At 45.1% G+C, this 62270-nt stretch overlaps 1 protein-coding gene across 1 annotated transcript; it reads left to right on the top strand.

The window, feature by feature from the left end:
• Nucleotides 1–18483: 18483 nt before the first annotated feature.
• On the top strand, nucleotides 18484–61068 carry LOC120940950 (opsin-5-like). The gene is made up of 5 exons (XM_040354113.1): nucleotides 18484–18560; nucleotides 22613–22775; nucleotides 42004–42131; nucleotides 44733–45067; nucleotides 60335–61068. Exons 1-5 carry the CDS (start codon nucleotides 18542–18544, stop codon nucleotides 60941–60943), a joined length of 1254 nt encoding a protein of 417 aa, XP_040210047.1. The 5' UTR covers nucleotides 18484–18541; the 3' UTR covers nucleotides 60944–61068.
• The last annotated feature ends 1202 nt before the right edge of the window (nucleotides 61069–62270 follow it).

The raw sequence follows: 62270 nt of genomic DNA, 5'->3' as shown, positions 1-62270 counted from the left end.
GACCTTTGCATGTCTGCTGCTGGGTTACACCTCCTTTATGGGGAATAACTTTACGTCGGACGTACAACTTAAGCGCACTGCGTCGGGCGCACGTATGTTCGTGAATCGCCTTATTTCCCTAATTTGCATATTTGAATGGCTAATCAATGGGAGCGGCACCATGCGTCCAGCCTAAATGTGCGCCCATCCTACGCCGGCGTAGGTAAGTTACGTCGGCGGGTGAAGCCTGTTTTTAGGCGTATCTTAGTTTGTGGGTCTGGCGCACAGATACGACGGCGCACATTTGCACTTAGGTCGGCGTAACTTGTTATACGTCGGCGTAAGTGCTTTGTGAATCCGGGCCTATTTATATATTTTGTGCATATTTGGTCACACCTTTTTTGTACATGTTCACATCATGACCACTAGATTTATTCATTAGCGCAACACAATTTTATATTTTATTTATCACACATAGTGGCACATACATATGTATTTCAGATACATACAGAAAGTTATGTCTCTTTGGTAATATTTAGACACCATTTAATGACTGAACCCAGGTATTTGGGCCATTGGGTCTGCATTTGGGACCACTCTTCCAAACCTGCGAAGCTGTCAAATTGGGACCAGTGGCTGTGTCCCAATAGATATGAATGGGCTGTCTGCACGCAGCACCTAAGGCACCTATTCTCAGGCTATGGGTGTCAGCGCCCATCTGAAAGAGGCCTTATATATTTACAGTATATTTTCATGCAAAGTAGAAGGGTTATAAAATTTTGTCATTTTGGATTTTAAATGATTTTTGGGTTACGGTTGTTGATTTGTTTTAAACTAAAAGAAAGATCAGTAATTTGTTGTATATGTATAAGATATTAATAAAAGTTTTTGGTAAGTTTATATGATTTTCTTTATAAATTTGCATGAGAGTTGTTGACTTGGTGTACTATGCTTTCTTCTGCTGTAAGTTTAAAGTGTATGTAAAACCTAAAAATTAACTTCACTTATTTACTCCCTTGTGGTTGGTGAAATGCATTAGAAGCATTTTGTTACAACAGTCTGATCAGTGCAAAAAAAAAAAAAAAATTCTGCCAGAACTCCAGTGCTTTCTTGTGTACTGTACACACTTCCTGTGTTATTTCAAGGAGTTTAATCTCTTGGAGGACAAAATGGCCATTGCCTTACTGTGAAGATAAAATAGTTATTGGGTTTTGAGTAGTTTTGCAAAAGAAAACTGGGCATGGCTGACACCACTTGGTCAACAAAAATGCTTTGTGTTGTCAGCTTACAACATAATCGCTTAGTCTTTTTTTTTCTTTTTTTTTTTTTAATACCCCCCTCCTATCTCAATCCTTTCCCTCCCCATATCCTTAATACTTGTACAAAAATTAAAGGAGAAGTTATGTCTCATACCAACACTTCAAGCGAGCTTCAAACTGTTCCATATGCATAATGGGCCAAATTCTCAAAAGAGATACGCGGGCGGAACTGCTGTTCAGCCTGCCTATCTCTGTGCCTAACTTTGGAAACGATCCTCAAAAGGCTTTTTCCAAAGTTAGGCAGAAGATCTGACATGTGTAAGAAACTTACACGGTCAGATCTTAGGATGCAGTACCGCATCCGCCGCTGGGGGCATTTCTCATTGAAATGCCGCTTTGAGTATGCAAATGAGGACTTAAGCAGATCCACAAAGCTTTTCAGCATTGTGATTTCTGCGTAAGTTCCGATTTGCTTGCGCAAAACTAGGGCTGGTTTTACAATGTGGAAAGTTAGTCACACCATGTAAAAGCCCATTCAAGCGACGGCATTTGGTATGCATTCCCGAGGGAGAACTCCACGGCAATTTGTAAAATCAAAACCGGCATGGGTTCCCCCCCCCCCAGGAGCATACCAGGCCCTTAGGTCTGGTATGGGTTGTAAGGAGACCCCCCCTACGCCGAAAAATCGACGTAGGGGGTCCCCCTACAATCCATACCAGACCCGTATCCAAAGCACGCTACCCGGCCGGCCAGGAATGGGAGTGGGGACGAGCGAGCGCCCCCCCCTCCTGAGCCGTACCAGGCCTCATGCCCTCAACATGGGGGGGTTGGGTGCTCTGGGGCAGGGGGGCGCACTGCGGGCCCCCCCACCCCAGAGCACCCTGTCCCCATGTTGATGAGGACAGGACCTCTTCCCGACAACCCTGGCCGTTGGTTGTCGGGGTCTGCGGGCGGGGTGCTTATCGGAATCTGGGAGTCCCCTCAAATAAGGGGGCCCCCAGATACCGGCCCCCCACCCTAAGTGAATGGATATGGGGTACATCGTACCCCTACCCATTCACCTGGAGGCAAAGTGATAGTTATTAAACACACAACACAAGGGTTTTTAAAATCATTTATTAGTCTGCTCCGGAGGCCCCCCCTGTCTTCTTTAGCTCTAATACCAGGGGGGGCTTCTTCTTCCGCTCTCCGGGGGTCTTCTCAGCTCTCCGGGGGTCTTCTTCTATCTTCGCCGCTCTCCGCTGTTGACTCGGCGCACCCCGGTTCTTCTCCAGCTGTCCGGTGCCTTCTCCTTCAGCGCTGGCTGCCTGCTATCTTCGCGTGTTAGCTCAATTACTAGCAGGCAGCCAGCGCGGTCTTCTGTGACGTCATGTTCTTCTCTTCTCTTCCCTTCTTCCGATGTTGACTCGACGCCTCTTCTCACTGCAATGATGGAAGCGCGCCTTGCATCCCATTTATATAGGCATCACCGTCCCATCATGCTCCGGTAGGTACCCACGTGGTGGGTGCCTACCCACGTGGGTACCTACCGGAGCATGATGGGACAGTGATGCCTATATAAATGGGATGCAAGGCGCGCTTCCATCATTGCAGTGAGAAGAGGCGACGTGTCAACATCGGAAGAAGGGAGAAGAAGAAGATGACGTCACAGAAGACCGCGCTGGCTGCCTGCTAGTAATTGAGCTAACACACGAAGATAGCAGGCAGCCAGCGCTGAAGGAGAAGGCACCGGACAGCTGGAGAAGAACCGGGGTGCTCCGAGTCAACAGCGGAGAGCGGCGAAGATAGAAGAAGACCCCCGGAGAGCGGAGAAGACCCCCGGAGAGCGGAGAAGACCCCCGGAGAGTGGAAGAAGAAGCCCTCCCTGGTATTAGAGCTAAAGAAGACAGAGGGGGCCTCCGGAGCAGACTAATAAATGATTTTAAAAACCCTTGTGTTGTGTGTTTAATAACTATCACTTTGCCTCCAGGTGAATGGGTAGGGGTACGATGTACCCCATATCCATTCACTTAGGGTGGGGGGCCGGTATCTGGGGGCCCCCTTATTTGAGGGGACTCCCAGATTCCGATAAGCCCCCGCCCACAGACCCCGACAACCAACGGCAAGGGTTGTCGGGAAGAGGTCCTGTCCTCATCAACATGGGGACAGGGTGCTCTAGGGTGGGGGGGCCCGCAGTGCGCCCCCCTGCCCCAGAGCACCCAACCCCCCCATGTTGAGGGCATGCGGCCTGGTACGGCTCAGGAGGGGGGGGCGCTCGCTCGCTCGTCCCCACTCCCTTTCCTGACCGGCCGGGTAGCGTGCTTTGGATACGGGTCTGGTATGGATTGTAGGGGGACCCCCTACGTCGAATTTTCGGCGTAGGGGGGGTCTCCTTACAACCCATACCAGACCTAAGGGCCTGGTATGCTCCTGGGGGGGGAACCCATGCCGGTTTTTTCTTTGAAAATTGGCATGGAGTTCTCCCTCTCAGGAATGCATGCCGAGCGACGCTGTCAATTTTTCTTTTTTTTTTTTGTTTTCCCGGCGCGTATTTTTTTTTCACCCGTCGCAACTTTATTGTCCCGTCGCAATCCACAAAGCCCGGCGTAAATTACGTTCGCGCGCTGCACGTCGGGAAAATTACGTCACACGCATGCTCAGTACGGCCGGCGCGGGAGCGCGCCTCATTTAAATAGTAATCGCCCCCCGGAGAGGAGGACCGCCTTGCGACGGAGGCACTTAAGTTACACGGCGTGTAATTTCTAGGTAAGTGCTTTGTGGATCGGGCACTTAGGTAGAAATTTTAAGGCCGTGTAACTTAACTGCTGAAAGTTAAGTTAGGCAGCTTTTTTGAGAATTTGGCCCACTGTTTGCACCATTCCTATTGTACTGTTCAGACCTTTAAAAGTTTCTGTACTGTATAGTTCAAATTTTTTTTTTACACAAAATGTATATTTTCATTGGCCCAGATTCAAAGAGATTTGCTCTTTTTTGCGGAGGCACAGGGCAACGATTTTGCTCCGCAGTAGCTCCGTAAATTGCGAGGGCGTGCCGGCAAAATTGCCCGGTGCAAGCGCGCGCAATGTAAATGATCCCGCCGGGGGCGGGAATCATTTAAATTAGGGGCGCTCCCGCGCCGAGCGTAGAGCGCATGCTCCGTCGGGAAACTTTCCCGACGTGCATTGCGGCAAATGACGTCGCAAGGACGTCATTTGCTTCAAAGTGAACGTGAATGGCGTCCAGTGCCATTAATGAATCACTTACGCAAACGACGTAAAATTTGAACGTCGCGTCGCGAGAAGGGCGGGTATATTTTAGCATTGGCTGCCCCTACTATTAGAAGGGGCAGCCTTACGCTAAAGACGCCGTACGGAAACTCCGTACCTTGCGTACGCAGGGCCCGCGCAACTTTGTGAATCGGTGTTAGTATGCAATTTGCATACTATACGCTGATCACAATGGGAGCGCCCCCTAGCGGTCAACGCAAGAATGCAGCCTAAAATCAGCGTGGCATAAGAGCCTTATGCCACGCAGATTTTAGGCTGCAGTCGGCGTTACGATGTTCCTGAATCAGGAGCATTCGTAACGCCGGAGCAAGTAAGCAATTGCGCTGCGTAACCTATGGTTACGCAGGCGCAATTGCTTACTGAATCTGGGCCACTGTCTTTTGCAATATTTCTACTCAATAAAACTTTATGAAACAAAAAAAAAAAAAACTGAGTAAATCTGCATGTTTTCCAGAGATGCACTGCACAATAAGATTTTTGTATTTACCATAAAATAGAAAATTATAGATGTATGGGTTATATGCAGCTGCCTTATAGGAAACCGGCCACCGGTAATGCTTTCATGATAGCTGATTTTGGGCACCTCCCCACACAATATCCCTTTTGGACAGTACTCGAGGTTACGTAGGTATGCTGTGACAGTACTGATTTTGGGAAGGAAGCAGGGTCAATGTATAAACAATTTGAATCTAGAGGCTAGCCTACACCCATGTTAAATAGAGCTTTGGATGTTGCTAGGTCCTTTTTTTCAAACAAATAGAGCTTTATTTATTTTTTATTTTTTTATTTCTTTATTTATAAACAGGGAAACGGGTCTACATGGACCACCACGACAGTACAATCATTGTAAAAGAAAACATTGAGATATATACATGTGAGGGATACAATACAGATTAGCACATATTTTGCAAACTATACGGTGTGACAGGAAGTCAGGTAAATCTGTGGGTGTTGTCACAGACGGGACATACATTTCTGCCCTTTTTTAGACAATACACAAATTGTTATTACAGTAGGTGTTTGCGATATTGTGTTTTTAGCACGACAGCATCGCGCTGATTCTCGGCGACATGGTGCCGAGATCTCGCCGACATCTCGCACTCACTGGAATAGTGACAGCACATCCCAGCAAGCGCGTCATAGAAGCGACGGGAGATCCGACTTGGATTCCCGCCAATTCTACACGTGTGCTGCGTTTGTTATGAATCCTGAGGGGGAAGTCCCCGCCGAATTTTAAATAAAAATCCGGCATGGGTTCCCCCTCAGGAGCATACCGGGCCCTTAGGTCTGTTATGGGTTGTAAGGAGAGCCCCCCTACGCTGAAAAAAACGGCGTAGGAGGTCCCCCTACAATCCATACCAGACCCGTATCCAAAGCACGCTACCCGGCCGACCAGGAAGGGAGTGGGGACGAGCGAGCGCCCCCCCCCTCCTGAGCCGTACCAGGCTGCATGCCCTCAACATGGGGGGGTTGGGTGCTCTGGGGCAGGGGGGCGCACTGCGGCCCCCCCACCTCAGAGCACCCTGTCCCCATGTTGATGAGGACAGGGCCCCTTCCTGACAACCCTGGCCGTTGGTTGTCGGGGTATGCGGGCGGGAGGCTTATCGGAATCTGGGAGCCCCCTTTAATAAGGGGGCCCCCAGATACCGGCCCCCCACCCTAAGTGAATGGATATGGGGTACATCGTACCCCTAACCATTCACCTGTAGGAAACATGTCAAAGTTAATAAACACACCACACAAGGGTTTTTAAAAAAATTTATTTTTCTGCTCCGGAGGCTCCCCCTGTCTTCTTTATTAGCACTTCTACCAGGGGGAGCTTCTTCTTTGACGTCTTCGGGTGCGTTGGGGGCCGCCGTCTGGTTCTCTTCCACCGCCGGGGGGGGGGTCGCTTTTAAAAGCCCCCACCCCCCGGCGGGTTTCCTCCGGCGTCTTCGGCGGGGGGGCTTCTTCTTCCGCTATCCCGACGGGTCTTCTCCGCTATCCGGGGGGTCTTCTCAACTCTCCGGGGGTCTCCTTCTATGTTCGCCGCTCTCCGCTGTTGACTCGGCGCACCCCGGTTCTTCCTCTCGCTGTCAGGTGCCTTCTTCTTCCGTGCTGTACGTCTTCTTCTCCTTCCGTGCTGTGAGTTCTTCTTCCGTGCTGTGACGTCATGTTCTTCACTTCTCTTCTTCTCCCGATGTTGACACGTCGCCTTTCCTCGCTGCAATGACGTGTGCGCGGCTTGCATCGGACCTATATAGACCTCACAATCCCAACATGCTCTGGTACCTACACATGTGATACCTACCCACGTGGGTAGGTATCACATGGGTAGGTACAGAGCATGATGGGACTGTGAGGCCTATATAGGTCCGATGAAAGCAGCGCACCTGCCATTTCAGCGAGAAGAGCCGGCGTGTCAACATCTGGAGAAGTGAAGAAGATGATGTCACAGCCCGGAAGAAGAAGAAGAACACGTCACAGCACGGAAGAAGAAGATAGACTTTCAGCGCTGAAGGAGAAGGCACCGGACATCTGGAGGAAGAACCGGGGTGCGCCGAGTCAACAGCGGAGAGCGGCGAACATAGAAGGAGACCCCCGGAGAGTTGAGAAGACCCCCCGGATAGCGGAGAAGACCCGTCGGGATAGCGGAAGAAGAAGCCCCCCCGCCGAAGACGCCGGAGGAAACCCGCCGGGGGGTGGGGGCTTTTTTAAAAGCGACCCCCCCCGGCGGTGGAAGAGAACCAGACGGCGGCCCCCACCCACCCGAAGACGTCAAAGAAGAAGCTCCCCCTGGTAGAAGAGCTAATAAAGAAGACAGGGGGAGCCTCCGGAGCAGAAAAATAAATTATTTTAAAAATCCTTGTGTGGTGTGTTTATTAACTTTGACATTTTTCCTCCAGGTGAATGGTTAGGGGTACGATGTACCCCATATCCATTCACTTAGGGTGGGGGGCCGGTATCTGGGGGCCCCCTTATTAAAGGGGGCTCCCAGATTCCGATAAGCCTCCCGCCCGCATACCCCGACAACCAACGGCCAGGGTTGTCGGGAAGGGGCCCTGTCCTCATCAACATGGGGACAGGGTGCTCTGGGGTGGGGGGGCCCCGCAGTGCGCCCCCCTGCCCCAGAGCACCCAACCCCCCCATGTTGAGGGCATGCAGCATGAGGGGGGGGGGCGCTCGCTTGTCCCCACTCCTTTCCTGGCCGGGTAGCGTGCTTTGGATACGGGTCTGGTATGGATTGTAGGGGGACCCCCTACGCTGTTTTTTCGGCGTAGGGGGGGCTCTCCTTACAACCCATAACAGACCTAAGGGCCCGGTATGCTCCTGAGGGGGGAACCCATGCCGGATTTTTATTTAAAATCCGGCGGGGACTTCCCCCTCAGGATTCATAACAAACGCCGCACACGTGTAGAATTTGCGGGAATCCAAGTCGGATCTCCCGTCGCTTCTATGACGGCTTTGTCTCTATCGCGGCAAGCCAGCTCGGCGCTGGCTCCCGCGATGGGGCTCGTAGGTGCTCAATCTCGCCGAGAAAGGGAGCGAGATTGACACAATATCGCGTGCACCTACTGTAGGCGTCGGCTGCAAATGTAGCCAGAAAAGGTCTAAGGGCGTTAGAAGACTTCAGCTGTGCAGAATGAGGCAATTAAGGCCTCTATAAGTAATCCAGAGGATTACCACAAATGGCTGCATCCTGAGGCTTTGTGAATAAGGAGAACAGTGTGCTGAAAGTCTTCTGAGGAGGTGAGGAGGTGTTTGATTTTTCTGTGTGATAAAAATCAAAAGACTATTGTTTTTCTGCTGTATGACCAGCAGTGTCTGCCCAGCACTAGGCTGTACCAGACTCCATAGATAGGTTCCTGGGTGGTGAAGATAGACGCCCCAAGTGGCCAGGGTTTATTTTATGTTTGATTTTGTTTATGCTGTTTGGATGCTTGCACTTGTTTCCAGCAAGATGGAAGAATAAACCAAAATCTTTGTTTTCAACCGTCTTCGACTGCCTGTCTGTATAAATTCAGTGTGTAGTGAACCCATCCAAGGGGTCACATACCCCGCTACCGAGCTAACCCCTTACAACGGATAAACGGCTGTTCTCAATTTTGCATACGCATATCCCATACAGTACAATTGGTTCTGATCGGGTCACTATGGCCCTGCGGTACCAGCCCCCTGGCTTTTTTTTTTTTCCCCTCCGCTACTGCACTAAACAGCAGCGCAGGAGTTACCAGAATTAAAGAGCAGTTAGGTTCTAGTAGATCTAAAAGAGATGTAGACAGAGAGCGGGGAGCAGTGCTGGGACAAGGTCATTTGGTGCCCAGGGCGAAGATGGCAAACTGCGCCCCCCCCCCAATTATCGTTACCGTTCATCATCACCATTGTCATTGTTACTGATACTAAGCATTTGCAAGAGCTACAATATCTAGAACCAACACTTTCTATGCGATTTGAGCTCATACAAAATTAATGGGCTCAAATCGCACTGTAAAGATCCACATTTATTTGAACAGGAATGTGGTGCGATTCTTGTCTGAATCACGTGCTGTTTCTCACACCGCTCCTGTGTGAACCTAGGCTTGTCATAATGACTTCAGCCTGGGTTCACACAGGAGTGGTGCAGGGAAACCACATGTGATTCACACAGGAATCGCACCACATTCCTGTAGTTCTTTAAAGTGCGGTTTGAGCCCATTAATTTTGTATGAGCTCAAATCGCACCGCAAAGGTATTGGCAACTGGTATCAGCGAGTACTTGAGCACAAGTATTGTTGGTACAAAACAGGTATTGGTGCAACCCTAGTGTGTACCCAGCTATAGACAATGTTTTCAGGGTGTTTAATGGAATCAAAGACAAAGCTCCTGGGCAAACAAATCTTTAGAATAAAGATACCAGGGAAAACATTTGTCACTGTTAGTACTCATGAACAAGAACACTATACTGTAGGTATAGCATACACTATACAATCTGATTGTACAATCTCTTTTAGATTTATGAAAACTTTGTAATATAATGACAACCTAAACAATTAATTTAAGTAGTATCCAATCAGGCAGGCCTTTGTACTACATAGTGTTGTTGGTAGATCCAAAAGATATTGTACAATCAGATTGTATAACGTATGGTAAGCTGGAAGCTGGCCATAGATCGTTTTTATTTTCATGTGATCGAAAAAAAATAATGAATCCCCCAATTCACACAACTAAGGTGGATGAGGGAATCTCTTCCGCTGAGACATCGATGTCGGTGCTGCAAATCTAAAGGAACATTCCTGCTGGTTGGAGAAAAGCTGATCATTAAATTGATGTCTCTTTAACAAGAATGACTACAGAAGGATTGAAACTTGTCCGGTCCTTGCTGGAGCCGTTACATTTCCATCCATCTATGGGCAGGTTTAGTAGCTCCTGTTTTCTTATGCCTGGGGGGCTCACTAAGCCTCCATGTACACAAGTTCTTTAGGGCCCATTCACATGTGGTGCAGACATGTGTGTCCTCTCTTATCAGCACAGGGATGTATGGGCATTGTGTGCCATCTCTGTGCCAGCGTCCCATTCACGTCTATTGGGACCCGCACCTGCATGTCATATTAGGATACAGAGGCTGAGTCCATGCAGCCCCATGTCCCAGAAGATATAAATGGGGTGCTGGCACGGGGATGCACACAACACCTATGTACCCCCCTGCTGATAAACAACAGCCCTGCATGGGAGATGCATGTTTGCACCCCTTGAGAATGGGCCCTTACTAAAAATAGAATCTGAAATAACAGTTGTCTCCACAGCAATTAGCAGTGATATGAAGCCTAAAAGTCAGTTAGGCCTCGTACACACGCAGAATTCACAGAGAAACTCGGTCAAAACCCGGATTCTGCCGAGAAACTCTGTCGTCTGTACAGTTTTGGCTCGATGGAGCTCGATGGAGCCGCCGAGGAACTCGACGAGAAAATAGAGAACATGTTCTCTATTTTCTCGTTGTCCTCGTTCTTCTATGGGAGAAGCCGGCCCGCCGAGCTCCTCGGCGGCTTCATCCCAAAACTCGACGAGGAACTCGACGTGCCAAGCACGTCGAGTTCCTCTGTCGTGTGTACGGGGCCTCACTGTTACCTGTTGGCTGAGTAGAGACAGGTTCAGCAGCACAGGCAGGAGAGTCCATCACTCAGTTTGGCTGTGCATGTAGAGAGGGGGGGGGGGGTCCAAGAGAAGGACACAGGAGATGAGGGGGGGGGTCACTATACAGAGCAGGAATAGGCTCTGAGATTGTCTACAGCAAGGAGAGATAACAGGAAGCTGAGAGATAACATGAGGCTGGGGATGGGGGGGGGGATCTCCCACAGACATTGGGACAGTGTGAAAGTGAAAGCAGGAGAGAAATGACTGGAGAGGGGGGGCGGGGAGAGAAGCCGATGTCCAGGAGAGGGAAAGTTGTACACTGAATCAGGACAGGGCTGATACCTTCCCAAACTCACGTGCCCTGCCTGCTCTACTACTGTTGCCGAAAGACTAGTACAGTGTGCTGTGCACTGTGCAGGCAGGGGGCGGGTGCAGTGCTACGATCTACATGCAGGGACAAAGCCGCTCTCTGCCTGTGTTACATTCTGCAGCATTATCTGTAATGGGAAGTGCTGTACCCGGCAAACTGCGCCCTCTTCTCACACTAAATCATCCCGCCCTGGGCAGCTGCCCCTCCCGCCCACCCCTAGTACCGGCCCTGGCGGGGAGAGAGGGAAAGACTGGAAAAGGAGTAAGAGAAGGAGTAAGAGAAGATGATGGGAGGGGTGTTATGAACATGGATTCCACGTCCACCGTTCGGACAGGGAGGGAGGGCCACTCATCACGCCGAATAGAGCTTTATTTTGGTGGTATTTGATCACCTCTGCGTTTTTTTTTTTGTTGCACTATAAACAAAAAGACCTAACAATTTTAAAAACAAAACAAAAAAAAACAATATTTTTTTACTTTCTGCTATAAAACACATCCAATATAAACTGTAAAAAATCTAATTTCTTCATCAGCTTAGGCCAATTTGTATTCTGCTACATATTTTTGGTAAATAAAAATCCCAAAAAGCGCATATTGCTTGGTTTGCGCAAAAGTTATAGCGTATACAAACTATGGAATAGATTTATGTATTTTATTTATTTTTTTATTTTGTTATTGTTTTTACTGGTAAAGGCGGCGTTCAGCAATTTTTAGTGGGACTGCGACATTGCGGTGGACAAATCTGACACTAAGTGACCCTTTTTGCGGACCAGTGACTATGACACCAATACAGTAATCACTGTATAAATGACACTGTCAGGCAAGGGGTTAACATCAGGGGCGATCAAAGGGTTAAGTGTGCTCCTAGGGAATGTTTTCTAAAGCTGCTTTCACACTGGAGCGGCGGGTCTGTTAGCTGTAAACTGCTGCTAAAACTGCTAGTGGGGCACTTTTATCCTGCTAGCGGGCGAAGAAGGGGTTAAAAGCACCCGTGTTGCAACGCTTCCGAAATGCTTTTCAGGCCCATTTTCCAATGGGCAGGGGCAGTGTAGAAGTGCTGTATACAGCCCTACCGCAGTATATGTATGTGGGGCAGTCCTTAAGTGGTTAAAATACAGAAGGGTTTCCCAGAGTAGTAATATCCCATTTTCCCCACTTTATATAGGGTGGAATTTGGTAAAATTAAGACTACACTGGAGTAATATTTACCTGTTTTGCTTATTGATCCAATCTTTGCACAAATTTTGTCAATTGGCATAAAAACTGTATATCGTGGAGCTCCTACATTAGATAGATGCTAGTCTCTAAGTCTATATTCTAGTAAAGGTAGAACTCCTTCTCATTGGCTACAGCAACGGCACTTCTCAGTGTGGGGCAAATGGTTGTCCACACTGTTTACATGTTAAGAGAGGTGACATTATTCAGTCTACTAGTACTAATATTTTATTAAGTTGGTGCATATCATTACTTGCAATCTTTGCTTCATACAATATGTGAGTCACACTACCCACAGACTGAGGGATCGTCTGCATGATCGTTCATATGACATTGATAAAAATCATTCCACCAATGTGGTTAAACATTTCAATGGATGTCTTGCAGGTGTTTTATAGGTCAATTTGCGATGTGGGTAAAATAGTACCTTTACCTGTCTCTGGGCTAGACATGCAGACAGTCCGCAAAGCTATAACATCACTGCAAAAATAAAAAGAAATGGTTCAGTAAAGCCCAGATGCACGCACCTTCACGTTACAGGGAGACCAAACCCATTGAGGGGCATGCGCCTACATGAGCACACGGGAATACACAATGGCACGAGGGGGGGGGTATGCTGTCAGTGAGGTGAGGTCACCTGGTTACCAAACGGGTCAGTGGTAGACTTAACTCTCAATCATGCAATGCTCTATTACTAACATTAATAAGGTTGCAACAGGTGAGTGGCCTGGGAATTTTGTCCACAAGAGCCCTTGAGCACTTATTGATAAAAAAACTTTAAGTCTGCCACTGACCTGTTTGGTAACCAGGTGCCCCACCCCAGACAGCGGCTCTGACAGCACCCCCCCACCTGCGGGACTCGTGGCTCTGACACCACAGACTCCCCGCAGGGCTCACAGCACCAATGACAAGAAGTCAGGCACTTATTGGGCTGTGGATCAGGCTGCAAATCCTCCTGTGTTTGCACTCTGCTCCAGAGTGCAGACACGGGGCCATGGGAAACCGGAAATGATGATGCGCATCGTCCATTTACTACGGCAGTGCCAATAGAAATCCCCACAACTAGGACAATGACCACCACAAGCACTCACAAAACCTGCCAAATAAAGTTTGTCACCTGCAATCACGTGATTGCATAGACATCACGCTACCCATAGTGCACTGCGTCCGGCCCTGTACAAAGTGCACTTAAATTACCTTTTTTTAGAGACTTTTTTGGTGACCGGTTTTGGGGGGGCGGCACCCGTGCGCCCCTACCCTATGGACAGACCGCCACTGGACATGATGTTACTTAGCTGACAACAAACATAACAAAACTGTTGAATTATAGGATCAACATCAGGTGCTGTTTGAGAGCAGCATGCTCCTATACATGGACCCTATGGTTCTGCTTCTCCAGACTCCCCCTAACTGGATTCTAGTCATTTAAAGTATAATTATCCCAGTTATGAAAATCCTTGCAAGCTGACTAAAAGGTATCGATGCTCACGTACATGTACTGGCTGTCTGGGTAGTTTGTGTTTAGGTGTTGTCAATGGACACCAGCTTAGATTGGAACATTACACCAGCAATATCTTCTTTGATAGGTTCATTAAATGGTGACCTACACAATCATCTTTTATACAGTGAACTTTGGTTCCCCAAAAATCTATGTGCACAAGTGATTTCACTAATGATTAATGATATTTTATATTATCAGAGCTTCCAGCAGTCTAAATTTGTTGGGCCCTAAAATGGAAGGCTGAGTATTAAATATGGTTTTGGTAGTGTATATTCACATATAGTCAACTTGGGGGTGGGTATTATATGGGTTAAGATGGACCCTGACATGTTCTGGTATTTTCAGAAAAGTTGCATGGGTTTAAACAATATTTTAAGGAAATTGGCAAGTATCTTGTGGACAAAGGCTTTAAAGAAAGGAATAAAGCAATTCTAGGCTAATTGTTACACTTCTGACATAATCATTTTTGATTGGCAGTTACAAATTATTCAAATTATACTAAATGCCACTGCAGCTACAGTTTAAGGTTTAATTTATTCTAAGTATGAAGAGTAATGTATCTCAACATTTTCATTGATGAGCCTGCTAGGTGTAGATCTCATTCATCAGACATTTCTGGAATGTATACTGTTATTTCACAGATGACTCACACCATAATGCCCTGCTATGGAACATTCCTTTCTGATTTGCACATATTTTCATATATTGTGCTTCGTAAAATCTATCTACATAAAGTATTGTGTATTCCATCATAATCTGCATACTGTATATGTTCAATAAATTATACTTTATTGTTTGTAAGGTTATTTATGGACTTTACATATTTTCTCAGAATGTTGTATTAACTTATTTAAATATATATGTTTTTGGTATTGTAGAAGTACAATACTAGATTACTACCCACAGTTATGCCTCGTACACATGACCAGTTCCCCTGTTGCGACAACTGCCATGAGAGCTTTTGTCTGGGAAAACTGTCCATGTGTATGCTCCATGGCATTTTTCCCGAAAGGAAAACCGCCGGGAATCGCGGCAGGAAAAATGAGAACATGTTCTCTTTTTTCCTGCCGCGATTCCCGGCGGTCTTTTTTCCGGAAGTTTCCCTATGGGAAACACTGGGGTGGAGCATACACACGGCCGGGATTCCCAGCCAAATCTCTTATCGCAGTTTTCCCGACGGGAAAACCTCTGATGTGTACACAGGGAAGCAGGTTCTTGGTTTCCTACCCGGGATTCTTGGCAGACTTTTTACCGCCGGGAATCCCGATCGTGTGTACGGGGCATTAGAGTCTTTTATTCCTAGAGCATTCATTTAAAGAATCAGTCTGTGTCCTTTTAGCTAACATTTAGCCTATTATCTCCAATTTCAAGTAAGGGGGTCTCTTATATTATATATTTTTCCACGAAGAACAGAAATTTGTATTGTAAACACATCAGAGAACCCAAATAAATTGAGCATTATGTACATTGGACAACAGGGTGTCACTCTAAAAGTGGTCAGTGGGAGTAAAAAAATTACCTAGTGGTCAGTGGGAGGAGGAATATTGTCCTATTGTTGGTGTCAGTGAAAGAGATGGTGCCCCACTGTTGGTTTCAAAAGGAAAAACAGAAAAGCGCCTCTGAGTGCAATGTTTAATGTACAGTAACAAGTAGTTATAAAACACTTACATCAAGGTAAGGGAAGGAAGGCTCATCTGGGACAGAAACCCACAGAGAACAGCTAATCAATATTCGCTGTTGAAACACTTATTCTCCTCCCGGCCAATCAGGAAGCAGGTTTTAAAACTGGTCACCCGATTGGCTGAAAGGACAGGCGATCCTATTGGACGTCTAACAGGAGGAGGGAAAAGCCGCACGCCAGAAGCCGCCGTGATGCAGAAAGGACACAAGAGCCTCTGCCCACCGCCCATTGGAGCCTGCAATCCATCGCCCGTAGGAGTCCGCAACCCGTCCATAAGAGGCCTGCAACCCGACTCCTGCCCGCCCACCCACCTGCAAGGGATAGGGTAAGTGCCGGGGTAGAGGTGCCGCCGCCCCCCACCAAAAAAACACCAGCCACCACTGGGGGGGGGGAAGGTTAAATGCTCTGCACAGAGAAAGTAAATTGCCAATTAGCAGGATAAGGACACTGGGCTGCTATTACTGAGAAGCAAGTAACGGGACATGCAATTAGACATGCGTTAGAAACATGGTAATAAAAAAGGGAAATTATGTTTTAAAAGATTGACCAATATTAATGTGTAACAATTCGTTAAACTATTAATATTATACATTATTACAATTTTAATTATTAATGTGGCATGGAGTGTACTGGATTCATATATATATATATATATATATATATATATATATATATATATATATATATATATATATATATATATATATATATCCATAGCCATAGGGACTCAGTAACATGCAAATGCATGCTCAAAAATACATATATCTGGGGGGGGGGGGGGGGGGGGGGGGGAGAGAGTTTACTTTTTTATTATTGTTGTTTGGGAGAAGGGTAAGGTATATGAAATAAATGATAGAAAATATGTGTTAACATTTTTTAAATTAAAAACTAAAATAATTAAACATTAAATTAAAATATTAGGAAATGGTACTATAATGGTACGAGCATATACATACAAATAGACAAGGTCACATACCCTCACCCCCATGATGTCATACGCCCTCTGGCGATGCGCTCCAAGCTGATTCCATCAGGCATACTTGGAACAAGACAGGACTTGCTGGCTCCCTCACTGCTTCACTGCGGTCACCGCAGATATATCCTTATACAGGAGGCGCTGAAGACAGTTCCTTGTGGGTTTCTGTCCCAGTTGAGCCTGCCTTCCCTTACCTTGAAGTGTTTTTGACTACCTGTTACTGTAGATTAAACATTGCACTTTTCTGTTTTTCCTTATCTTGCATCCCAGAGCTGGCTTCACTCCAGAGAAAAGCCGTGCCCTCGGTGCGTGTCTCCCTCTCCCTCTCAAGATTTTCCATTCAAGAATCCCCTCCTAATTTCACCATGGACTTTTTTAACCTCCTTTCCCTTGCCCTGAACTTTTTTGAATAATCATCCATTATTGTCTGCAACATATACTAATATCCTGAGTGCTAACATTTTTATTGTTTCACTGTTCGTTTTAGGGTAAGGAATGGTGCCCCATTGTTGGTGTTAGTGGAAGCAACATTGCATCATATTAGTGGCTGGAAAAGTGCCTCAAGGGCTGGATAAATGCAAGAAGGGGGCCACAACTGGCCTAGGGGCCACAGTTTGCAGACCACTGGTCTAGTACAAACTGTCAGAAACCATGAATCAGACCGAGACAAAAGTACAGTTAAATCACACTTATTTAATACTAGTAAAAAGATAAACAGAGGAAGGCCCCGTACACACGAGAGAATCCATCCGCTGAAAAATCTCAGCGGATCGGTTTCAGCGGATAGATCCCCTGGTGTGTACGTTCCAGCGGATATTTATCCGCGGATATTTCCGAATTCCAGCAGATAAAAATTTGTAGACATGTCTACAAATCTATCCGCTGGAATCGGAACCAGCGGATCGATCCGGTGGTCTGTACAGACTCACCGGATCGATCCATCCGAACCCATCCCTCGCATGCGTCGTAATGATTCGACGCATGCGTGGATATCCTTATATGACAGCGTTGCGCACGTCGCCGCGTCATCATCGCGGCGACGGCGCGACACGTCACCGCGATGGGATTTCGGCGCGGATTTCGATCCGATGGTGAGTACACTCCATCGGATCAAAATCCGTGGAAATCCTCGAGAGGATTTATCCGCGGATACGGTCCGTTGGACCGTATCCGCGGATAAATCCTCTCGTGTGTACGGGGCCTTAGCGTAGTCAAAACATAGCCAGAGTTCAGGAACCAAATCCGATAGTCGGCCAAGCCAAAATTCAGAGATCCAGAGATATACGGAGTAGAACAGCAAGCAGGATCAAGAGCCAGAAGGGATGTCAGCCAAGCAAAGTCTTCAACAGGAACGCAGGAGAAAGTCTCTGTGATGTTGACCAAGGCGAAGGCAGAGATCATCTGAACTGGAAGGCTTAAGTAGGCAGGACTGATGAGCAGAATCCTCAACAGGTGAGTCACTGTGGAGAGTTATAAGCTGGCAATTAGCCGACAGCTGAGTGGTCAGTTCAAAAAAGGAAGGGCTGAACCCAGCCCTGACACAAACTGCTGAATTGGAGGTTTATTAGAGCAGCAGTCACAAGAATCAAAGTTGTATTGGCGTATTACTTATTCAGTTTGGAGTGGACAATACAATGAGGTTACTGGAACTAAATTCCCTCATCTTCATCATAGGTTTGATACTGCACCCAATATATCACAATAAATAAAAAGACCAAATGCTTTACATTATACCAGTGTAGAAGTTAGTGTTAGCATTGACCTGCCAGATGACAATTACATGAAACCTTTAGTGAGACATGATCTTTAATTAAATTTTTCATGGATAAAATAGCACTAATTAGTAGGCATGTACACAAAGTCTGGATTAAGGCACAGCTAAAGGAGCACTCATTCTGCTAGGTAGACTTACCTGTTCTTAAAACACACAAAAAAAAGCATGAATTTCAGCCCATTACTTGGACCTTTCTTGAACATGATGAACAAGGAGGAATTATTATCCATTGGGAACTAGGAGAGCTCCTAGGTGAGAGGAGTACTGTTATACAAGTTATCTGCAAAGACTGGATAAAATCTCAAAATGCTATTGTATTAGATTGTGGTTTACTATTTACTGTTTTGAATAACTTTGTTTTTCAGATGGAGTTTGCAAGAAATATTTCTCACTATTCAAATATTCCCAAAACAGCTGATATTGTTGTTGGAATGGTTTATTTAATATTTGGTAAGCTTTAATAAATATATATATTTCTATAATTATCGTAAAATGGTTGTTTCATATGCTTTGTAAATTACATCACTATTTAAAATTTGGGTAGGCGCAAGCAAGACAGTAGATTATGGGCTCAATTCAGAAACCCCGTTTTTCATTTGTTCGGGTGTTATCTCTCTCTGTCTGGTCTTATCTCTGTTATCTATCTTGATACCTTTTTTACTTCATACCTTATTTAAAAACCTGCATTATCACAATTTATTTAGTTAGTTCTGGCATTTTACCACTACACTTTATACAGTTCTATTATGATCCAGCCAGTATGTTTATCGGCCCTTTTTTTTAACCATACGGTTTATCACAGAGTGGTGGTAACTGGGAGTTTTAATAACTGTCTATTGAGTAGAAATAAAAAAATAGCTGCTTGAGGTGGTGATAAAAATGACAGTTCATAAAATACTGACTTATTGATTTATGACAAATTGTGGCTTTTTGACATATTAATGTTAATTTCACATGAAAAAAATAAAGATTAGAAACTCAACAAGAAGAAATTAAATTCCCCAATGGGGTAGTGCAATTAAATAAATAAACAAACTTAAATCCCCCTCGTGCAAATAAAGTGTCACTCTCAATTTAAAGTTCATAAATTGATCTCAAAGGCCCGGATTCTCAGAGGACTTACGACGGCGTAGCATAGATTTCTATTCTATCCAACCGGCGTAAGAGTCTTACGCCGTCGGAGCTTAAGTGCATTTTTACGTTAGGGGCATGTAAGCTGATTTACGCGTCAAAATATGTAAATCAGCTAGATCCCCGAATTCACGAACGTACGCCCGGCCGACGCAGTACAGATACGCCGTTTACGTTAGGCTTTTCCCGGCGTAAAGTTGCCCCTGCTATATGAGGCATAACTGCGGCATACCAATGTTAAGTATGGCCGTCTTTCCCGCGTTGAAATTTGAAAATTTTACGTCGTTTGCGTAAGTCGTCCATGAATGGGGCTGGACGTCATTTACGTACACGTCAAAACCAATACGTCCTTGCGGCGTACTTTGCCGCAAAGCACACTGGGATATTCCACGGACGGCACATGCGCCGTAAGTGCAAAAAGTCAATCACGTCGGGTCACAGCACATTAACGTAAAACACGCCCCCCTGTTCAACATTTGAATTAGGCAGGCTTACGCCGGCCGATTTACAATACGCCGCGCAACTTACGGAGAAAGTGCTTTGAGAATACAGCACTTGCCCGTCTAAGTTGCAGAGGCGTAACGTAAATCGGATACGTTACGCCGCCGCAAAGATACGCCGTTCTACGAGAGTCTGGCCCAAAGTGTTTATTAAACATCATTAATGGTGCAAAATAAGCCATAAATCTTCCAAATACCGTTGCCTCTCATTTTACTAAGTGCAAACAGCGCTTTGGCATACCATAATGTGTAAAAGTTTTAGGCAGGTGTGAGAAAATTCTGTAATTAAGAATGCTTTCAGAAATAGAAGTGTTAATAGATTATTTATATCAATTACCATAATTGGGAGTGAATGAACAGAAGAGAAATCCAAATCAATATTTGGTGTGACCACTCTTTTCCTTCATAACGGCATCAATTCTTCTAGGTACACTTGCACCCAGTTTTTGAAAGAACTCAGCAGGTAGGTTGTCCCAAAAATCTTGGAGAACTAACCACAGATCTTCTGTGGATGTAGACTGCCTCAAATCCTACTGTCTCTTCATTTAATCCCAGACAGATTGATGTTTGCTGTGGGAGCCAAACCATCACTTTCAGGACTCCATGTTCTTCTTTACACTAAAGATAGTTCCTATTGACATTGGCTGTATGTTTATTTTTATCAATTAACAAAATGGAAAATAAACAAAAAGAAATAATTCAAACTAAATCAATACTTGACGTGACCACCCTTTGCCTTCAAAACAGCATCAATTCTTCTAGGTACACACAGTGCTTGTGCACATAGCAGTTTTTGAAGGAATTCAGCAGGTAGGTTGTTCCAAACATCTTGGAAAACTTACCACAGATCTGTGGATATAGGCTGCCTCCTTCTGTCTCTTCATGTAATCCCAGACAGACGCCATGATGTTAAGATCAGGGCTCTGTGGGAGCCAAACCATAATTTCCAGGATGCTGTCATTGCTTAATTACCAGGTGTCAAAAGGCAAACATCTACAGTCTAGTGCAGAAGTTCTCGTGTTTGCCATCTTATCAGCCACATTGTAGTGCACCATTAAGCCATGGTAGCTAAATCCTGGTTTTTTTTTTTTTTGCCGATGCTGTGTTGGGGCTATCATTATAGGTGGGGGAGCTAGGTCCTTAATACGATATTCCACATTATAGTAAAAGCTGACATGTTAAACTAAGAAATGATTAGTGAGAGAATAAAAAGGGATATATAATAAAGTAAGCAATCACAGTGTAAAAACACAGACTGAAGCCCCTTTGAGAACACTGAAGAGAGACCAGTAGGTGTGACTTAAAGGCTAAGGTCACCTTTGGGAACATTTTACACCCATATTTAGGGTGTAATATGTAACATGTTTTAAGCGCCTGCCTTCAACCCCCTAAGTCCCCACCTGGCCACCCCTACGTCCCCTTGACAGTATGCAGGGGTTCTCTTACCCCGCAGCTGCTGTCACATTTAAAATCGGTGTGACTTTACAGAGATCTGTGAATGAATAAAGTTCTTTCCGATTAAAAAAACTGTGTGTAGTTATCAATGGACCACAAGTGCGGTAATCAGCATACTTGTAATCTATTGACACTTCTTCCAGTTTTCTGATTGTGAGTGCAATGCTTTGCAGGCTCCTTTAGAAAAAAAAAATGAAAATTTTTTTCCTGCAAAAATATGTGCATTTCTTATTTTATTCTTAAATGTAAATGTAGCTTATAAAGAGTATGGTTAAATACAACATGAGTCTACTTGTAGTATGCGCTGTCACAGTTCTTCTATCCACCAAATATGCCCTAATTACAATGTAACAGGTTTAAATATAAGCCTCTTAGTGTAAACAATAGAAAATAAATACCATCATCCTGGAGATCAATTTATAATAGAGTAAGGCCTAAGGGGACCCCAAAGGCCCAAAAGACCAAAAGACAAAACAAAGGGGCAAGGGCACTATATCGGTACTAGATAAGAAAAAAATAGAATATAAAAGTGGTATAGATAAAAGATATATATCAGTTTATTTAACATAGTATCAAAAAACAAGGGACACACATAATCATCAAAAAATACATCAAAAACAGCAATGTAGAGCGATGGACATATTGCACGACCAACCATACAGGTCACCGGGATGGAATAGACCCTGGACACAGGGTTGCGGTGAAAAGAAGGGGGTCATACAAAGCAGGATCCCTACAGTGCTATTCGTAGGGTGAAAATTGTCAATGAATTAGCAAGCTCCAGCACTCAACAATCTTTTCCTGAATTCTGCCTGCTGCCATAGACGGTGGGGGTGCTGCTACAGGATGGCTGGGGAAACATTTTATGGTGTTCAACTACCCTCCTGATGCCACCCATCAAGCAGTGATCAAAGTATAAATGAAACTCTTTGTTAAAAATGATATTGAACATTTTGACATCATTGCATACATTGTGCAAATTGTGCTTATGTAAAGGTTAGGGGAAGTGTGAAATGGATCATGAGGGCTAATGTGGGCTCAAGACAGAGTTACTTAAGTATTAAAATATGCTAATAGAGAAAATATGGTAGTCAGATGATATGAATACTGAACCATGGTTTATAAAAATGATTTTTTGGTGGTTAGATCTCCAGGTATTGTTTCCATGCACATACCCCTAGTGCTTGCTTGATCTATTGCAAACATAACTAACTTTGAAAATCACACTTGACCAATTCAAACTGGTGGGTCAGCAGATGTCTCGCACAGTTGCATGGTAGCCATAGGCATATGATTCTCACCCTGTCTAACTGAAATTGTACAGATGGTTCCGTCATATGTTTATGGCACCTTATTGTATGGATATCTTAGAGTCCCATATTTACTTCTCATGGTTTATCTCCTAATTGTACACAGGTTTGGGCTCACTGTTTGGGAACAGCATCTTGCTGTACATATCCTACCAGAAGAAGCAGCTGTTAAAGCCAGCAGAATACTTCATAGTGAATCTGGCATTGAGTGACCTTGGAATGACTGTGGTTCTGTACCCTCTAGCCATCACCTCCAGCTTTGCACACAGGTTGGTCTACAGCTGTGCTACCAATCACCTGGATTGCTAATGTAGTAAAATACATTGCTTTGTTTTAGATCATTTTTGATGGAAAATAAAATGGCACAAATAAATATATGAAACACACATTTAATGATATTTCCCCAGTAAATTGTGGTTTCTTTATTTTTTACACAGCGTACAGCGCAGCCTGTATACTCGATCTTATAAATGAGAAATCACATTCTTCAAAAATGTACATATTATTTTGTGCTTAGGATGTTTCATTAACCCAGACACTGTAGTTATGAATACATCTGTCTCTTTTGCTAGAAATGTATTTAGAGACTCCGCCAGTTGTGTATTATTATATAAAAATAGCTATTGTTAACAACCATGGCCTTAGTATTCTATTCACAGCAGTATGTCTCATCACCTTCAGAAAAGAGGCCCACTCACTAACAACTGCAGCTATTTCTTTCTTTGTGTTATTCCATTATAATAATAATAATATTGTCTAAACATTTTCCAGCCCATTACAGTGTATTATTCACATTGTTCCCCGCCTTAAAAATATCCTACAGCATCATGTCCCTTTCTGCATCTTAGGCCTTGTACACACGGTCGGACCAAACCGATGAGACTGGTCCGTCGGTTTGTTTTCAGTGGTTCACCTCTGAAGTGGCCTGACGGCCTGATATGTGTACACACCATCAGTCCAAAATCCGAGCGGGTCAGAACGCGGTGACGTAAAACACACAAACAAAGTTCAATGCTTCCAAGCATGCGTCGACTTGATTCTGAGCATGCGCGGGTTTTGAACCAATGCTTTTCTGTACTAACCATCGGTTTGGTCCGATCGCCCAGCGGTTCGGTTTTGAAGCATGTTTAGAAATTTTGGACCGAAAGAAACCAGACCGCTAGCCTATACACACGGTCGGTTTGGTCCGATGAAACTGAACTTCAGTTCATTCTCAGCGGACCAAACCGCCCGTGTGTACGAGGCCTAATAGACATATGCAACTTTTGAGGTGAATACAGTAAACGCACTGATACTCCCTTAAATTTCAGAGAAAACTAGAATACCCAGTGATAAATTTGTAATATATTACTGGAGTCATGCTGGCCATAGACATTCAGATGGTTCCCAATGAACAGCAGGTAGAGAGACGGTTATCTGTCCTGTAGCCCTCGTAATTTCTACTATTTTTTTGTGAAACTCATCCAACAGACTGAATCCATTCACACAATGGTGTCCTGTACAGATGCCTATTGCATTACAGTTGCAGGAGCTTTAACCTCTATGTGAAAAAGGCAAAAGTCCACCAGAAACATTGAAACAGCCCTGAGTAAAGACTCATACACATGCTTATATTTTCAAACAACTGAACGTCCGTTTTTTGTGGCATGCTTGTCTCATGTCGAAAGTGAAGAGGTTACTTACAATACAACATTTTTTGGACGTTAGAATACAAATTCAGAAGTGACGTAATGTGTTGAATAGTTTTGTATGTATTCTTTAGTTTCTGAGCATGCATAGTATTGCTTTTACATTTTTTTTTTCATTTGAAAACCGTATTAATGAAATGAAAATTGGACATTTGACAAAAATGTTATAGTCTGCACATTCAGCTTTTGTCTGCCGAAAAGGCAAAATCGGCTGTAGAAAGCACCGTACTAATAATCCGAAAATCGTCAAATTTTTCCATACAATTTTTGTATCGTGAGTACGGGGCTTAAGAGATAGGCTTTGCTTCTAGGTTTACTGCTATTTTACCCATTCGCAGACATTCTCCCGATGAAGCGGTTCACACCGCGAAACTAGTAGAGATGCCCTCCGCGACCCATGTCCCACTGGGATTTCTCCCCCATCTGGGGACTTTTCTTATGGTGATCCATGTGGTCTGCCACTAAATGGTTTTAATTATGCATGAATGTCATTGTCTTTTATTGATTTTTTATTAATAAAACTGAATTATTTTCTATATTTGTGCTTTATATCTTACTTAATTTATTTATCTGTACCGTGATAGTCCAATTGCCCGCTTCTCTCTTGTTTTTCGGAGCTTTCATTTGGGGACAAATCTTCCGATTTGTCCCCAAATCGGAGGGGGGGGGGGGGTCTTGCAATATAGACGTGCAGGCTTAATCTGTAATAGTGCAAGGAGGAAAATTTAGCATTCGTCCATTTTTACTAGCTTGACTTCAGTAGTGAAATCGAATTGGTTCGGCTTATAATGCTTGTTACTTTACCAGAAAATCCCAAAAGTGTGACAAAATATGTCTAGATATCCAGTGTATGATAAATATGCTGTGTAAATCCCTATATTAGTTTTGGATAGAGGAGGGTAGGGTTTAAACCCTATGAGGTTACTTTTTGCTGTTTGCGTGCCACTGGGGAAATTTTCATTTACATCCTGGCAATCTCTCCAGAGTGAGGGGAATTCCCCTTTTAGACAGTTGTCCCCAGACCGCATGTCTACACTGGACCATTAACCCTCACCCTCTTGTTTTGAGGACAAGTTGAAATTTTGATTTTCTATTCAGCTTCTGCCTTTGTGACAATGGTCCTCAATATAAATAAAGGGGCAAATCTCCCCAGTGGGTACATGTACAGCAATAAAAACCTAGCAGGGACTCCAGCCCTTCCCTAATCGATTCAAAGCTCAGAAAACATAATACTCCCCTTTCTTACCAATGACACAACAAAGCTCTTATTTTACTCCCTGGTCATCTCTCGCCTCAACTACTGTAACTTCTTTCTCATTGGCTTATCTCTACATAGTTTATCCCCCCTTCAACCCATCATGAATGATGCTGCCAGGCTCATCCACCTTACCAATTGCTGTGTCAGCTACTGTGTCAGCTACTCCTCCCTGCCAATCCCTCCACTGGCTTCCGTTCACCCAACAATCTAAATTCAAAATACTAACAACTTCTTACAAAGCCATCCACAACTTAGCCCCCAGCTATATCACTAGCCTTAGTCTCTAAATATCAACCTATTTGTCCTCTTCGTTCCTCTCAAGACCTCCTGCTCTCTAGCTCCCTCGTCACCTCCTCCCATGCTCGCCTCTAGGACTTCTCCAGAGCCTCTCCAATCCTATGGAACACCTTACCCCAATCTGTCCGATTATCTCCTACTCTATTAGCTTTTAGACAATCCCTGAAAACACTTCTCTTCAGAGAAGCCTATCCTACACACACCTAACAACTGCATTTTCATTTTCTCCATCACCTCATCCCCCACAGCTATTACCTTTTGTTCCACTTGACTCTCCTTTCTAGATTGTAAGCTCTAACGAGCAGGGCCCTCTGATTCCTCCTGTATTGATTTGTATTGTAACTGTACTGTCTTGCCCCCATGATGTAAAGCGCTGCCTAAACTGTTGGCGCTATATAAATCCTGAATAATAATAATAATAATGAATGGCATAAAATGTAAAAGAAGACTTACGGTGCTCACTGTATATACAGTATCTCACAAAAGTGAGTACACCCCTCACATTTTTGTAAATATTTTATTATATCTTTTATGTGACAACAATGAAGAAATTACACTTTGCTACAATGTAAAGTAGTGAGTGTACAGCTTGTATAACAGTGTAAATTTGTGATCCCCTCAAAATAACTCAACACACAGCCGTTAATGTCTAAACCGCTGGCAACAAAAGTGAGTACACCCCTAAGTGAAAATGTCCAAATTGGGCCCAATTAGCCATTTTCCCTCCACCGTGTCATGTGACTCGCTAGTGTTACAAGGTCGCAGGTGTGAATGGGAAGCAGGTGTGTTAAATTTGGTGTTATCACTCTCACTCTCTTATACTGGTCACTAGAAGTTCAACATGGCACCTCATGGCAAAGAACTCTCTGAGGGTCTGAAAAAAAGAATTGTTGATTTACATAAAGATGGCATAGGCTATAAGAAGATTGTCAAGACCTGGAAATTGAGCTGCAGCATGGTGGCCAAGACCATACAGCGGTTTAACAGGACAGGTTCCACTCAGAACAGGCCTCGCCATGGTCGACCAAAGAAGTTGAGTGCACTTGCTCAGCGTCATATCCAGAGGTTTTCTTTGGGAAATAGACATGTGAGTGTTGCAAGCATTGCTGCAGAGGTTGAAGGGTGGGGTGTCAGACCATACGCTGCACACGGCATCAAATTGGTCTACATAGCTGACATCTATTTTAAAGATGATGCATAAGAAAACATTTTGCTGAAGACAAGCAGACTAAGGACATGGATTACTGGAACCATTTTCTGTGGTCTGATGAGACCAAGATAAACGTATTTGGTTCAGATAGTCTCAAGAGTGTGTGATGGCAACCAGGTAAGGAATACAAAGACAAGTGTGTCTTGCCTTCAGTTAAGCATGGTAGTGGGAGCGTCATGGTCTGGGGATGCATGAGTTCTGCCGGCATTGGGGCGCTACAGTTCATTGAGGGAACCATGAATGTTCTGTGACATATTGAAGCATAATGTGATCCCCTCCCTTTGGAGACTGGGCCACAGGGCAGTATTCCAACATGATAACAACCCCAAACACACCTCCAACATGACCACTACCTTGCTGAAGGTAAGCTGAATGATGTACTGGCCAAGCATGTCTCCAGACCTAAAGCCTTGAGCATCTGTGAGGCATCCTCAAACGGAAGGTGGAAAATCCCAAGGTCTCTAACATCCACCAGCTCTGTGATGTCGTCATGGAGGAGTGAAAGAGGATACCAGTGACAACCTGTGAAGTTCTGGTGAACTCCATGCCCAAGAGGGTTAAGGCAGGGCTGGAAAATAATGGTGGCCACACAAAATATTGACACTTTGGGCCCAATTTGGACATTTTCACTTAGGGGTGTACTCACTTTTGTTGCCAGGGGTTTAGACAATAATGGTTGTGTGTTCAGTTATTTTTTAGGGGGGAGCAAATTTACACTGTTATACAAGCTGTACACCCACTACTTTACATTGTAGTAAAGTGTGATTTGTTCAGTGTTGTCCCATGAAAAGATATCATAAAGTATTTACAAAAATGTGAGGGGTGTACTCAGTTTTGTGAGATACTGTATTTATTATTTCAGTACAAGGATAAAATTGCACTCCTCCCAGGCAAATAAAGTGATGGTGTCATTGGCAAAGGTCCACTCCTATATGTATTGCATCCTAAATAGGACTTTTTCAGTAGGTCGTGAACCAACGGAACCATCACGTTTATATAGTAACAATAATTTGTCATAATTCCAAGCTAAAGATTGCTGTCACCAAAAAAAATCTGGTATTGATTCTATGGCAAAATGTAAAAAAATACGGCAGGGGGCCCTTCCCAAATTTCTTACCAGACCCTTATGCGAGCATGCAGCCCAGCAGGCTAGGAAGAGGGGCGAGCAAGTGCCCCCCTCCCTTCTGAACCATACCAGGCCACATGCCCTTAACATGGGGAGGTGCTTTGAGGCAGGGGGCTCCCCACCAAAGTGCCTTGGGGGGGGGGGGATCGGGGGGGGGATCAGGGATTTTTATTAACACTTTGATTGCTCTTCCAGTAAAGATCACTGTAACAGCAATGTTTGAACTGTCATGAATGGGGTACATTCATACCAGCTCTGATTTTGCATTGTGTGCTGTGATTGGCCTACAGATACCACATGGTACAGGGTGCATGGCCCGGGTACCATGTGACATCTGTGGGCCAGTCACAGCATTACTATTGGAATCACAGCTGTTATGAATGAAATTCATTCATAACAGCTTATTGACATTGTGATCATGCGATCGCATAGCTTTAAACGGCCGGGTACCAGGAGCTGCAATCGGCTGTGCCCACCTTTTCATGACCATTAATATGCTTTGTGGGGTGGGCCTGACAAAGGAGAGGATGTAATCTACCAGAGAGTTTAGCTATTCCTGACTCCCACAGGGGATGAGGTGCTATATGACCTTCCTATTCATGGAATCACTGTTTGACTGCACGGATGCAGGTATTTTTGAAGTACTCCAGTTGAGAACCAGTCTTTTCCAGGAGCTCTTCCTGTTGGGTTTGAAAGAGTGACCCTCCCCAGGGCGAGAACTGTCCCAGTAGTAATCGGCGCACGTACCTACCAGTAGGACGTTGTGGCTCCTGGGCTCCAGACAGGCAGGGTCTCCATCTCCCAGCCGCAGCACGCCTTGGCTCCAGGACCAACCACCAGCTTCTCTCCGGCCGCCTCTCCCCCTCCGCAGGCTTCACCCCCGGGAGGCTCACAAGGTAGGCCCCTGCTACTCCGAGCTATCTACACCTCCCCGGGGCCCGTAAGCGGCCGTCCTTTTCAGGACAAGCCGCGGCGGCGGCCTAATCTTTCACTATCAGGGAAACGGCCTCCCTCCTTCTCATCCCCCATCTTCGGGCCCCCAACCACCAATCGTAACCTGAGGTACCCCCCCTCGGCCTCCGACAGCCAGTCAACCGGATCCTGGCCCTCGCGCCACCTCGTGGAACAATTCGCGGCAGCCGCGTTTAGGAAAGACCACGGATTCATCCGCGGCCTAGCGGCTCGCCGCACCAAACATCCAGCACCCGTCCTCAAAATTTACAGTAAGCCCCCTCTTACCCCAGGAGGACCCCCCCCTCACTAGACACCCCTCTGTCTCCCCCCCCCCCCCCGCTCGAGCTATCCATCCAGCTGCAGGCCATCCAGACCAGGACCCCTGATCAGTGGCCATCTGAACTCTTCCCCCCCCAACCCAATAACCACAAGTGGCTCCTACTGGACATATTCAGGAGAGAGTATATTTCCCCCCCTCACCCCCCCCCCCATTCACTAGGCCCTAACAACCACAGCTTTTCTCAGATTTTTTTGATACAGGGCTCGTCCGATCGCCTCTGGGGGTCAGGAAGGAATTTTTTCCCCTATCCACAGCACATTGGAACAGCACGGGTAGGGTTTTTTTGCCTTCCTCTGAATCAAAGAAAAAAATAGGAAGGGAGGATTCAGTGAATCCTCCTGAAAAACCCCCACCCCAAATAGGCATCATTTCCCCACGCCTCTCGGCGACTATGGCCAAGCTGAAATACTCTGCAGAAACCATATGGAGATTACAGCCATTTCCCTCAAGATTATTAGCCGCCACCAAAAAAGCTCTAAGGACTGAGCAAATTTTTAGAATCGATCGACACGGCGAAATTACATCCACTTACCCCAGCCTAAGCGAAAATCATGCGCTTTGGTTAACACAAGATCAGCAGTAAGACACCGACTGGAAATCCATGATTTCATCCTACAATGCGACTTAGACTGTCTCTTTGATACAGAAAGCTGGCTCACAGCTGACTGTAACACCATTCTAGGTGAATTGGTGCCAGAAAATTATCGCATTATAACAGAAAACAGAGTGGGGCAAAGAGGAGGAGGCCTGGCAGTGATCCATAAGACTCACCTCGCGATCACTAAACCAGCCCTTCAGTACTCACTTCCATTCATGGAAACCCTCACTCTACAACTACAAACAAACCCCCAGGAGACCGTTCATATTTTTCTCTGCTATAGACCACCGGGTCCAAAATCGCAGTTTCTCTCACCTTGGACAGAATTCATGTCCACTTTCACCCTAAACAGCAAACACCTTTTGCTACTCTGGGACTTCAACCTCTGGGCAAACTCCTCACAGGATCCCGTGGCCGACGCCTGCATTGACCATCTGGAAGGACAAGGTCTGCAGCAACTAGTATGTGGGCCCACACATACTTCCGGTCACACGCTCGACCTGATTTTCAGACAAGATCTGGAAATAAACATTTTGGAAAATGAACCGTTGCCATGGACAGATCACCATGCAATTAAATTCATAGTTTCCATAATTCCACCATTAAAAAAAATACCTAAGCCGGTGATAACACACTGGACTAGATCTCAGAAGAAGCTCCATTCGGAACTCTTCAAATCTACCTTAGGTAATAAAATAAAAATAATCCAACCACCTCAAACAGCCTCAGAAACACTGGACGCCATAAATACAGCCCTATTACAGTCAGCCGACTTAATAGCGCCGAAACGCAAGGCCTGCATCCGGAAAAACAACTCCGGCTGGTTTAACAACCAGCTGTCGTTACTGAAGCAAGAGCGCAGAAGGGTGGAAGCCACCTGGAAAAGAAACGCTTCAGAGGAGAACCTCACCATCTATAAGGCAATAACAAGAAAATACCATAAAGAGATCTTCAAAGCCAAAAAATATCACTTTTCCAATGCCATCACCAACGCCATAAACCGCCCCCGCGAACTCTTCAAGCTGGTCACTCAGACCATGAATCCAGGATGTCTTGAACCCCCCCAGTTCAGATACCCAAGAATTCTGTAATGAATTATCGGATTTCTTCATCAATAAAATTGAGAGAATCCGGGAAAGCATTCAGCAAAACAATACCCCCCCCCCTCAATCATTTACACAACACCCATAGAAATTTGCTACAATCAACAAAGTTCACTCTGAAACCCATCTCCATTGATGCCGTTAAAAATATCATCGGTACTTTGCGAAACAGCACAGCGCCTAATGATATTATCCCCGCTAAACTGCTGAAGGAATGTGACGATATCCTGGCACCGCCTATCACGCAGCTTATAAATCAATCATTCAAGGAAGGCTTAGTGCCCTCGCAGCTGAAAGAGGGCACAATCCAACCCATCTTGAAGAAACCCACCCTAGACCCCAAGGACCCAATTCACCGCCGTCCGTCAACAGGCCTAACCGCCCTCTCCAAGGTAATGGAAAAAGTAGTGGTACAACAGCTGCAACAGCATCTAGATACCCATAATCTACTTGATCCATTTCAATCCGGTTTCCGTCCCGGACACGGGACGGAAACAGCATTGCTCAAAATTTGGGATGACGCCCTCGAGGCCGCAGACGAAGGAGAACCCTGTCTCCTGTTTCTGTTGGTCCTAAGCGCAGCTTTCGACAAGGTAGACCACAAATTATTACAGACTCGGCTAGCTGAAGTAGCCAGAGTCGCAGAAGGTGATTTATCATGGTTCTCCTCCTTTATGGAAAACCGATCACAAACAGTGAAATTGGGACCTTTCACTTCTGAAAAACGCACGGTATCATGCGGAGTCCCCCAGGGATCCCCTCTGTCACCGGTGCTGTTCAATATATACCTTCGCCCTCTCTTTGAAATCATCAGTAGCCAAAAACTACTTTATCACTCATATGCAGACGACACGCAACTGTATTTTCGCATCCGCAACAAAAAGGATCATCATCCAAATCTAGAGACATGCCTCTCTTTGATAGAAAACTGGATGACTAAGAGTTATCTTAAACTCAACAGTTCCAAAACAGAACTTCTTCTGTTACACGCCAGCCGTAAGAGTCAACGGACAACAACCTGGACACCCCCGCCAATTCTGGGCCAAATCATCACCCCTAGCTCCAAAGTCAAAAGTCTCGGGGTCATCTTCGACACCTACATGACAATGGATGCACAAATAGGGTCAGTAGTCAGCGGATCCCACCATCTGCTGCGCCTACTACGCAGACTTATTCCATTTATTCCTAAAGAAGACGTAGCAGTCGTGGTGGGAACAATTGTGAACTCCAGACTGGACTATGCTAATGCCCTTTACCTTGGACTCCCAAAGTACCAAATCGCTCGCTTGCAAGTCGTACAAAATACGGCCGCCAGACTTGTGACTGGGAAAAAACCGTGGGAATCTCACCCTCGTTGAGATCCCTTCACTGGTTGCCAGTAAAAGACAGAATTGCTTTTAAAGCACTCTGTCTGACACATAAGTGCATCCATGGGAAGGCTCCGCAATATCTATGCGAAAAGATAAAAGCTCACAACCCCAATCGCATTCTGCGATCCACCAACCAAAATCTGCTTCAGATACCCAAAGCCAAATTCAAGTCCAAAGGAGAAAGAAGATTTGCGCTCCAAGGTCCCAGACTATGGAATGCTTTACCAACCAGCATTCGGTTGGAGGAAAACCACCTGACCTCATCTCTTTTGATATCAAGAGAGACAGGAACAACGAGCGCCCAGAGGCAATTTAGTTTGCATGTGCCGCGCTATATAAGTTTTTCATTCATTCATTCATTCATTTATAATTCAAAGGTCTTTTTTAAAAGGGGATAACTCATCCTTGTGCTTCTGGTGGTGGTTAGAATCTTCCCATACGCATAGTGGAAATTTAGTAATCTTACATTTGGAATTGTCATAGACTGTCACAAGCATCTTTTTTCATACAATTTTTTTCAAAAATGTTTCATTGCTGACGTCTGTTTGCATGAATTTTTTTTTTTTAATAATAATTGGACATTCATATTGCACTAATGTTTCCAAGGATGCGTCACAGATGTCATTTACCACCTTGGTAATAACTGAACACGACTCCAACATCTGCTGTTTGGGGGTGCTGTTTTGCAGATGAGGCTCAAGCTGCATTATCCAATTCTTGAGGATATGGTGCCCTCTGTGGTAGAAATGTTTGGACAAAAGATACTGATTGCTGCTTCCCGTGTTCTTCTAAGACCTGGAGCTTCCTTCTTTTCGATAGGGTATTTAAGGGAGGTTTGTGAAGGAGAGTTTGTGAAGGAGAGTCCCTATGAGGGTTGATTCACAGAATTGAGTTGATCGTGGCCTTAAAAGCAGTGAACCCTAGGGCAGGTCTACAAGATGGGCACCATGTCTCCCATATCTTCGCTTCCTCTGAAGCAAAAAAGGAGTTAGGATGGAATGTATTTAGCGAGTCTCACTAGAGTACCAATTAAACGTAAAATAACAATTACAATTTTTCAGTGATTACATTTTACGAGAGCATTTAGATCTCTGGAAAGAGAGTTTTGTTATGCTTGGTTTCCCATTGAGGCAAAAGAAGAGAGCCTGGTGGGAGGAATTGATTAAGATAGTAGAATATATAAAAAGATATCGCTCCTTTCATCATAACGGGTACTTTTGGGACATTTTGGAGACTTCCCAATTAGTGGGACTAATAATCCTTTAGAATTTGGGTGTAAACAGTGGTTTTCTAGATATTTTTATTCTCTATCATCAATTTCATATTACATTATGTGGAAAAGACAACAGCTTCCTTTTCTTCTAAGCCCACATACATTTGATTTTCCAATTATAGTGGAGCATGATTAACCTTGTTATTCTTTGTCACAAAAATAACTTTAATTAACTCTTTCGTTTCTTGAGCAGAGAAAATGTAAATTTGAATTTTCTTGCTGTTTTTTGAACTAGCTTCCTCGTGAACTTTCTGAGATTCTTCTCTACCAGTGTTAAAGCCAAGGAGAAAATAAGGGGGGGGGGGGTTGACTCCTGCGCTAATCTATCCGAAGTGAAAAATTGAAAAACATAAATTGACAAAAAGGTCAAGCAGCAACACTAACATGTGATAATCATGAAAACAGACAATAGGAAAAATATAGTTGCGCTAAGTGATACCTGAAAATTACATAAGTGAAAATGACATAAATAACAAATGAATGAACAAAGCGTGTAATGATACAACAGCAGATAATCCAAATCGCAAACAATATCTGCCAGTGAAAAAGATCAACAATAATGTCTGTCCAGCATTGAGATAAACAGTTGTGGTATTAGATGTCCTAGACAGGACAATCAATTGGTGTACCCGTACATATAGTGATCAAAGGAATTTACAAGTGAAGAAAAACGGTAAGAAAAAAAGTCCACTGAGAGGGATGAAAGATCAGAACTTCACATAAACACTGATAGATTTGTCTGAAGGTAGGAAGTAAAGATGTCTTCCGCCACCATAGCGATGAAGCGTTATCCAGTGCCACACAGATTAGTAGAAGGTGGACCCTTACCGGAAACGTAGGACTTTAGAAGGTCTGAAATCGCCTATGCAGATATAAACCTCTGCAGGGGTTTAAGATGGATCCTCCAACCTCCTGGTTCCTCAGGAACTCCACGGACAGTCCTCCTCTGGGGCTAATGGTGGAAGTGATGGAGGTTAATCCATCAAATGCGACTCCATAGGATATAGGGGATATGAAAAAATAGGCACCATGTGCGTTATCTCCTTAATAAAATGTTTATTGTAAAGCTTGATAAAGCATTTACAGCAATACCAGAAAAAACGCAATCTCAAAGGTAGTAAAAATGGCCGACATAAATATAAAAACAATTGTTGTGCAAACACCCGTGCTTCCGGGGTCACGTGATGACGTCACTGCGTAGCTCCGCCCTGACCAGTTTCGACAAAGCTGTCGAGGTTGGAGGATCCATCTTAAACCCCTGCAGAGGTTTATATCTGCATAGGCGATTTCAGACCTTCTAAGGTCCTACGTTTCCGGTAAGGGTCCACCTTCTACTAATCTGTGTGGCACTGGATAACGCTTCATCGCTATGGTGGCGGAAGACGTCTTTACTTCCTACCTTCAGACAAATCTATCAGTGTTTATGTGAAGTTCTGATCTTTCATCCCTCTCAGTGGACTTTTTTTCTTACCGTTTTTCTTCACTTTGATTCCTTTGATCACTATATGTACGGGTACACCAATTGATTGTCCTGTCTAGGACATCTAATACCACAACTGTTTATCTCAATGCTGAACAGACATTATTGTTGATCTTTTTCACTGGCAGATATTGTTTGCGATTTGGATTATCTGCTGTTGTATCATTACACGCTTTGTTCATTCATTTGTTATTTATGTCATTTTCACTTATGTCATTTTCAGGTATCACTTAGCGCAACTATATTTTTCCTATTTCCTGTTAAAGCCAAGGAAGCTGTCATTTTAGCCTCTGTCCAGCAGTTGGCATGGTGCTGCACAAGTAATCAGCTATAACATCAACCATTTGATGGCTCGACAGTTTGGTTGAGTGACGGTTATCATTCACAGCATGCCTTGAATGCAAGTGTTTTGTAATACAGTTAAACCACTTTAATCTCCTCCTCCTTTGAGAGTGACAGTTAAAGTAAATTGGGGGAGACACTTAAGCATGTGCTTGGGAAGAAGTAGTCAGCACAAGGGATTTAACTGAACTTTTGAATCTCTGACCTACATGTAGGGAGGTGCAGCATGCAGCGTGGTGCGACAGCTGTAAACAAACAGAGTCCAGTTGCAGAGAACAGTATTAATGAGGGAAGTGGGAAGGAACCTGACCTTGAACACTCACGGCATGCAACAGCAATGTGTAGCAGAGCAGGTCTTAGATGTGCCGACAGCGTTCGTCTTGAGGGGCGCAATGGGACCTGGCCAGTCCATACCCAAATGGGGAAGTCTGCAGAAAGGATGGCGTATCCCTATCCTTACCTTACTTGTCTGGAACCTCTCCCTACCGATAGTCACTGTCCCTGTCAGAGGGGTGACTGGTCCCTATACTACCCACATGCAAAATGCACTCCAAGCCTGGAAGCCAGGGCCTAAATAGGCTTTGCCTGACCCAAGTTGGCTGCTAGAGTCACATTGAAAAGCAGTATCTAATAAGCTAGCTTCTCCAGTGACCCAGGAAACCATAAAAGAATCATGTTCCTCCTGACTTTCTCTCCCACTGCAATTCCGCTTCGGTTGACAGTCACCTGCAGTGACAAAAGTAGACTGCACCTGCCTACAAGATTCCAATAATTGTTGCGTAATAGATGGCAATTTTTTTTGTCTTTGCATTAGGAACATTGGGCCAGATCCTCAGCCAGCGGTGCAAATTTAGTTTGTCCTAACTTATGTCATTTAAGTTACGTTGCCCTAAGTTGGTGTCGTAAGTGCCGTATCCACAGCGCATTTGCGTCTAAATTTGCGCCAGCCTAACTTAAATTCAGAGGCGTAAGGCGGGGTTTTCGCAAGTGGGAAGGAAGTAAGCGTGCTTCATTGTAATGAGCCGTGACCCCATGCAAATGAGGCACCGGCCGTACTGCGCATGTGCGCACGAATCGGGACCTCACTGGGCATGTGCAGAACTGGTCTCGGCGCAATCAGTGAGATAGGTAAAAGGCCAAGTGTACTTAGTTTGAGGATCGCCCTGTGTCTAAAAAGCCCCACACACACACACACTTCTCTTGCAAAAGTATATCCCATTGTTTCCCTTCCATGAGCAATTTGCTTCTGCTCTGTTTGTTTGTGTGTTGGTAAGTTGTGTTTGTGAGAAAAGTGTTTGAGGAGTTGGAGAGTCTAGTTGTTGTTTGTTTTTGCAAAGTGTCTTTATTTAATTTGTTTGTTAGTGTTTTTGCTGATTGTTTTTTGGTGTTTGTTTTTTGTTTTTTTGTTGGTGCGTGTTTGTTTGTTTTTGAATTTATATTAGCTGTGTCCTTGTGTGTTTATATTTGTTTTAGTTTTTTGTGGTGTATATTTTTGTCTGGTTTTTGGGTGTGTATTCTAGATTGTTTGTCGGGTGTGTTTGTTGTTGCTGGGTGGTGTATGTGATGCCCCCCAAACGCAGGAAGCTTAATTTCACCCTGGGAGAGAAGCAAATTCTTGCTCGGGGCATTGTGAAATATGGGCGATTTCTGCATGGCCCTGAGAGCCAGAACACCACCCCGGCCAGGAGGAGGCAGCTTATTAAAAAAATCACGGACCAGATCAATGCGGCGGGGGGGGGGGAGACCAGGACCCCCGCTGGCATACAGAAAAAAATAAATGATCTGAGGAGCGTCGTCCGGAATAAGATGGCAAGGATCGACGCCCATACCAGGGGCACTGGAGGAGGGGGACCCTGCCCAGTCAGACTGACGGAGGAGGAATGGGCAGTGGCCCAGTGTTTCCACCCACAGCAGGTGGTGGGCCTGCCTGGCTATACGTCAGATGTTCCGAGGAGGACAGGTACGTTTTTTTTTTGAATCTCTGTTGATTAGCATGTGTGGGTGGGGGAAGGGAAGATGTGCCAAGTGTGTGGTTCCTCAAACATGTGATTGTTTTGTGTCCTCCACAGATGGCCAGGAGGTTGCAGGCCAGGAGGTTGCAGGCCCATCGGGCCAGGCTGCTGCACCACCCCCAAGACAGGCTGATGATGAGTCCCAAGAAGGGCAGGATTCCCCAGGGGTGGGGATTGGCCAAACCTCCACTCATGAGGAGGTTGAGGGGGAGGAGGTTGAGGGGGAGGAGGATGAGTAGGAGGAGGATGATGAGGGGGAGGACGACGAAAATATGCAGATTGGCCGGGAAGTCCTCCTGGCCACTGATATGATGACCTTTGAGTCTTCCCCTGAGGCTACCCCTGAGGCTGGCACCAGTCAGGCCACCATCAGGGGTAGCCCCTCCCACTTCTCCCCCAACAGGCCTCCAGTCACAAGGGTCACTCTCTCCCCTCCTCCAGGCCCGCAAGACTCAGCGGCAGCCAGGGGGCCAACCCAGGAGACCGTGGCTGTGGGCGAGCGTCTGTCGGCCAGTGTGGTGAAGGACAATGCCCGGCAGACCCGCACTCTTGGGAAAATACTTGAAAAAATTACGCAGATGGAGCACAGCCAGGGTGAAATGATGGAGGCACTCGGTGATGTGGCCACCAACTCAACGGCGGTCATTACATGTTTGAACGACATACAGACCGCCACAACACGCGTGGCCCATGAGCTGAGTGCCCTGACCCAGGCTGTGCAGGACAATACTAGGTCTGGCCAGGCCAATGCGGCTGCCCTCACTGCCTGTCTCACTCGAATTGCAGGGGCCATGGAGGGCAGGCCAGCAGGGGCGGCTCCTCCTTCCCCAGCTCACCCCCCCCAGGAGGCTCCTCCTTCCCCAGCTCACCCCCCCCCAATGGACATCCTCCGCGACGGCGTGGCCGTGGCCGTGCCCGTGGCCGTGGCCGTGCCCCTGCCTGTGCCCCTGCCCTTGCCCCTGCCCGTGCCCCTGCCCGTGCCCCTGCCCAGCCAAGGCGTAGCAATCGCCGCCGCTAATTAATTAGCTGGGATACTTTTGTTTTTTTGTTTATGCATTTTTTTTTTTTTTATTATTTAATTTGGTCTTCTGTACTTATGATTTGATTTATGTATGTGAATGATGTGTGAATGTGGGGGGGTGGCATTCCTGATAAATTAAGGGTGTCACCCTCAGTTTTGGTGGAGTAGGGATCCCCAGGACCAGGGAGAAGTGCAATCCCAGGTTCCTGAATGGTGTATGAATGCACAGTGACATAATTGGAGCCGTGGCGTGGCGTTACTGGTCCCAAGTCCCAAAGGGGGGGGGGACTTGGATCTAATCCAATTCGATGTGCATGTGATGTGTCTGTGCTAGGAACCACAGTGGTGTGCATTCATGCATTATCATTGTGACTTTATTGATGTGCATTTACAGGGAAAAGATACATTCTTATTGTGACATTAATCATGTACGTTTACTGGGAAAAAATGCCTTCTGCAAGGCGTCTCCTGGCTGCTGTGCCCTCAGCAGACCGGGTAGAGTTGGTTGGGGGGGTATTGCCTGGGTCGGGGGTCAGGTCATCACATAAGTCAATATGCAGTCCCCTTCTCAGGGCAAAGTTGTGGAGTATACAACATGCCCCAATTATTTGGCACACAAAGTCTGGGGAATACAGCAGTGTACCCCCAGACTTATCCAGGCATCTGAAGCGGGACTTCATAAGCCCAAATGTACGTTCAACCACTCCCCGGGTACGTATGTGCGCCTGGTTGTAGCGTTGCTCTCCTGGGGTTTGGGGGTTCCTGAATGGGGTCATCATGTGAGGTCCCAAGGCATATCCAGAGTCACCTGTAAGGGAAAAGACAGGAGGATATTAGTCATGCATGTGCCCCTTGTGATGTCAGCATCATGGGGGGGACATACCTGACACACATGTCACTCACCAATCAGCCAGCTGTCTCCATACATGTTCTGGTCCAAATCTCTGGAGATCTTTGTTTGCCTGAAAATATAGCTGTCATGGCAGGATCCCGGAAATTTAGCACAGACGTGCCAGATGAGGCCATGGGCATCTACGATCACCTGCACATTTATGGAATGCCAGCCTTTACGATTCCGGAACATGTGCTCAGTATCATGGGGGGGTTGTAGTGCCACATGGGTACAATCAATGGCCCCGATGGTGCGTGGGAATCTGGCAATGTGATAGAAGTCTGTCATGGTCTTCAAACGCTGGTCCTCCTGGGTGGGTTTTTGAAATTGATTTCCCATGCGCCGCAGGATTGCAGGGACCACTTGGTGCACACACCTGCTGATGGAGGATTGTGCCATCCCAGCCACGCCTCCACTTGTGCGTTGGAAATAGCCAGTGGCAAGAAAATGCAGAGTTGCCAGTACTTTGATGAGTGGCTGCAGTGCATGGGAGCGTTGTGTTGGGCTGGTAAGATCATCCTGAAGTATTGTTGTTAATTCCAGGATGGCCTCACGGTTAAATCTGAAGTTGCGGAATACTTCAGAAGCAGGCATGCCAAACAGATCTTGGCGTGGGCGGTATACCCTCTCCTGTGCCCTCCTCCTCCTCCTCTGTGCCCTCCTCCTTCTTTGCGCCTCTATAGACACTAATGCAGCTAGGATCATTGATGGTCCTGGCATTTTGGCAGACAGATTGTAGTCCTGAAAGTGTGTGTGTGCTGAGCTCTTCCTCAATGGTGTTGCTTCAGCAGACATTCAGACGGCATGTGTAAAATTAGGGCTGCTTTTATAAAGTGTAAATTCCCACCGGGAAACTAACAGGTGCGCACAGGGCGTAATCTACGGCGCACACACTTAATTCTGTGGATCGCCCTATCTCCCTCATTTGCATCTTTGCCTATCAAAAAAAGCGGCGTGCCTAGCGTAATTTGCGCCCGAGAATGCGCCGGTGGAATTATTTTAGGTAGGACGGAAAAGCCGGAATTTCAGGCGCTTCTCGTTTTGAGGATCGGGCGCAAAGATACACGCCGTGTAAATTTAGAAAAATCGAGTTAAGTCGGCGTATCTCTTTTGTGGATCTGGCCCATAGTGGTTTGGAAAAGAAGTCTGGAAGTTTAGAATTACAAGCAGTAAACTTTTTTTGTAGTATTATCCTTCTCCCTAGGCTTAGAGGAAGATCTCTTTACTTTTCTAAAAGAAAACACAAGGGAAAAATAGCAATTAGTACAAGGACTGAAATATTTGAAGGAAAGTAGTAGAAAAGAGAAGGGGAATACTTATACCAGACGCCTCCCTAGCATCTTTGGTCTCCTCACGAGCAGTAGCACCACCATTTCTATAATAAGACTAACCTATAAATACAGTAAATATCTCTTAAACTTGCACCGTTTAGGAAATATTTACTTTATATGCAGTCAGTGGCATCACCGGTTCCTTCAGAGCTGTGCCATAAACTGTGACTCCCATGCACATCACGTCCTCGCTGGCTCGGCCATTAATATTGCCATAGCCCCCGAACCTAGAAGGAAGACCGATTGAAAATGGAAGTGCCGTCAGCAGTGACAGCGTGCCGCTGGAGGGCTTCATTTTCATGTAAGTCTGGCATAATGTGCTAGCATACTAGCACATTATGACTTCCACTGCCCAGTGCTTTTTTTCATGTGAATTACTACCGTTTTAAATAGACCAAAGACACCCACAGAACCAGGTTCTCCCTTTGCTGCTCCCTGCCCACCTCTTCTAAATCTATCAATCTGGCTAGCAAGACTCTGAAAAAGGACTCATGCACTAAAAAGAGAAGATAAACTTACCTTACATGAAGCAGAAACCATTCAAAATTCATAATCCTGCACGTTCACCAGTCAAAAAGCCTTTTTTTTGAACATTGCCATGTGTTCCATGATAATAACAGAACCAGAAGCAGACAACCATGTGGGATGCCACACAGCTGCATCTGGATGCTGCTGAGGCTCTTTGCCACCATGCAGAGAAAGAGAGGTGAACTACTGCAAGCAAAAACGTATGCTTGGAGCTCGCTGCAAAAGTCTATCCTCCCAGGCTGCATCTCCCTCAGCCTGGGACCCTCACTCGCTTCCTCCCCTGCAAGCTACACCAGTCAGGAGGAAGTTGGGACTAGCTTGAAAAGGGAGCCACTGAAATGGAGCCCACAGGAACTCCCATCTGAGGTCCTATGGAAAAACTCTCTCTGATCATGACCCTGGGAGGGGCAGGAAATCACAAAGGTGGTCTGACTTAAATTGAATAATTCTATTTCCTCTCCCCCGCAGATGGGTGGTCACAGGTGTGCTGTTTTGAGACATAGTGGAAAAAAGTTTTGTCTTTACATATACTTTAACACACACTTTGAGAAGAAAAATATGTGAAGTATATGTGAATTTAATTTTCTATATACCGTTATATATTTTTTACATTTTAACAGTCTATATCTATCTATATAACTATATCTATCACATTTCTCTGTCTTTGTTTCTAGGTGGATATATGGAACCCATGTTTGTTTGTTTTATGCTTTCTGTGGTGTTTTGTTTGGAATTTGTAGCTTGTCCACTGTAACATTGCTAAGTACGGTGTGCTGCATTAAAGTTTGTTTTCCTACTTATGGTAAGTTTACTTATTGACAGTCACACATTTTGCGGTAGAAATGCTTAAAGGGGTTGTAAAGGTAAAAAAAAAAAATCCCTAAATAGCTTCCTTTACCTTAGTGCAGTCCTCCTTCACTTACCTCATCCTTCCATTTTGCTTTTAAATGTCCTTATTTCTTCTGAGAAATCCTCACTTCCTGTTCTTCTGTCTGTAACTCAACACCGTAATGCAAGGCTTTCTCCCTGGTGTGGAGTGTCGTGCTCACCCCCTCCCTTGGACTAAAGGAGAGTCAGGACGCTCTCTACGTTGCTGATAGAGAAAGGAGCTGTGTGTTAGTGGGTGTCCTGACACTCCTGAAGTCCAAGGGAGGGAGCGAGCACGACACTCCACACCAGGGAGAAAGCCTCACATTATTGTGTGGAGTTACAGACAGAAGAACAGGAAGTGAGGATTTCTCAGAAGAAATAAGGACATTTAAAAGCAAAATGGAAGGACGAGGTAAGTGAAGGAGGACTGCACTAAGGTAAAGGAAGCTATTTAGGAAAAAAATGTTTTACCTTTACAACCCCTTTGAGGACCTATTTACATGGAATGTGCGTTAATGCACCACAATGGAATGTTCAAGTATGAATAAGACCTCGGGTGACTACAGCCACTCACTTAAAAAAACACAGTTGAGCAATGTAACTGATATTTTGTTATCTATACCAACAATTAATTTTTTGGGACAAGCTTTTAGACAATGTTCTTCCTTCTTCATGCCAGTTTTCTAAGGCAGTGATTCTAAACTCCAGTCCTCAAGGTGCCCTAACAGGTCATGTTTTCAGGATTTCCCTCAGGTAAAACAGCTGTGGTAATTACTAAGGCAGTGAAACTGAACAAATCACCTGCGCAAAATAATGGAAAACCTGAAAACATGACCTGTGGGGGACCTTGAGAACTGGAGTTGAGAAACACTGCTCTAAGGACTTGGTACTACTGCCTAGATCAAAAGTTGGTAAAGGATTTCCTGAAAGCTTGTCATTTAAACCATAATAAAGTATTTTTATTTGTATGTATGTTTAATAAAAAATGTGATTTAACCTCCTTACAACCGCGCGCCGTCAAATGACGGCGGGCGGAATCCCCTGTTGTTCTGACAGGACGTCATATGACGTGCTGTCATTAGAAGCTGCTATGGGGCACGCCGCCGGCGGCGTGCGCGCACCCGTCGCGTTACTGGGAACACTGTGCGCGTGCCCGGCGGCCGCAATGGCCGTCGGGCACCCGCGATTGCCCAGTAACTGAGCGGGGACGTGGAGCACTGTGTGTAAACACAGAGCTCCATGTCCTGTCAGGGAGAGAGGAGACCGATCTGTGTCTCTTGTACATAGGGACACAGATCGGTCACCTCCCCCAGTCACCCCCCTCCCCCCACAGTTAGAACACTGACTAGGCTACACATTTAACCCCTTCCCCGCCCCCTATTATTGCGTTATTGCGATTTTTTTTTTTTAACCAAAAATATGTAGAAGAATACGTATCGGCCTAAACGGAGATAAAAAAAAGGGATATTTATTAAAGCAAAAAGTAAAAAATATTGTGGTTTTTTTTTTCAAAATTGTCGCTCTTTTTTTGTTTATAGCGCAAAAACTAAAAACCGCACAGGCGATCAAATATCACCAAAAGAAAGCTCTATTTGTGGGAAAAAAAGGACGTCAATTTTGTTTGGGAGCCACGTCGCACGACTGCGCAATTGTCAGTTAAATTGACGCAGAGCCAGAAGCTAAAATTTAGTCTGGGCAGGAAGGGGGTGTATGTGCACTGTAGGCAAGTGGTTAAAAAAAATATAATAATTCTTTAATGTTTTTGTAGTCCTAGCAGTTTTCTTGATATGAGGATATCAAGGAATTAAGAAATGTAAAGCATTTAAAAGGGTACTTATTCACAACAAGCCGATTGGTAAAGGAGCACAAAAAACTAATACAACTATTTGGGTTTCTAGAATTCTTCTAGCCTTCAGGATATAATGCTATGTCACGCCATTTAAAGTACTCCTGTCCTCATATGAATGGGGTCTAATCTTATATTAAAGTGGAAGTCTGGCGGTAAAAGGCTTGCACAGGACAAAATATTGTTCCAAAAAAGATGTGGAAATACCCTTTCAAATAAGCCTCTACTCCATTTTTTACTTTTTAAGGAAGTATTATCTCACGTACTACCAGACACCACAATATAACTTTAATTCACAAAGCAAAAATAATGTGATAAGAATGCTTGTTTTCCAAAAATGACAGTTTTATAAGTCCAAAGAGATTTTAAATGATAGTTACATGGCTGAAAATAAAAATCCTTATACTTGTGTAAAGCTTTGTGAATCAAACCTGTTGCATGTTAACCGTATTAACCAGAAAAAAAAAAAAAAAAACTCTTCTAGGTTCTGATTTTGTTATCTTTTTCAATAAGAATGTCCTTACTGCCTAATGAAAGAGCATGACATGGCAGCTAATGAAGCTTAGTCATGAAGTCAGAGAACGTTTCACTTTACCCCTCTTTTTTTTTTACACAAAGTAAAAAGCTTATTTTGGGTATATAACTTGGTATGTGAATTGTAATTTAAAAAAACCTCTTCTTTTTTAGGAAATAGATTTGGCCATAAACATGGAAGCATCCTCATTTGCTGCGCCTGGGCATACTCGGCTCTTTTTGCAACTTCACCTTTAATTCACTGGGGCGATTATGGAACAGAACCATATGGCACAGCCTGCTGCATCGACTGGCGTTCTTCTAACGTGAGCCAAGTCGCCATGTCTTACATTATAGCTCTTTTTGTGTTTTGCTTCTTAATTCCTTGTGGAATTATAATAACTTCATTTACGCTTATATTGATAACATTGAAGGCGTCCCGGAAAGCTGTGGAACGTCACAATTCAGTTCCTGCAAGGATGAGCAATGTACAGATTACCATTGTAAAGGTAAATTACTCTGAAGAAATAACCAGAAGCTGGGATCACTCATGGTAGCCTATAGTATGCACTTCCTTCTAAAAACAGTTACAAATTGCTGGTAAATATGAAAACCTAAAGGGGAATTAATAAAAAGTGAGACAGATTTGATCCCAATTGGTGCTGTTGCCCATACCAACCAATCTGGTTTAATCACACCAGGCACCCAAAATAATAACATAACTTTAATAGATAATAACAGGCAGCCCTCATTATTTTTCTTGGGTGACTATTTCAATACATAGCTGAATTCATTATTCTTTATCCTAATGCCGCATACACACGACCATTTTTAATGGTCTAGAAAAAACGAAGTTTTTTTCAACCCGATTATTGTTAAGTCTGCCTTGCCTACACACGATCGTGAAAAATTGCTCTAGCAAAGTGCAGTGACGGCATTATAAAGGGGAAGTTCCATTCGGATGGCGCCACCCTTGGGGCTGCTTTTGCTGATTTTGTGTTAGTAAAAGTTTGGTGGGAGACGATTCGTGCTTTTCAGTCTGTTACAGTGTGATGAATGTGCTATCTCCATTACGAACGCTAGTTTTACCAGAACGAGCGCTCCCGTCTCATAACTTGCTTCTGAGCATGTACGTTATTTTCATGTTGTTAAAGTCTACACGACCATTTTTTATGACGTTAAAAACGAGAACGTGAAAAATTACGCAAAAATTTAGAGCATGTTATGAATTTTTAATGCCCATTTTTAATGGCGCGAAAAATGCTATGGAGCCCACACACGATCGTTTTTAATGACATAAAAAAAAATTCACATCGCAAAAAACGGTCGTGTGTACGCGGCATAAGACACAGGTGATGTCTTCATGTGCCCTCTTTCCCACCCTGTACTTTAACCCCTCTGTACTGTGTCATTTCATGATATCATTTATGAGGATGTGTTTCAGGGTGGAATTAGGGGCTGGGCAGGGTAGGGGTTGGGTGGGTCAACCGGTGGTGCGTAACTTGACTTGAAATTTTGAGCCCTGCTCTAATGCTCATTTACCAAAAGTAATGCAGACACTGCATTGTTTCTCATTACATCATTGATCTCTACACCAGCCTTTTCTGATTTAAACTGATGAAGATGTCAGTACCTGGTTATTAGGACATAATTGTTAATACTCCATTTAGAGAGTGATGTTTCATAGCCAAGAACAGTCCAACTTTCTTCTGGTGGTGAAATTCAACTTAAAAAAAAAAACATAAACATAAAATATGTGAATTTAATACATATATTTCTGTGTTCTTATCATTTTTCTTAAGAAATCCCCATTAAAATCCTACTTCATATGATCGCTAGTCCAGAGGGGTGCTGCAATGTAATGCTATGCTTAAAATGATATGTTATGGTTTTTTCATGTTTTTTAAGAATTGGCCATGTGAAGTTTTGTGTTGGATCCCGCTTTCTATAATGTAACTTCGATTAAATTGTCCATCAGCCATTCCCGAAGTCTTAAAAATGAGCAATGCAGATTATTCCTGGCAGTTTAATATGCATATATAATATTGTCCACAAAACATAATTCCATGATCAGTAGGACATGGGGATATGCTATGCTGGAACCCAGAAATGTGATAACATTGAAATGTCACTTGTCAAGCTACGCATTATTTATATGCAGTAATGGTAACTTGTCAGGACCAATACATTCTTGGCACAGAGTTCCACATTGCACTTCCAGATATGACAGGCAGTATTATTCAAGATCCGGCCTTGCTAGCTGCAGAATTTAAATTATAGAAAAAAAATTGCTTTAATAATTAACAGCACAAGACATAAATGTATTGCTTTCAGAATATGTTACCCATAAATTACCCAAATATTTTAAAGAACATCCCGAAAGTCCTATAAAATTATTGTAGCATTTAAACATAGTGTAGAAAGCCTTACAATCTTGAATAATAATATTTTGTTACAACTTATATGATCTAGCGTGGTGAGTGATCATTGATCAGACTCTTGGTCTTTCTCTTATTACATTGACTTGTGAGTTATGAAAACCAGCACATCTCTTTGGTGTTCTCTGTCCTCATTACCTCCATTAGAATGCTATGTTCATACAACCAAGTCTTATGAAAGCATTAATGAGCACATTTCACCAACAAAATTGCCTTCCTCAGATAAAGAATTCCATCTGTTTTAGCCTTCCAATGCTACTTACTGCGATAGCCAGCTATAGATGGGGGCGGTGGACATGTTTGTGTTTCACCTATGGTGCTTGTAGTGTCCAGCAGTGCACCAACACCTTTGCAGCCACTGTGCTATATGCTGGGTGTTTGGTGTGCTCTTGTACCTTTAAGAAGGGGTGGCTCCCCTTCAGTCCACCTGCCCCTATGTATCCATTAAAATGCATGTGCCTCCACTGTGGGGACACTCATTGTTTAGTGTTAGGACCACAGATATTACAGGGTGCCTTGGCGCGGCTCTGTGGCTCACGCATGCGTTTGCAAATGCGTGCGGACTAGACCGCCGTTTTTAACGCATAGTGTTAGACAGGTTAATTGGTTGTCTGCTAGCTGGTCGGTAAGTAGGCTTGGTTTTTCCCTGGGCATTCCCCAGGTTTTTGTTGTTAAAGAATTCCAATGCTCTAACATTACTTCCTATTTAGTTAGTTTAGCACAATTAGTAAAGACTCAAATTGTGATTTTGTAGTTATAAAGCCGTTAGACTTTAAAATAATTGACGTTTATAAGCAAAGTGTTCCTTTTCCATTTCAGACCATTAATAAACAGCCAAGAAACAAAAAAAATGTTTTAAAGAGGGGGCTCTAGAAAATGAACCGCTGTTATTTAGGAAAAAACTTTACTATAAAGTGGCTATAAACCCTCACATATACCCAGTGAAGTGAACAGCCTCAGATGATACACAGAGATTAAACAAATCCTTCTACATAGGTTTTACTTGTATATCTGCAGTCTTCCCTTTTCTACACTCTTTGGAAAGTGCAGATCACGTAAGACATCTTTCTTCCTCTTTAAGCAGTGGGTGGGGAGTCTGGGCTTACACTGTGAGAGAGCTGATTGGAGGAAAGGCACACACCCCCCTCCCCTCCACATAGGCAGAGGAACGAAGAAACATGCAGAGCTCTAGTCTAAATAGACAAGCTCTCTGCTTATCTACCTCTAAGCTCCCTCCCCAACACACATTTTCAGCTTCTGTTACATTGTGTGTTGGAGAACTTTTCAGAAGTGACCCTGCTTTTAATAGAGGAACAGAGCATTAGAGACAAACAGCACTCAGAGCTTTGAAGAGAGATATGTAAACACTACAGATAACACTACAGAGTGCCTAGGTCAAATGTACATGAATGGGGTTTATAACCCCTTTAATTATTTCTCGGAAATGCCCACTGCAGGCTTCCTGTTTTTTTTTTTTTCTTCTTATAAACAGAAAGCCTCATGTAAAAAATGGCAGTAAGAAGATTCCTTTAGCCACCAATAAAATTCAAACCTGGGTTGGATATTTGATGGGATTAGTGGTACTGGAAGCACCTTGTACAGGAAGTACACTCCTAGCACACTCCCATTAAGCTGCATAAGGGGTGATTGCATTAAAATGCAAGTTTTGCAGAATAAAATTGAAATATAAAGTACCTTCTATCCAGCTTCAAAATAGTAGAGGGTGAAAGGGTGAATGCTGTGTATTCCAAAGCTCATGAGAAGCCCCTTCAGCACAATGCAGGAGTGTATTAACAAGAGGTTTGGGATCTTCTGTATTCTCAAGATCTCTCTGGAAAGATTGTGATGGCATACTTGCCAGGGCACCGTAGATGGAAGCTGGGTGTAAGGTTAGGATATTTTTTTACTTTTTACCACACTTTTTTTTTCTACAGTAGGAACAGGGATTCTTTATGTTGGGTTAAGTTGACCAGAAGTCCCTGGTTTTCGCGGACTGTCCCCGGAGCCTATCTGTCCCCGGATCTGTCATCTCAGCAGGTAGGCCCGGAGGTAGAGCAAATCCAATAAGCTAATCCCTTGCGGTAGCTTTTTACAAAACAAACGTCTCTGGGCCCCCTGTGCTCAGTGGGGGCTGGGGGACAGTAAGCAAACTATTTTTTTCAGTTTAGGCAGATTAAGTTGAAACCCAGCCTCTTCAATATGAATACACCATGACCACCTAAAACCGAAAAAGAAATAGTCTGCTTACTGTTACCCGGCTCCCACTGAACACAGGGGGTTCCGGAGACGTTTGCATACAATAATTCTATAAACGCATACCACATACACTGCCTATATCATTTTAGGAAAATATGCTTATAAAATAGTTTACCATTTGCCAATAAAAAATAAATAATTTTAATCATTTTAAAAATCTGGTCACCTTATGTTGGGTGGTCCACTATTGTATAAGTGAACCTTTCATTTTTAGTGCAACGTCCACTTTAAAGGAAGCCTGTACTTTACCCATTCAGAGAAAGCTCCAGTACTTATGCCATGTGGGGCATAGTATTGTGTACAACTGACCAAACGGGAGGTAGGAGACTTATTGCAGAAATGACAGTAATGCAGCTTAGACATTCCTGTCTGTCAACATGTATGACAACTTATTGTACTGTATATACAGTATAAGTCTTGTCACGCTAAATCTCCTTTTTGCATTCCTGTTTTTTTTTTCTTTTGCAAACAAACATTGGAAATAAACATTATGGCCAGGATTCACGTAGCACTTACGCCGACGTATCTCGAGATACGCCGCGTAAGTGTAAATGTGCGCCGTCGTATCTGTGCGCCGTGCCCACAGAACTAGATATGCCTGAAATTAGGCTTCATCCGACCGACGTAAGTTTCCTACGCCGTCGTATCTTGGGCGCATATTTACGCTGGCCGCAAGGGGCACTCCCATTGATTTACGATTCGAATATGCAAAGGAGTGAGATACGCCAATTCACGAACGTAGTTGCGCCAGGCACATAATATACGCGGTTTGCGTAAGGCTTACGTCCGGCGTATAGTTATTCCCCATCTATGAGGCGCAACTCAAGCAAAGGTATGGACGTGGGAACTGCCGTCGTATTTTACGTCGTTTACATAGTAGTACGTGAATAGGGCTAGGCATAGGTTACGTTCACGTCGTAGGCAGTGATCCGTCGTATCTTAGGGAATAGTTTCGACGTGATTCTGCGCATGCACACTGGGATGCGTCCACGGGACAGCGCATGTGCCGTTCGTTCGGCCCATCATTTGCATGGGGTCACGGTTCATTTAAATGGATCACGCCCACTTCCACCTACTTTGAATTAGGCCGGCTTACGCTGAGGAATTTACGTTACGCCGGCGCAATGTTGGGAGCAAGTGCTTTGTGAATACTGTGCTTGCCTCTCTGTGTTACGTTGGCGTAGCGCATATGAGATGCGCTACGCCGGCATAAAGATGCGCTCAGGTATGTGAATCCGGCCCTATGTGTTTCTTCTTTTTATTTCAGTGAAAAAAAGGTTTAACATGCCAGGTTAATCAAAATGCATTTAAAACAAGACAGACATTATTTATTGTGGCATCTAGGAAAAAGTAAGAATTTGGTATTATGGACTTTGTGATCTCTGCAGTTCAGTAAAGTGCAATTAAAGTGAACAGCATTACAAACAAGAAATATATAAAAAGCAAAGTAATTGCTGCTGTTGTCGCCTTAGGCTGAGCTGAGGAAAATCAAATGCAATCACATATTAAGGTGGCAGACGGCAGTGTCATCACATATGGAATATATATGCATTCCTACAATTGTAGCTAAATGAATTCTTCCAGCTTTCTGGTTTATTCCTGGTTTCACTAATTCCTTTATATTGTCTCTGCAGAATTAGATGTTTTTATTAGAAAATTGTGTTGCATTTAGATCTGACCGAGTTTCTCTTTTTACTCTTTGCAATTCTGGACTTTGTGATCTCTGCAGTTCAGTAAAGTGCAATTAAAGTGAACAGCATTACAAACAAGAAATATATAAAAAGCAAAGTAATTGCTGCTGTTGTCGCCTTAGGCTGAGCTGAGGAAAATCAAATGCAATCACATATTAAGGTGGCAGACGGCAGTGTCATCACATATGGAATATATATGCATTCCTACAATTGTAGCTAAATGAATTCTTCCAGCTTTCTGGTTTATTCCTGGTTTCACTAATTCCTTTATATTGTCTCTGCAGAATTAGATGTTTTTATTAGAAAATTGTGTTGCATTTAGATCTGACCGAGTTTCTCTTTTTACTCTTTGCAATTCTGTTTTTTTCCCACATAGCAGCTAATGACAGATTTAAAGCGGTGGTTCACCCTCAGTGACACGATTTTACCATCGGGACAGGCATACTGTAGCTCGCGCTACAATGCCTGTCCCGATTTTTTTACCCCCGTACTCACTGTGTACTCGTACATTAAAGATTTCGGCTCCCGCGGGGAATGGGCGTGCCTATGGAGAGGGAGGATGATTGACGGCCGGCCCTGGCACGTCACTCTCCCCGAAGACAGCCGGAGTAGGTCTCGGCTCTTCACGGCGCCTGCGCACAGGCTATGCGCAGGCGCCGTGAAGAGCCAAGCCTATTTCGGCTATTTCCGGAGAAGCGTGACGCGCCAGAGCCGGCCGTCAATCATCCTCCGCAGTGGCGGAACTACCGCCATAGCGACCCACGCGGGCGCTATGGGGCCCGCAGCCGAGTGGGGCCCGGCCCGAAAATCTGACTGCAGTCCCGACCGAGTCTCTCTCTCACATCGGTATAATCAGTGGCGGTGAGAGAGAGACTCTGGTCATTACGTTGCGCTGGAGGGAGGAGGTGGTTGCTGCACTGGTTGCTAACGCCGGTGCCGCTTGGCGTGTAGCAACCAGTGACATCACGGCTGCAGTGCACCCCTCCGTGTTCAGTGCTGAAAGCGCGGGAGGATTTCACTTCCTCCTCCTCCAACCTCCGCGCTACAGCTCTGTCTCCTGGGGCCCAACAAAGCTGAGCTCCGACCGAGGCCGCCCCCTGACATAGCAGAGAGGGACACATTTGCAGCAACTGAGAGGGAGAGCAACATCTGAGAACAGCAGCCAACAACAGAGAGTGGTGGCCCCGGTGAGCAGCAGGAGGCTGACTGGAAGGAACAGCGCGAGAGGGAGTGAGAGAGAAGACCTGACCTGAGCAGCAGTGACATCCTCCCAGTCCCAGAGCCTGCACACCTTCCCCCAACGTCTGCTCCAGCTGTGCCTGTCAGCAAGAAGAAACAGGCTGACCGAGGACAGAGAGGACAAGGATGGTCTGGAGGTAGGTGCATCACACACACCTACCCACAGACAGGGGCTGGGACAGGGTGTACAGGAAGGACTGCAGGCCAGCTTAGGGGGTCAATTTCTCTCTCTCTTCCACCCCCCCTCTCTCTTCCAGCCCCTCTCTCTCTCATCCAGCCCCCCTCTCTCTTCCATCCTCTCTCTCTCCCATCCAGCCCCTCTCTCTCCCATCCAGCCCCTCTCTCTCTCATCCAGCCCCTCTCTCTCTCATCCAGCCCCTCTCTCTCCCATCCAGCCCCTCTCTCTCTCTCATCCAGCCCCTCTCTCTCTCATCCAGCCCCTCTCTCTCCCATCCAGCCCCTCTCTCTCTCATCCAGCCCCTCTCTCTCTCATCCAGCCCCTCTCTCTCCCATCCAGCCCCCCCTCTCTCTTCCAGCCCCTCTCTCTCCCATCCAGCCCCCCCTCTCTCTTCCATCCTCTCTCTCTCCCATCCAGCCCCTCTCTCTCTCATCCAGCCCCTCTCTCTCTCATCCAGCCCCTCTCTCTCCCATCCAGCCTCTCTCTCTCCCATCCAGCCCCCCTCTCTCTCTCATCCAGCCCCCCTCTCTCTCTCATCCAGCCCCTCTCTCTCTCATCCAGCCCCTCTCTCTCCCATCCAGCCCCTCTCTCTCTCTCTCATCCAGCCCCTCTCTCTCTCATCCAGCCCCTCTCTCTCCCATCCAGCCCCTCTCTCTCTCTCATCCAGCCCCTCTCTCTCTCATCCAGCCCCTCTCTCTCCCATCCAGCCCCTCTCTCTCCCATCCAGCCCCTCTCTCTCTCTCATCCAGCCCCTCTCTCTCTCATCCAGCCCCTCTCTCTCCCATCCAGCCCCTCTCTCTCCCATCCAGCCCCTCTCTCTCCCATCCAGCCCCTCTCTCTCTCTCTCATCCAGCCTCTCTCTCTCCCATCCAGCCCCCCTCTCTCTCTCATCCAGCCCCTCTCTCTCTCATCCAGCCCCTCTCTCTCTCTCATCCAGCCCCTCTCTCTCTCTCATTCAGCCCCTCTCTCTCTCTCATCCAGCCCCTCTCTCTCCCATCCAGCCCCCCTCTCTCCCATCCAGCCCCTCTCTCCCATCCAGCCCCTCTCTCTCTCTCATCCAGCCCTCTCTCTCTCATCCAGCCCCTCTCTCTCTCTCTCATCCAGCCCCTCTCTCTCTCTCTCATCCAGCCCCTCTCTCTCTCTCTCTCTCTCTCTCATCCAGCCCCTCTCTCTCTCTCTCTCTCTCTCTCTCATCCAGCCCCTCTCTCTCTCTCTCTCTCTCATCCAGCCCCTCTCTCTCTCTCTCTCTCTCATTCAGCCCCTCTCTCTCTCCCATCCAGCCCCTCTCTCTCCCATCCAGCCCCCCTCTCTCCCATCCAGACCCTCTCTCTCTCTCTCTCATTCAGCCCCTCTCTCTCTCCCATCCAGCCCCTCTCTCTCCCATCCAGCCCCCCTCTCTCCCATCCAGCCCCTCTCTCCCATCCAGCCCCTCTCTCTCTCTCATCCAGCCCTCTCTCTCTCATCCAGCCCCTCTCTCTCTCTCTCATCCAGCCCCTCTCTCTCTCTCTCATCCAGCCCCTCTCTCTCTCTCTCTCTCTCTCTCTCTCTCTCATCCAGCCCCTCTCTCTCTCTCTCTCTCTCTCTCTCTCTCTCTCATCCAGCCCCTCTCTCTCTCTCTCATCCAGCCCCTCTCTCTCTCTCTCTCTCTCTCTCTCATTCAGCCCCTCTCTCTCTCCCATCCAGCCCCTCTCTCTCCCATCCAGCCCCCCTCTCTCCCATCCAGACCCTCTCTCCCATCCACCCCCTCTCTCTACCAACTCACCCCTTCTCTCTCTCACCCCTTCTCTCTCTCTCATTCTCTCCCACCTCTTCTCTCTCTCTCTCTCTCTCTCCTACCCCCCTTCTCTCTCACCATCACCAAGCCCCTCTCCCCTGCCAAGTGGACACTGACTAACAGGTGACAGCTAAGCATGAGCTCCAGCGTGTTCGCATGCTACACGTGCGGAGCCCGCCAGGAAGTCTGCACGGCACTGCGCTAATCACAGCCAGGGAGATATCTGCAGCCGAGCATCGGGACAATGTCTCCCTGGCTGTGATTAGCGCAGTGCTGTGCAGACTTCCTGGTGGGCTCTGCACCATGCAAACACGCTGGAGCTCATCCTTAGTGACAGCAAGTGGGAGTTAGTGATCCCATCCCTTCCTAAGCACTGCCACTTAACCCATGCCCCCAGCACTGCCAGTCTGCCACTGACCTCATCCTCCTAATGAAGGACTACAGGTCCCAGCATTGGCCCCTCAGAGCTGAAGATGTGACATGCTCCCCCAATGGGGGAGTAGGAATCGGGTAGGTCAGTGTAGTGATCAGGTAGGTCAGTGTAGTGATCAGGTAGGTCAATGTAGTGATCAGGTAGGTCAGTGTAGGGATCAGGTTAGTGTCAGGTATTTCAATGCAGCAATCAATTAGGTCAGTGTAGGGATCAGGAAGGTCAGTGTAGTGGTCAGGTAGGTCAGTGTAGGAATCAGGTACAGTAGGTCAGTGTATTAGTCGGGTAGGTCAGTGTATGTGCAGTTTTTACCCCAGATGTGTTGTTCAATGGCATTAGTTCATTTTTTTTGGAGGGGGGGGCCCCATACAGCATTTTGCTATGGGGCCCTGAGATTTCTAGTTACGCCCCTGATCCTCCGTCTCCATAGGCACGCCCATTCCCCGAGGGGAGTCGGTATCTTCGATGTACGAGTACACGGTGAGTACGGGGATAAAAAAATTGGGACAGGCATACTGTAGCTCGCGCTACAATGCCTGATTTTATGGTAGAAGAATTTTTTTTTTATTTTTTGGGGTTTATAGGGTGAACCCCCGCTTTAAGTAAAAGGTCATCATTGCACAAGAATCATAAAATAAAAAAAATAAAAAAAAATCCACTATTCAGGGCAATGATCAATGCACCAATATGTTGTATGCTGAGAAGTAAAGATTACAAAAGCAATTTAAAGGAGAAGTATGGCAAAGGCTTTTTGGCTATACTTCTTAGTTCTGCACTCATATGATGCAGATTTTTCTGAAGCCTGCTGTCGGAAGATGTCAGAGAGCTGGCCCAGGCTCTGCAGTGAACCCAACAATAACCCAACAACGCCGCTGATAGTCTGAGCTAGCTGACCCCTTGCACTCCAGTGAGCACTCTAGAGACAGAGCTGAGAGCTGTGACTGTTAGTGAAGACTGAGAACCCAGGCTTTTTTTCAGTGGGAGCACGGGGGAACGCAGTTCCGGCACCTCCTGGACTGACTGTATGTAATGGCAAGGGGTGCTGGGATGTTCTGCAGGGTATTGATGCTCACTGCTTGGGATCTATTTTTGCAGGGGGGTCTGTTGTTGCCGGTAAAGGTCTATTGTTGCTGGTGGGGACCCTATTGTTTCTGGGGGGTCAGTTGTTGCTGAAAGAGATCTACTGTTGGGGGAGGGGTCTATTGTTGATGGCAGCCAGAGAGTCTATTAATGCTGGCTGTGCAGAGATCTGTTGATGCTGCCGGGAGTCTATTGTTGCTGGGGGGGGAATTTTGTTGTGGGTGGTCCATTGTTGTTAGGGGGATCTGATGTTGCTGGCTGCATGGGGATCTATTTTACCGCTTTTCTTGATATCATTACCAAATTCTATACAAATTACTTAGCACCACAAAATGATACTTGGTTCTATATTGTCTTAAAGATACGGTACTGGGAGGTGGGTAGGGGCAGAGAAAAGGGGTGACTCAGAAAGGGGGAGTTCCTGCACCTATTGTCTGAGAAAAATACCCGGCTGAGAACTAACCGATCAGCGGTCATTTGATTGCTCAGTTCTTGGTGTTAGAGCCAGCAGGGGACAGCTGTAGTATCAGGTCGATGCTGCAGCCACTAAGGTGAGTATTATTGTGTTTGTTTTTTTAATACCTTACTTCCTTTTTAAAGGAGACCAGTGCAATACATTAAATACATAGCTTGCTAGTGATCACATTTCTGGCTGTTATGCACACTAAATTGCAATCACAGAGTCACTTGGCCACAACAATTATGCAGATCCAGATTTAAAACTTGTTTTCTGTTGTTTCAATAACTCAGAAGTGGCTATTGGAACAGAGTAACATCCAGGCAACTAACAAACTAACTTTCAGATGGAGGTCAGCATTGGTAGCCTACACATTTCTTTCAAAACTGATTTTCTTAAAAGGGTTCAAACTACAGTAACATGTTATGTGTTACATCCATTTTTAGGGTTTTCATGTTGCTAATCACCCCCAAAGGCTAAGCACCTCCTCTCCCCTGCAGGTACTTGTTAGGTAAGTAGTTCAACTAGACCCGGGTTTTAAGGACAGTTTGAATGTATGGAAAGTCTGCAATGCATTGCCAGTCAGAAACACACGCACTCATGGTATGTCCAAGACTAAAGTTTTATTTCTCCTGCGTACTTGTACATAAGCAAATCATACAAGAAGGGACGCTCTAGTCCCAGCCAATCATATGTAAGTAATTAGGTCATACAAGTAATATTCGTCACAATTATACTACGTGCATAGAATACAGCAGTCCCATCTTTGTGCCTTGCTTATCTCATTTCTACTGCAGTTAATCTTAATGTTTTTCATTCTTCATCTAGAACATAATAACAAAATGGCAAGGTTGTTTGTCTATGTAACTTGTCCTAAAAGCTCTGGGTAAAAGGGTACATAAACATACACGCATTTATCACTAAGGGGGAACTCTAACAAGCCTTATAATGCATTATTAGTACAGGGGAACTATTAGCCTATCAATACATATGGGGGAACTCTAACCGCCTTTCAGTACTGTCACTTTTAAAATTGGTACCTTCCCAGCCGCTTCTTCCAAGCCTATTGCTCATATTTTCTGGATTGGCTGTTAACCCTGCCTTACGAATATATACTAAAACTGCCAAAACCTTCATGTACAGTACATATGCCAAAGCAACTTAAAATGCAGTCAATCCAAAACCCCAAACAGGTACACCCCAACAGATGTGGCAAAAGCTGTTTTTTCTTTTGCCCTGACTGGTAAAAGAAAACTCTAGGTTGGTAATGTACCTGGAAGGGTCCAACCTTTCTATCAACTCACCCACTTGAGATTCAAGTACCTTATAAGATCAGATCTTTCCTTTGATGTGAGGCTCAGTTTCAATATCATGGTACATTATGTTAATTTGGCCAGGCAATTCTGAAAACACCACTTGATTTTTCAAGAACTCTTGAAACCTCTCTCACCTCTTGAATCTGAGTAGCAGAATCTCTGACATCCTAACCTCTGGTATACCTCTAGCTGCTAATAATTTAGGGGTCGCTCTCTAAGACAGACTTCCAATCATTCCAGGATTTTACTAGCTTTACATAGTATATTTGGAGGGGCTTTTTTTTTCTGGGCTGGTATACCTGGTAGTTGATATCACTGATTCTCTCTCTGATCTCTGCCACTTTGCCAGAAATGTACTTTGTAAAGTGAGCACCAAATCTAAAACATGTTTTTATCAGAGCAGTTAAAAAATGAGATTATGCAGCATTTGCCCAGCAAGGGATTGACTTTGATTAAAAGGTAACTCCACTTTCATGGGGAAAAAAAAGCAAATAAAAGGAAAAAATATATATCATATACCAGGCATGTCCAAAGTCTGGCCCGTGGGTCAATCTCGGCCTGCGTTCCAGTTTTGAATGACCCGCCTGGTTATTTGGACATATATACCTTTTGTGCCCCCCCTGATGATCTCCCAGCGCCGGGCCAAAAAGGATATATATGCTGGCTGCCTTGGAGGGGACAGGGAGGCGGGACGAGTGCCTTACATACAGGAGGAGAATTTCCTGTTTACGGGTGGCCCATGTAAAAGAAAGTTCAGTCTCCTGCGCTGCCACTGGATGACTGTTCTGTCCAAAGGAGGCGGGACTTTCTATTAAAGAGGCTGCCGTGTAAACAGGAGATTCTCCTGTATGTAATATTTTGGCGATCGTCCCTCCCCCTCCACGGCTGCAGATGGATGGGCATCAATCAGGCTACACTGATGGCAATGGTGGGTGCTGCATTCCTGGCAATGGTGAGTCTGCATTTCTGGCAATGATGGGTACTGCATTCCTGGCAATGGTGGGTGCTGCATTCCTGGCAATGGTGGGTGCTGCATTCCTGGCAATGGTGGGTGCTGCATTCCTGGCAATTGGTGGGTGCTGCATTCCTGGCAATTGGTGGGTGCTGCATTCCTGGCAATTGGGGGTGCTGCATTCATGGCAATGGTGGGTCTGCAGATGGTACTGATCCTTATTTTGCTTTACAGTTCTTTATTTAAAATTTTCCTTTTTAATATGCAGCCACTGTAATTGCAATGCATTATGGCTATCTGGAGTTGTTCTGTACACAGAATGCCTACTGACCACTCCACAGAAATGTCATTTCCTGCTTGCGTGATTGGCTCACCAATTTTCCCAGAAGTCTGTCTAAGATAGAAGTCAGATTTCAGGCATCCCCTGCAACAAAAAAATCCCAATAGGAATATGTCTAAAGGGATGCAGGCCCAGCAGCTTTCCTCATTAGTGCTCTGCAGCTGCCACAGCTGACTGATAATTATGAAAACATTCCTATTAGACCCACGTAGCACAGAGAAACAAACAGGGATTTCTTCAGAAACACAAAAGGTAGGAATCTACAATAAAGGTTGTTATAATCCTTGCAATGTACATAGATCACCCAGAGGGGAATGTTTTTTTCTCAACAAAAGTGGAGTTACGCTTTATTGATAGCAGCAGTTGCATTTCTGTGACAGGGCAGTGTGACCACATGTTGAGCAATCTCTTTGCAATCAATAACAGCGCCCCCTATGGGTAAAACAGTTAAGGAACTTGGCAGAACTAATGAGTGAGTCCCAGCTATGAATGTATAAGCAGTACATACATTGTCTCACTGCCTTTCATTATGATTTATCTATGCTAGCCATACATGTAACAATCACAACTTATTGATCATAATACAGTCCTTAACTTAAAGTGACAATGTCACTTTATCTAATCTCTAAATCAATGAAATCTCTGCAAATAAATACTTTCCCTCCCTGCTGTCCATGCTGCTGATGTCCACTGTCTTTACAAGATATGCTAAATGAAAAATGTTCAGCGTTATTCAACAAAACAAAGATCGATTTTCCTAAACCTAGTTGAAGTTTCTGGGCAAGATTCTCAAAGAATCGGCGTTGGCGTAGTGTAAGCCATTTACACCACGTCACCGCAACTTACAGGAGCAAGTGCCGTATTCTCCAAGCACTTGCTCCGTAATTTGCGGCGGCGTAGTGTAAATGGCCCGGCGTATGGCCGCGTAATTCAAAGGGGGCGGCTTGTATTCAAATTAAGCGCGCCCCGCGCCGATCGAACTGCGCCGACGTGAGCATCATTGACGTAAAGTCATATTCGTGGACGACTTAGTAAAACGACGTAACCGACAGAAAAAGACGACGCTGACCCGACACCATACTTAACATGGCATACGGCGGACTGGCGTAAGGTTACCCCTCATATAGCAGGGGTAACCTTACGCTTACGTAAACGACGTAAACGACGACTACGCGACGCAAATTCGTTCGGGAATCGGCGTATCAGGCTCATTTGCATAGTCAAATGAGAACTGAACGTAAACGCCACCTAGCGGCCAGCGTTGAATTACATCTAAGATCCGACGGTGTAAGTGACTTACACCTGTTGGATCTTGGCCGTATCTATGCGAAAATGATTCTAGGAATCATGCGCATAGATACCCCGGGGCCAAAAACAGAGATACGACGGTGTTTCCTGAGATACACCGTCGTAACTCTTTTGAGAATCTGGCCCAAAGTCAGGATCAATTATTTTATTTAGTTTAAAATGATAATTTGCATATCAAAGCAATAATTTCGAGGATATGATATTTTCACATATCACATTTATGTATATAAATAGTCATTATAAGAAAAAATTTGTTCTTAGTAACTCTAATAATAATTTCCTTACTAATACAATGTCTTCCCATTTTCTTTTTTCAGCTAAGCATCGCTGTGTGCATTGGTTTCTTCACAGCATGGAGTCCATATGCTATCATTGCTATGTGGGCAGCATTTGGGTCTATTGATATCATTCCTCCTTTGGCATTTGCCATGCCTGCAGTATTTGCAAAAGCGTCAACAATGTACAATCCCATGATTTATCTTCTGTTGAAGCCAAATTTCCGAAATATGCTTGCCAAGCGTTTTCCAGATCTACGCAAAGTTTGTGCCTTTCGCTGTCTGTGCATGAAACATGTCAATATTTGCCATCATGTATCACTTCTTGGGCTATTCCACAAACTGTTTGGCAGAAAAAGATCAAACTGTCTTTCAGTGGAATCAAAAGAAGGATGTCAGTACTTCCCATGTGAAAAGTGCAAAGATACATTTGAATGTTTCAAACACTATCCAAGATGTTGCCATGATGTACTCACAGCTTTGCCTTATACTAAACAAACAGATAACATTTCAGAGATAAAGCCATCAGATCTCAGACATGGTGCCAAGAAGACTTTAAGAGTGAGTGTGCAAGGACAGAAAAGAACTGGTGTAGACAGCTTTGAAGTAACTTTAGAAGTAATTCCTGGGTCTAGTAAATGTATATACTGAAATATATAGAGGAGACTCTCTCTCTCTCTTACCTTCCTTTCATTCCAGTGCTATAGCCTTCAACCTTTTCAGTACTCCACACTTCTTTGGTTCCCCCCTTGTCCTAACCTAGAATGGCAATGGTGTACTGAAGCATAATCAGTAGTGCACTGTTTCCCAATCCTATCTACAAATATATACATTTCAGAGCCACGCAGGACCCCTTCTTCAGGCATGTGACCTCACATGCCTGATGAAGGGGTCATGCGTGGCTCCGAAACGTTGCTATCTGCTTTAACAATGTGATCGCTGAATAAAGCTTTTGACTCATTCTGGTGTGCTGGTGCTTTCTCTTGCCCATACCACACCGTTGGTGGTATCTGTGGATAGGATTGGGAAACCGTGAACTACTGATTATGCTTCAGTACACCATTGCCATTCTAGGTAACCAGATGATGCTTTCTGTGTTTCTCTGTGATGGGATCACATGCACCAATTTTTGACCCAGAGAAAAAACACCCAAACATGCATAGAGAAAATAAAGACCACAAGACCCAGGAAAAACCTTATAATTTGTTTATTAAATGTTAGTCCATATATTACACAACATATATGACCATTCTGACACGCACGAACAATAACATTTTTTGGAATATATTGGCCACGGCCTGGTCCACTGGTTTAATAAAAACTGTTGATTCAACTTTGTTTAACACTTTAATTTTTTGAAAACCATTTTAATACCAACCTTACCCAGCCCAGCCACTTGAGACTCGGGCTGATCCATCATTAACCATACAACATGACTTAAATCTCCCCTCCGAGGAACTACACTCAGAGTGAGCCACCACGTGAACCGGCCGCGACGGGAAAGAAAAAGAAAAAAGGGGGGGTAGGGCGGGGAGCTTCTCCTGTCGTTCTGGAATCAGGCTGGCACCGACCCAGGCCAGACTGGACCAATAAATAGGCTTCCAGGCTGATTCCAGAACCTTCCTAGTATCACCTGACCCTTCTGACCCAATAGCTGGCTACCTCCTGAGCCCACCTGAGCTTACCTGACACACCTGAAATAAATCAAACCTGCCTCAGTTAACTACTAATTTACCACTGCTGTCCTATTCCCTGTCCTTTGTATAACCCCCTGACCGCTGCCTGACCCCAGCCAGCTTAACTCACTATACAGCAGCTCCATTAAACTACCTAATAACCACTACTGTCGCAGTGATCCCATCTAGAAAGGGAGGCCTATGACAGGCACCCCCTTCCTTTTACATGGGATCACATGCACCAATTTTTGACCCAGAGAAAAAACACCCAAACATGCATAGAGAAAATAAAGACCACAAGA

The sequence above is a fragment of the Rana temporaria genome, chromosome 5, assembly GCF_905171775.1.
Source record: "Rana temporaria chromosome 5, aRanTem1.1, whole genome shotgun sequence".
NCBI lineage: Eukaryota > Metazoa > Chordata > Amphibia > Anura > Ranidae > Rana > Rana temporaria.
This window is presented reverse-complemented; position numbering and strand designations above follow the sequence as displayed.

Bases quoted from the DNA above. Each gene is read 5' to 3' on its own strand.
- LOC120940950 (XM_040354113.1), top strand. The intron at 42,132-44,732 runs GTAAGTTTACTT...CTTCTTTTTTAG, and splicing joins AGTTTGTTTTCCTACTTATG to GAAATAGATTTGGCCATAAA. The intron at 45,068-60,334 runs GTAAATTACTCT...TTCTTTTTTCAG, and splicing joins TACAGATTACCATTGTAAAG to CTAAGCATCGCTGTGTGCAT.